This window comes from Rattus norvegicus, chromosome 2 (genome assembly GCF_021556685.1).
Source record: "Rattus norvegicus strain SHRSP/BbbUtx chromosome 2, alternate assembly SHRSP_T2T, whole genome shotgun sequence".
NCBI classification, from domain to species: domain Eukaryota; kingdom Metazoa; phylum Chordata; class Mammalia; order Rodentia; family Muridae; genus Rattus; species Rattus norvegicus.
Window position 1 is genome coordinate 136,189,809 of NC_141535.1, and position 72,089 is coordinate 136,261,897.

Genomic DNA, 72,089 nt, shown 5'->3' on the forward strand with positions numbered 1-72,089 from the left:
GCCATTCTCCAGCCAGGGCTACACCAGGGCTACAAGCTATAGCCAAGTCTAGGCTCCTTCTATATCCAAAGCTTTGTTGACCATCCCCCAACACTGCAGCCATATACTCCTCTCTGCCCCCAAACACTCTGACATCCTTCTGCTTCACGGCTCCTACTCTCCGGCAGACCTGCACCCAGATGTCTCTTTACCAGAAATGCTTCTTAGACCCCAGGCCGAGCAGAATGAACCAAACCTTTCTGCTAGTGGATCTCATTCATAGCTCTCTGCCTTTCTCCAAGGTTCTCCTGGAGCACAGCACAGAGCCTGAGGAGCAGCAGACACTAGATAGATAGATGATAGATAGATAGATAGATAGATAGATAGATAGATAGATAGATAGATAGATAGATAGATAGATAAATGGTGGACTGATGAAGTTTTGCACCTCAGGGCAACACAAAAACAATGTGAAGACTCTCTGAACAGACCTCAAGTCTTGAGATGGCTCCAAGAACTATTCATCCTCAACAGACAGACTGCCTCAAACTGGTTCAGATACCCCAGCAAGATGTTCCTCTAACGTGTACCCCTACCACAGCACTGAGCTAAAAATCTTATAAATACCTGTTAGTTTTGGATGTTTTTTGCTTGTTTGTTTGTATTTTCAAACCACACTGTAACGGTCTGTGGCAACAGAAGCCATTTCTATCTGGTTCATTGTTTTATCTCCCAGTACCTAGTCCCAGGCTAGCACATAGTGCTCAAGAAAATAAGAATGTGCCGAATAAATAAAATAGAAAATCCTGTGAACTGTGTTCAAGTCCGCACCGGCGTAAAGTTGAAATGTGCAAGGGGTTTCGGAGGCATCCTACGGAGCTTCAAAGGAAAGGGTGGGAATGGGGTATCTCGGAGGAGTATAGGAGCCCTCCTTATCATATTCATATATATATTATCATATAAATACAGATATAGATAGATCGATACACACACACACACACACACACATATATATATACACATATATATATATATATATATATATATATATATATATAGAGAGAGAGAGAGAGAGAGAGAGAGAGAGAGAGAGAACTGCTTCAGCGGCAGAAGGGTCCTCTCTTCCCTTCAAAGAGTTAGGTGACTGACACATGCAGAGTGGCCATTACTGATTATAGTCAAAGCGACTACACTATACCAAGGACTCACAGAGTCCAACAGGGGCTTGGTATGTGAAATAAAAAAAAAATCATTTCATTAAATCTCCACGGAATGACTAAAATGTAAGAATTATGCCCACTTTTCATATAATAGCATTAAGACTCAAAGAAACTCAAACACCTATCCCAGCTTAAGTTATGACTGTGCTCAAACTGAACTCCCTGGTGAGCATTCTCTTACCAACAGACTGAGGTCCCAGAAACACATAGATTTAATGCAACACTTGGGCACAGCAATCCGAAGTCAATGTTACTATAGGCAGGCTTTTAAATAGCTTACTGCCAACCCAGCTCACACACAGCACACAAAAAGAAAAAGCAATGTAGTTATAATATCTCACTGGCTGAATGAGGCGTACATTCACAAATCTCAACGGCCATGTTTTCAGTGTTTGCACCCCTGTGTCCTACCTTGTGTCTCTGTTGCTGTGATCAGAAAGAAAAAATAAATACCCTGACCCAAACCAACATGGGGAGGAAAGAACTAATGTGACTTCCACTTCCACATCATGGTGCATCATCAAAAGAAGCCAAGCCAGGAGCTCAAAGCAGGAATTGGAAGCAAGAATGAAACAGAGACCATGAAGGGAAATTGTTTATTGACTTGTTCTCCGTGCCTTGTTCAGCCTGCCTTCCTACAACCCAGGACTACTTGCCCACAGGTAGTACCACCTATGATGGGCTGTGCCCCCTCCCCTGTATCAATCAACAACAAAGAATGTTCCCATAGTCTTACCATAAGCCAATCGGATAGAAATAATTCTTAAGTCACAGTTTCTCTTCCCAGATGAGGAGGAGGAGGAGGAAGAGGAGGAGGAAGAGGAAGAGAACAAGGAGAAGGAGAAGGAGAAGGAGAAGAAGTCGTCTCTAGTTTGTCTCCAGTTCATGAAACTTAACCTTTACACCCTACAAGATTCAGATATTGAAATTTACCATTGAGGCAGTAGGAATATGAGGTGGGGCCTTTGGAAAGTTCATGAATGGGAATAGAGCCCTTGTAAAATGCCCCAAAAGAACTTCTTTGCCTCTCCTGGCACCTTGCCAGAGACCAAATATGCCAAGATCTTGACTGTGGACTTCAGAGCTCCAGAATTACAAAAAAAAAATAATTTTTCCCGATTATAGATTACATGGTCTAAGGCATTTTGTTATAGTTACCAAACTAAGTAAACACAGAGACTATAATATAGTCAGGCCTCTAAGGCCATACCAAATGACCCATCTTCTCACTTCTATCTAGCCCATGGTCCATGCACTATGCTTGTAAAGCACACACAGAGCCTGCAGACTTTCCCACAGGTACCTAAGGCAATCTATTCACACCTAAAGCACAAATTTAAAGTGCACAGCTAGACCTGGGAATGGAGCTGGGCTACAATGTTAGCCTAGCACGCAGAAGACCCTGAGTTCTGTCTCCAGACCCTGAAAAGAAACTAAACATAAAATGTGTATCCCATCCATCTATACAGCCGAGAGAGAAAAAGGAATGTTCTAGCCTGCCTCTGGTGATTTTGCTGGTTCAAAGGACGACCAGGGTCAAGGATATTTCTCATTCTGTCTTGTCACACCTGAAAGGAAAAGGCAGGTAGGGTGAGGAGATCTAAAGAATTAATGTATTAAAACATCCTTTTCATATTTAATTCCAGTGTTTCCATGGCAACTGAGTCATCAACCAACAAATTTGCCCTTCTCTCCTGCAAATTAAAAAAAAAAATGTTTTCTTCCAAGAAGAAAATGTTAACGACACATTTATCCACCTTGATGAGTAATGTGTCTGGGGAGCTTCCAAAAGAATCCTATCTTCCCCATTCTTCAAAGAACTGTTCAGGAATTAAGTACTGAATATGAATTGAAAAACCACATCGTAAGGCAAAAGAAGGGTGCAGACCTAGGAGAAGATGCCAAAGTGGGGTGTATATGTAAGAGAAGAGTTTTGGTTGGCCTTTTCCTGAATCCAAGGATTCTGAAGTTGGGAGTTTTCACTGTAAACTTCCTAGCACATGACTTCCAAACTTCTTTTAATGATATCTACTGGCTGGGTCAACTTTACAACACCATTAGTCCTATGTGGCTTCTTCCAAGTACTGTAACTAGCCATGACCCTGAGTCGCACCCCCTTTCTGCTGCAGGAGTCCTGTCCATCACTTGTGCTGCTCAACTCTGCCTGTCTGTATTTCCCCTAGAAAATGGGGCTTCTCGTGTGCTTCTGGAAGTCACAGGACATCACCAGGTGCACCCTGAGCTCAGCATCCTACCAGTGAGGGCTGAGTATCAGCAGCCTTAAGTTCAGTCCCCACCCCATCCCCTTTTCTTCTTGTAACTCATTTGTTAACTAGAACTCTCCAGAAAGCTGCATGTGCAGCCAGCCTGCGTGATCATTCCTTTCTGTGTGTTGTGCATGCCTTTCCTGGTCTGTGCCTAAGTGCTGACAGCTCTGAGGAGGGCCCTGACTTCCTTCAGAGTACCAGTAATTGGGATTCGCTCTCAAAGTGATATTCTTAAACACACACTTTATCTTTTAGCTCGTTGCTTTGCATTTGAAAGGGAAAAGGTAACTAGACAGAGGGAAGAAATGAACCACACACAGCAGAAACAGAATGCCATAGCAGAGAAATAAACTCTAAAGGGGACCTTGAATCTGTCAATGGCAACAGAGACCAGGTCTTGAACCCGATTACTCTTGGGATGTTTTCTGGACTTGCTTCCATGTAAAGGCCCATCACTAGTTAGTCCAAAGTGTCTGTTAATACAAACAGGAAGCCCAAAAGAGATGGGGGGGGGGGGGCAGCAGGCAGGTTCCTGCCACAACTGTCTAACAGTTTGGGGCACCGCAGTTACAGCTTCCTTCCGGGGACCTTGTTTCCTAACTCCACTCTGGAATGTAAGAATAAAATATTCACCCTTAACTCTGGGTGACAGAATGTAGTGAGTATAGGCTGAGTTCCATGTTTGTTTCTGCTAGGCAGGCCCAAGACTCCCACCCCCAAGAATTCCGAGTGTATGTGGGAGGGGCTAGCTCCCCATTCGTCCTGTCCTATGTGTCAGAGAATCAAGCCCATGAGTGACATGAGCAATAGCACTGAGCTAACTCATTCTTGTAGCAATTTTCTCCTTCTGCAGTACACGCTGCCACAAACCCAGTTACTAACAAAGAACTCTGATTCGTGATCTTGTTTCTCTGGAGGTCAGAACCTGAAATCATTTCAGGGAATTAAAACCAAGGTGGTTAGTGAGATGTGTCCCTTTTCAGGGGTCTAAAAGGCTCTTCCCCACCATGCATCTCCTTGTCTTTTTCTAGCTTCCGCTTCTGGAAGCCCCCTTGTAGCCTGGAGTCCCAACCAGCAATGGTATTGTTGGCCCTCTGCTCCTAGGGTCCCAGCTCTCTTATGACCATCTTACATTCATTAGATCCATTGTAATTAAACTGTGTTGGGCTCACCAGGATAACCCGGGATAACCTCTCCCATCTGAAGATCTTGACTGTAATCTCATCTGCAAAATTCTTTTTGCCGCATAGAAAAACACATCCTCCAGCTCTCCGGACTCGGTGCAGACACATCTGGGGAATGTGGTGCACTTATCTGCTCACCTGACTCTTCTAGGAATGTTGAGGGACCCAATCAGAGGGCATGTGTCAGCCAGAGGACTCTCTCTCTCTAACTGGAGCCTCAGAAACATCTTTGGCTTCAGCCTTCTTGCTCTTCCTTCCTGCTTCTTTTTTCTACTCCACGTTTCCTGACTAATGGTCCTCTCCTATTTCATCTTTCCTTCGTCTTCACAGACACACAGTTCCGGAGAAGATTCAATGTTCGCTTCTGAAGGAGAAGAGTCGCTCTGCCCTCGGCAAGCAAAGAAGAAAAATAATTTCAGAGCATGAGTTTACAAACTTTTTTTGCAAAACAAGTTTGGAAAGCTCTGCCGCCAAGTATTGTCAATCAGCATTCCTGGCACGCCTGCGTCGTTAGATGCTATGCAAGTCAAGCGGGTCTTTACCGTTGTTGAGACAGCAAATCTACAGTTTCTGTGCAGTTCCAGATATTTGTAATAAAGCTGCTACTAAATATGTAAGTGTGACATCAGACCCCACGTCGCAATCCTCTCTCTACAGTGGTGGGGTAGCCAGCCCAGCAATATAACTCCGTGGAGTTTTGCTCACGATAATAAGAGTATCAGAGAGGCAGAGGGAGGAACAAATGCACAACAGGGTGAGACCGGATGGGCAGCTCGCTCTCCCTGCTGAAGGAGAAACAGCTGGAAATTCACTGTGGATGTTATAGAAAATAAGAAAGTTTCTTGGAAATTAAATTCAGGGAAGATGAAATTGAAAGCACAAGGAAATAAATAGCGCTCGCTGATTTATATATATATTTTTAAAGCATGCTTTTAAAAAGCGATGCTTGGGGATTGGCCCAGTGGCTTTTGTTTTCCTGAATAGTTTCTGTCTTTTCTGTTGGTTTGTAAGCACTGTCTGTGTCTTAGGGCGATTAACTCTCTCCCCCTCAAGCTCCATATTTGCTTTACTGGTGCTAGACATTTATTTTTTCTGAGTAGAAGTTTTAAATTTGAGTCTAATCAGACCTATCCATTTTTTTTTCTTTATGCTTTGAGAATTCATTCTTAAGATCCTGCCCTCCCCGGTCATTAGAATTCCACCCGCTAGCAATTAAAAATGCAAATAAAGGGGATATTTAATTTTGCGCCTATCCGATCCACTCGGTCATTTCTTCAACAAACTCGTCAAATGCCCTCTGTGTGATGAGCATGGGAAGAAAAGGCAGGAAAATACAAATGAAAGTGCTGCATGGGGAACGTCTCTATTGTGTTGAGTCAAGAGAGGCACAAATATGATGAGTAAGTAAAGTGCTTACTATGCAAAATAGTAGGCACCGTGGGATAAGGGGGAGCTGGAAAGGGGGACAGGACGTGTGATAGAGGAGCAGCTGACCATTCGAAGGCATGACCAAGGAATGCACTGCAGGGAGCTGTGCTGGCACCCAGGAAAAGGTGGTCCAGGCGGGGCTTTTGGCTATAAGAGTGGAAGTAGTGAGACGAGCAGACGGGAGGTTTAGGACCTATCACCATGGGCCTTGTGGTCTATTGTAAGAACACAGGCTTTTATTCTTAAGTAAAATAACACCCATGGATGTGTCAAAGGATTAGTTCCCAAGGTAGTAGAACCTTTAAGACCTGGGGCCTAACATGAGTTTATTCCCCCCCCCCCACGCTTCTCCCTTCTCCTTCCCCTCCATGTTCCCACGCATCCTTCCTTCCATCTCTCTCCCTCTATCCTTCCTTCTTCACCTCTCTCTCTCTCTCTCTCTCTCTCTCTCTCTCTCTCTCTCTCTCTCTCTCTCTCTCCTCTCTTCTCTCTCGCTCTTCCTAGACATGAGGGCAGTAGCTTTATTCTTTCCACATGGTCTACCCCGTGCTGCCTCTCTACAAGCTCCCCAGCAACAGAGCCAACTAATCATGCGCTAGGCCCTCCAACACTAAAGGAACCTTTTCTCTTTAAGGTTGGCTGTCTCGGATAGCTCCTGAGAGATGTCAGGAGACAGACCGGCACAGGCAGCTTGAGAGAATGTTTCAGCATAGAATGGTGCTATTTTTAATGATACTAGTTTCTGTTTTCCCTGCTGAAATGGACTTCTAGAAATAGGACAGCAAGAAACAATAGTGACTTGAGCCACGAAGTAGCCAGGCATTGGGAGTAACAGCTGAGAGAGTTAAGACCGAAGTCTTGAACCTAGCCACACAAAAGGATGGAGTAGCCATTGACTGGGAAGATCAACCATCAAGTAAAGCAGAGTTGGAGTGAGGGAGTCAGCAGTGAGAGAAAGATTGAAGGCTTTAGTGTCAGGCATGTTGGTCCATCCTAGAAATCCAAGCCAGGCTGTCAAATAAGGTCCTCAGCTCTCTTTCGACTCTGAGCTGGAGGCATACTTCTGGGAAAGAGCACAGGGCTGGGATCTGAGGTTCTGAGATTGCTTAGAGCCTGACAAGGATTAAGAACATTGACAATACCAAGTATTAATTGGTGCACATGTTTATATGCCTCCCTCTAAGGATAAGAAGCCCTATGGAAAACGGTTAACTCTGGACATCAAATGTAAAGATGTGTGCCTGGGAGCCAGCAATTCCATGCCTAGGAATTTGTCTTAATAACAGAATCCAATAGTTCAATAAGAGTAGCCGATTATTATACTGAAAAGCTACATGTGAACTAAATGTGAAAGGGAATTACAATGACATGTGTAGAGTTACTATTATACAGCCGTAAAATTTGCAGTATAAAGATTTGTATGCACATGAGCTGTGGAATCTATAATCTACCCAATGGCCCAGTAAAAACAGCCTAATGTGTACCCTGCATTTGTGTTGTTGTCCTTAAGTTTAGGCTGTGCCCCAGGAGGGGACAATTGCAGTAATGATGAGGCTGCTCCCTGGGGTGGTCAGCTAGCATTTTATTATGAAGGCTGTACTCCAGAGGCAATTACTAAAAGCCCTTCTGTAATTCACATCTCTAATCAACAAGAAAGGTTCTGCTAATTAGCATACTGAATTTCAGAAATGGGTTTTCATAGGGGAAACTAATGGGGTGCTAATGAGCATAGTGGATATTCAAAATGGGCAGTTGTTGGTGAAATTTGTGACATTCAAGAGCAGAGAATCCACTAAAATGTTCTAGGGACACTTTGTTCTCTCACATGATCACAGCAGAAACCATTTGGAGGGGCCTGAGGCCTGTAATGTGAGGGTTTTTCCAGAAACCTCCATTCTTACCATCTGGCCACAGTTTGAATCCATTTACCTATTTCTGGCTGTGCAAGGTAAAGGGGTAAATTTTTGACCTGGAAGATTTGCCTACAGTGCAAGGACTGAACCTTGTCTTGGAGAAAGTATTACCTGACTCTGGTGAACATGTAGACAGGCAAAGCAGATTGTTCCTTAGGTGACCGACCGTTCATCTGCTGAACATGTGCACAGGTTGTAGAACGGTTCCATGGATCTGTCTTCCTTGTACCGGAGATCAAGAAGATCCTAAGATTTAGCTAACATTCAAATCTCTCTAGTGTCCGGGAGATAAATCGCTATTGTCAGCTTTGAAGCCTCTGGGCATGGCTCCAGGGTATTAAGTTGCTAAGATTCATTGAGGTGGGAAGGTTCACCCACTAGCTGGTGGAAGCACCTTGATCCTAGACTGTAGGAAAGGGGGAGGTGAGCTGAGCAACAGGGTTCATTGTTCTCTGTAAACGAACTCTCATTGTTGACTGTAAACGAATCAACTGCTTCAGAGCCTCTGCTGGGATGGAGGGGACTGCCAGCCAGAACAAGCCCTTTCTCCCTTACGTTGCTTTTGTCAAGAGTATTTTATCACAGCAGGAGGAAAAGTGACCAAGATGCATGGTCTCCAGACAAGCCTAAGGTATGTGCCAGATTCAGGCAAACATCTGCACAGTGGCGGGGCGGGAGGGTCAGAAGTAGAAGTGAGAGAAGCCAGACTTCCCCAAGTATGCTGAGGTTAAGGATACTACAAGTGGGAAAAGAAATGGCTGGTATTGGTGGATTTTTATACCGAGAAGAAGAAAACATAAAGCTTAAGAAAACTGTCTCTTAAAAACCAAAAACAAAACTACAGAAAGTGGAGGGAACAACGAATGTGGAGAGGCAGATGTGTTATGTGAGAAAATATCTAGAGTGTCCCCTCCCAAACAGTCAGAAATTAAAAATGATATTCCATCCCTGTTCCTGTTTCCATCCTTTGTTTAAACGTTTTCTTTTCTAATCCGATTTGAGACCTAAATACCTAGAGCCCTGCTTTTTTTCTCCGTCCTCTGAGGATCCGTCATCATATCCAGGAGGCTGAACATGTGGATACGCACAAACTTTGAAATATCTACATTACGTTGTTTTCTTCTTCCCCTAAGGCAGACAGCGCCATTGAGTTTATTTCCCATCTTTGTTTTGAGTGCTGAGATGTTCTTTTGGATTGTTCAAGTGTTTTATGGTTCCCGGATCTGCCTTTCCCTTCCCTTTCTGTTCTTTCCCTGTTCGCATAAAGTAGGCCCTGACTGATTTCCCTAGATGCCCCACCTCCCCGCCCCATCACTTCCTGTCTGCTGTTCGCCCCTCCCCTTTCCAGCTTCCTTTTTATCCCGGTTCTCCAGCAATCCAGGGTGCTCTGAGAGAACCATAGCGTGCTGAGAAACAGTCTGAAGAGTATATAGACTAGACTTCCCAAGAGAATTTCATGGCATAATTAGTAAGCCCCGACATTAAAAACCCAGCAAGTTTTTATAAGGCCCCATTGGCTTTCAGCCAAGACTGAGAGAAAATAATAATAATCGTACCGGGCTTCCCCAAAGTACCCAGCCGGCACCCAGCCACTGTCTTTAAATAGAGTAAGGAAGGAAGACTAAAAGCCCAACAGAGGGATGCATCAAACCCCATGATGAGAACGTAACCAAACAACTCCACTTCTTCTCACGACTTTTGCAAAAGACTTTTGGTTTTCAGTTCTCCAATCTCTGTTTGGAAGAGCATATGTTGCCACACAGATTATTCCGTTTTCAAATTCTCCACTGCCCTACAAACCAGCGGGAGAAGAGAAACTGCTGGCAGGAGGTGGGCTGTAAGACCCGAGATGCCTGACCCTTTTAACTGCTTTAAGTGGCTGCCTATTTCCTTTCTGCATCTTCTCTCCCCTCCTGCTGCTGTGACTGTTGTCTCTGCTTCGCAAGGACATGTCACTTTAAGTGCCCACTCCCTCCCCCCTTCTTAATTGGCCTGCAGTAAAAATACAAATTGCACCACTGTACTTTTATTATTAGCCATTTGATGGGCCAAAAAATGCCTCCTAACTACTGCCTAGAGGGTATTAATCAGACCTGCTGACTCTCCTAAGCACCCACTTTATACCTTGACTCCTAGATGAAGCCAGTGGGTAGTAATCATGGTCCCTTCCCAAGGGAGCGTTTAGCTGGTCACTGCCTCTCCATCAACAAAGGCACAGCCTAAAGGTGTGGCGGCTGACCTGCATGATCCAAGTACACAGCCCAAACTCCTCCACTGCCCATTAGTTTTAATGCCAGTTGTACTTTATGGGCACAAAAAGTCTGCTCCTCCACCAGGTACTAGAGCACAGGGAGCATGCCTTGCATCTTAAAACAGCAGCGAAGCTTCATAATCTTCTTTGCCAGCTCATGGCTTGGCAAGTACAGCCTCCTTCCTGGAAGAAAACCCCCTGGAGAATCTGGCAGCAGAGAAGAGGGTAAGGGAATGAGGTACCAGCTTGACTGACTCAGGGCAGCGGCCCCGCGGGTACTGCGGGTACTGCTGGTCCTGCTGTTTCCATTCCCTGCACCCCTCTGTACGTTTCAGCCTCCACTCAGGTTGTATGCTGAAACTCTGTCGATGTTGAAAGAAAATGATGCGGGGTTTGATGGGGAAAGGTGCAGCAAAAATTTCAGCCTCACGAAGCTCGATTCTTTTCGCAAAACGCAGGGCAAACTGCAATCAGCTATCTCAAAATCCACGTCGCTGCTGTGTGTCCTGAAATGCCGGAATGGAGGACCAAGCAGGAGGTTTTTTCAACGGAATAGAAGCAATGGAATATGGAGGAGTGAAAGTGTACACAATGAGTAATCAGCCAATTAGAGGACCTTCCAGCATGACCTTTGCTTTCAAATAATGCTCCCGTGGCCCGACCTCTGCCTTCATAACTCTTTCAGTAACTTCTGTATGAGGAGTGACTCGGTGCCTGGATGCCAGACACTGCCTCGTTTTTTTTCCAGACCTTATTAGGGCATGGAACACCCCAGAACTTCCACTTCATCCTCACCAAATTGATGCAACAATTCTGTCTGAGGGTCTTGGTTCTCTGTGACTATGCCTACCAACACCTCTGGTTTCTGTTTATAAATGTTCATGATTTCTGACCCTCTGTGGCCATGACGAGTTTTAAAGGGGCGTTTCAGCTCCAAAGGAAGACTTTAGCGACAAAATGTACACAATGAGTAATCAGCCAATTAGAGGACCTTCCAGCATGACCTTTGCTTTCAAGTGTTCCTAGGGCTTCCGTGGCCATCTAAGAACAGCAGACACCCAGAGGATTGGCTGTTCTCCAACATTCCAGGTCCTTCCTTATCTGTGCAGGTAAGCTCAACACACTGGAGATTATATGCCATGCTCCTCTAAAGAACCCATAGAACAGAAACAACAACATTCAAAATTACAAAGAGAATGAAGAATGGTGAGCAACACAGGGCATAAAGAAGATGGTGTCACCTGTTGCCTAGCATGTGACAAGTCCTGGGTTTTTATCACAAGGGCAAGAAAGTTGGGAAGAGGAGAAATAGAAGGAGGAGAAGGAAGAACCACAAAAGCAAAAGGAAGAGTCACGGAAGTATTCCCATGAGGAAAAATAAAATTAAATTAAAATATGTAAAAGCTCCCATAGGCTTGTAGATTTGAACACTTGGTTACCAGGCAGTGGTATTATTTGAAAAGGTTAGGAAGTGTGGCCATGTTAGCGGAAGTGTGCCACTGGGGATGGGCTTGGAGGTTTCAAAAAGTCCATTACAAGCTGAGAGTCTCTCTTGGCCTGTTGCCCAGGAATCCAGATGTAGAACTCTTAGTTCCTTCTCTAGCACCATAGCAGCCTTCATGCCACAATGCTCCCCACCATGATGACGATGAACTAAACATTTAAAACTGTTTTCCTTTATAAGTGTTGCTGTGGTCATGATGCCTCTTTGCAACAATAGAACCCTGACTAAGACACTAAGCCAAGGGAGACCCCACAGAACCCAGATAAGTTAGAGACCGATGCCACACATTAGACAGTGTACGACTGGCTAAAACCACTCTAGAGCAGACACTAACAGTCATTAGCTACACAAATATTTCACATAGAGCTGGATAGATGGGCAGTTAGCTAGGCAGCGAGGTAGAGTATCCAAGCATTAAGCAGCTTCCAAGTGGACTTTCACATATTTTTCTACCCAGAGCATAGGAAATAACACTCAGAATGAGGCCGATGTATACAATGGTTGCTGTCAAGGGCGGCCATAGGAAAATGTAAGCAATGTTGGCTGAAAAACAGAGAAAAACAGAGAGGACAACAAGGTAAAGGGATTAGATCTGAGCTTTGCCATGTATGCAAGCTAAGCAGTCGCCACTGTGAGCCTTGGCCACTGTGAGCCTTGGTCTTTAGCATGCAGATGTTTGGAGCACAAGCCCTGGTGTTTTGCCTGGCTACACTGTGCAGAACATCACCACTGAGCCCTCCATTGCCACTGAACCTTTCCTTGTCCAAACAAAGATTCTCCCCCTCTGGATTTCAGGTCCTTCTGACTTCTTACTCTGCACTCTCACTGCACCTGATCCTCAAAAACCAGCCTGACCTTCTAGAAATGTCCTTTCCTCATTCCTATAATGCTCATTCCTATAACCCAGTCAGTCTCAGCAGAATATTATAAAAGAAGCAAGAGGTTATTTGGTTAACTCGATTGACTGTGTTCTTGCCAGGTGAGCTGGGCTAGTGTGAGATATGCCGCTGACCTTTGGGTTACCCTCTCTAGGACATCCTCATACCCTTAGGGACAGCATCAATCCAGCTCCTGAGCACTAAGGCCAAAGGGAAGCTGTATGAGGAAACCAGTGAAGACAAAGACAGAATGAGAGCAAGGACATGGATCTCCCAGGCTGCTATCCTGGGAGGTCTCCTCTGTACCTTTATTGGAGGCCACTGCTCCTCTCTCAGGGCCAAGCCCCACAAAGCACTTCCTTTATACAGTCTTGGTAACAAAAGGCAGCTTCTGTACCCTGTGCTCTTTCAGTCGGATGGTGGCAATGACTCAACGTTGCAAGTGCAAGCTCCTGCGTCACCATGCCTCCTGCTTGTCCTTCCCACAAACCTTCACATTCAGGCCTCCCGGACCTCCCTTACTTATTCCAAATGGAGTGTGTCATTTAGTTCTCGTGAAGATTCTGACATACACAAAGAAGCATCTGGGGTTTGAAAAGAGAAGAGGTATTGTGGTATCATGCAATGATTTGCCGGTACAATTTTCAATTCATGTTTGCAAACCTTTAACACAGGAAGAAAACAAAAACAGCCTACTCTATCCTACCCCAATGTCCGAGGCAGAAATAGACCCATATAGAATGAGTTCCAAAGACTTCCATTTAAAAGGATAAAATAGACAGGGGTTAAAAGAAAATCCTTATTACTCAGTCCAGGCTAGCTTGCCTAACAGGGTTCCATACATACTAAGCCAGCATTTTACCTATTGAACTATATCCCCAAATTGTTTTATTATTTTAAGGCTGAGGACCCTTCCTGGTCTTTAGCCTAACTATGAACAAACCCAAGTGTCCTTTACCCTCCTACAACTGTGATCTTTGGCTAGGATAGAGCAAATGTAGGTCAGAGTCTGATTTCTGGATTAACAACACATCCAAATTCCAACGTGAGCTCAGAACTAATGTACCCAAGTAAGATGCTTCTCCCTGATGAACATGCCATGGGTATCAGCTACTTTTGCCTTACAGTGATTCGAATACAGGCCAGAAAAATATAATCAAGGAAAGTTTATTTGGATTCACAGTTCAGAAGGCTTTCAGTGGATCATGTAGGGAAGGCATGTGGTGGAATCAATATGCCCATGGCGGTGAGTGTGTGGGGCAGCATTTGTTCACACAGTAGCAGAGAGAGCTAGACCAGAACCAAGAGTAACTATAACTGTGAAAGGCCAGCCCCTAGTAAACTACTCTTACCCAACTCCTAAGGCTCAAACCCTCGAAATGGCATCAAAGCTGGGGCATGGACCCAAACACTATCAGCCTTTAGGGGACATTTCAGATTCAAACCCTGACATCCTAGCTCAGTGGTTCTCAACCTTTCTACTGCTGCAGCCCTTTAATTCAGTTCCCCATATTGTGGTGACCCCTGAATATAAAATTATTTTTGTTGCTACTTCATAACTGCAATTTTGCTACTGTTATGAAACACAAAGTAAATATTTTTGGAGCTAGAAGTTTGTCAAAGGGGTCAAGACCCACAGATTGAGACGCACACTGTTTGCTCTGTCTGTTTCAAATGATCAATGCTGAACAGAGCTCAAAGGAGAGCTTCCAACTTTGCTCTCATGGGAGGCTTCTCTTATGAGGCAGACATTGACACACCATGTCACTTGGCCTCTGTGAACTCCCAAAGAAAGAATGGTCAGACCAGTCAGGAGCGGGGGCTCAGCCAGCTGGATTCTGCCATCATCCTAGCACACCCCAATTCTAACAGGTGTGGCTTTCGAGGAAGGTAACACCAGCTACTTGACATGTCTTTTTATATTGTCTGCTACAGGAATTTTTTCCCTTGACCTGATTTTGTAATCACTTTGCTTAGCAAGCACCATATTTGGAAGTCTTGGGCTTTCTGTTCCACAGACGCTCCTGAAAATAGAGATATTCTTCTTATTCACATATAGCAAATGCCTCATTCCTACCCCTAAATAGTCTAGGTTAATTGCCTCACTTCATAACCCACAGCAGCAAATCCTACAGCCTAATTTGAGATCGCTCTAACGATAAAAGGAATCTCTTTCTGTAAAACTGGGCTTCCAGGTTAGACTACAGGAGAAAGGTATAATGTGTTAGCATTTGCCTCTTTGCCAGACAAACGGTATCATGGTTAAGGGTCTCCAGAGTAAAAGGAGGGCACATCTCACTCTCCCCTTCACGGTGCCAACTCAACATGCATGTATCATCGGGTGGAAGCCAGCTCTGTAAGGCAAAGTAAGAGAAGCCTGAATCTCTGTATATAAATCACGTCTCCTTCCAGTGACAAGTCATGTCTAGGCAAAGCTTATTACAAATTCAGTTTGAAATCTCAAGAAGGAATAGGAGAAAAATAACAACAGCTTTATGGAGCTATCCTCAGGAAATGGCTTGAACTCATCCCAATTTTAAAGATTCCCTCTATACAGCAAGCAGCTAAAACCCCATTTTGTGGGGGAACTGCCCGTACAGGGAAGGTGTGGCGAAGCCATCTGCTGCTTTAAACTGATGGTTTCCAGCCTTGTTTTCCTGGTCCAGCTATGAAATTGCACTAACCACAGAGACAGACTGGCCAGGAAACAGTGTGTACCAGATACAAGTGAATTTAAGCCCACATGTATTGAAGCTGCAAGCTTACTTTGCAATTTATGTGCAAGTGGTTTTGGATTTATTGATCTGGACTGAGCACAGGTCCTATAGGGGAAGTATGACAGATTTCATCTGTCTGACAGCCAAGTCTAATTGTGTTTTCAGTCTGAAATGACCAAAGACAAAAGTGCACATGTCTCAGGTCTTCGCTCCAGTGCCATATGGAGTATTTGATACAGGGCTGTGGTCACTGTAAGTGTTCGTTTTAATAACTAGACATACACTGAATCCTGAGCAGAGCAAGCAGGAGAGGTGAGGCTTTAATGCAAATGTGAATTAATAGGCCATCTGATCCTGCCTGAATGTGGGTGGGCCATTTTAAAGAGTGCCTTTTTATAGACATGATTGGGGGGATTTAAAAGACATGCCATACATTACTGATTCATCTGCACCATGAAGCATCCAAGCCAAAAGTCAAATACTTCCCACAATGGCTGTCACTAAAATTATATTCAATACTTCTGGGAAGGCTAGCATGATAAAAAAAAAATCTAAGAGCATCATCTAGAATATTACTATCTAGTTGCAAAGATTAACTGTGCCCAAGAGGGCAGTGAGCTGTGTTTCTCTCTGCATCCATGTCTCTTTGTCTCTATGCATAATTGTCTCCCTCTGTCTCTGTCTCTGTCTCACACACACACACACACAGCATCTTCCTTATGCACGTACATACTCAGGTGTGAACATACATACACACGAGTGAACTCACTACCACAGAAAGGCATATACATGTACTCGTGCGTGCGTGCGCGCACACACACACGCACACTTTGTCAGAAACCATTATCTGACTATAGACTGTGGACATTAATGCATACATTGGAAGAATATCAAGATGAGACAGGCTTTTCGGAGGGTCAGACAAGACTGAATTTGGATTTCCCATTTTGTACCAACACCTTTAGACTCTGTCTTTCCCTTCTGTTTCCTGACTTTTGTGACAGTGCCACGCCCCACAACAAACCCTCCATGCTCTTTACCCATTCCTCTGGCTTCTTTCCCTTAGTGTGCACAGGATGCAAAGGAGTGTGGATGTATTACATAACTTCTCTGATTCTCTATTTGTCACCACTTAAAAATGACTCTGTCATGGTAAACAGAAAACATGAAAGTTTTCTAAGAACATTAAAATTGTTAATATTAAAAGCAAAGTGCTGGTGCCTGTTAGAGTAGGTGCTGGGTGAATCATCTTTGCCCTCCCTCCTCCCCTGCCATTTTTAGACTGCCTCAAAAGAATCTTGCCTGTTCACTGTCACAGCAACTTCCAGAGTCATGCGTGCAACACTAACTTCTCATGTACTATTCAGTGTATTAACCCAATTATCGCCTACTAATCCATTATCTTCCCATGTTCTTCCAAGCCCCAGAACCTGGCTCTTCTAGTGATGCTCCAATTTCCATATATTGGTTACTTTTCTGCTGTGATGCTAAAACACCACTGCCCAAAGCTACTTACAAAAGGAAGCGTTTATTTGGGCTTATAGTTCCAGAAAATAAGAGTCCATCATTGGTGGTGGGGGGAGGGGGGTGAGATGACTCAGCTGTTAAGAGCACTGGCTTTCTCTTCCAAAGGTCCTGGGTTCAATTCCCAGCAACCACATGATCACTCATAACTATGTGCGAAGGGATCTGATGCCCTCTTCTGGCATGCACATGTATATGCAGACAGAAGTCTCATACATTAAAAATAAATAAATCCATCGTGGTGATGAAGTGTGGCCACAGCAAATGGCAGACAGGACAGTAGGGCTGGGAGCTCTCACATCTCAACCACAACCACTAAAAGAATGAACTGAAAAAGTAGGTCAAGCTGTTAAGCCCAGAGCCCCACAGTGATGCGCCCTCCAGAGAGACTGCACCATATAAACCTCCCTAAACATGGCTCCCAACCATCAGCCAAGTGTTCAAATGCTTAAGGCTGTGGGACATCTCTTATTCAGACCACAATATTCTTTACCAAAAACAATTCACCCGTCACTGTATTGGCCAGACTGTTTTGCCCTGTAGCCAATGACCCACCATCTTTCCATCTTTCTCTTTTAAGGAACTGGGTCACCACTCTCACTTTTTCTATTGTAAAACCCTCAGCTCCCTATGATCAAGGCTGCCTCAGAACAGGTTGGTTGGCATGGCCACATACTTGCACCATTTTTCTTTACCTCTCAGCCCCAAGGACACTTTCAGTTGATCTTGTCCATTCTAGCTGTGTCTCGTTGCTATAGAATAAATCACTACATCTTTAGTATTTTCATGTAATCTGAGCTCCCTATCTTATTGTGTTACAGGTCGGAAGTTGGAAATGAGTTTCATAGAGCTCAAACCAAGGGGTTGGCAAGGTTGTGTCTTCTAGAAACTCTACAGGAGGTTTGTGTCCTTGGTTTTCGGTTAGAGCTTCTGGGATCCTCCTACATTCTCCACCTATAGCCTCCTGCCTGTCTCCTCAGGGCTGGCAGAGTCCTCCAGCTACCTCTTGCTTCCTTCCCACTTACAAACACTCACAAGTATTTCTTGCAATCACTTGGGCCCAGCAGATGGTTTAGGAAAATCTCTCCATCCAAAGACTCTTAGCCTTAATCACTTCTGCAAAGTCCCAGTTCTCAAAGGCCTCTGTGGAATAAAACATTAAAATTTGGGAAGAAGTGGGATGAAAAGATGACTTTCTAAACTTCCTTTGTCAGTCGTTTTTCATACAATTACCCCCTTGCTTTTCCATAGATACCAGCCCCACTAATGCCTGTATAAATCCTCAAATAAACCATCCTGCTCCTCTTCAGTTAATGTGCTCTTAACTACCATCAAGGCAGGTTGAGTGCTCTAGTCAAACATGGATGCACATAGCACCATACGTTTTCTCTCAGAGCATGTCATGGTTTCCTGTTATATCTGTATGATTGTTTGGTTAATGTCAGTCTATTCAGTCAGACTGACAGAAGAGAGAACATTCCTAATTTTTTTTCTCAATTTCATTCTAGAATATGCAGCACATAGTTAGGATTTGCTGAATATTTGCTCAGTGCTGAAATGGTCTTGTTGGCCCTGAACTGTCATGGGTAGCCATGGTAACATGCTCAATTACGCACACACCCCTATATGTCTCAGAATTTACAATGAGCCATAAATCGTCTTACTTCATCCGATTCTCCTAATATATTCAACCCCTATTCTATAGAGTAGGAATTCAATGCTCGACTAGTAATAGCAAGCACAAAGCTATCCAGAACCTTCGTAGATGTACTAAAGCTTAAACTAGGAAAGGCTAAAGGGAAAGCTCAGAAGAAAAACCTTAATGCAGAGTGGGGACATTGCTAGATTCCATTGACTAAATGAAAACATTGCATCTGAGAATTATTTACCCCTCACCAGTCCTGCAACCAGGGTACAGGAAAGTTGTTGAGTCTCCTTGCCAGGCTGTGATGACATCAAAACAAAACCAAATAGCAACACCAGCAGCCAAGAAAGTGCCAGGCCCCCAAGAAGAGTCAAGAAACTTGGCTGAGTTCAGCATATGCAGCAGTAGCAGAAGTCAAAGCAAAGAGAACAAGGCCAAGGGGCGTCAGGAAGTCCCAGGCCTCATCAGAGATGACCCAGCTCCATCTCAAAGAATCTTCCAAGAAAATAGTGGATGGAGAGAGGTCCCCAAGATGTTGGAGTGCAGTGGATGAGACGCAGGAGGAAGTCAGAAGTTCTTCCAGGCTCAGGGGGGCTTGGCATGAGACTACTGAGCACGGCTACTCCCCAAACAAGCCTATTTATCAGCCAAGAAATAAACGGCCTCCACTTCATCCTCCAGTGACCCATTCTGAAATTCCTGGAGGTTGTGGGTTTTATCCAAGAGAGAATTCAGTGATAGACACAGAGGGCATTTAGTGAGAACGAGTTATCGAACCAATATTTTTTTTCCATCTTTAACTTGAGTATTTCTTATTTACATTTCAATTGTTATTCCCCTTCCCGGTTTCCAGGCCAACATCCCCCTAACCCCTCCCCCTCTCCTTCTATATGGGTGTTCCCCTCCCCATCCTCCCCCCATTACCGCCCTCCCCCAACAATTACGTTCACTGGGGGTTCAGTCTTAGCAGGACCCAGGGCTTCCCCTTCCACTGGTGCTCTTACTAGGATATTCATTGCTACCTATGAGGTCAGAGTCCAGGGTCAGTCCATGTATAGTCTTTGGGTAGGGGCTTAGTCCCTGGAAGCTCTGGTTGCTTGGCATTGTTGTACATATGGGGTCTCGAGCCCCTTCAAGCTCTTCCAGTTTTTTCTCTGATTCCTTCAATGGGGGTCCCATTCTCAGTTCAGTGGTTTGCTGCTGGCATACGCCTCTGTATTTGCTGTATTCTGGCTATGTCTCTCAGGAGACATCTACATCCAGTTCCTGTCGGCCTGCACTTCTTTGCTTCATCCATCTTGTCTAATTGGGTGGCTGAATATGTATGGGCCACATGTGGGGCAGGCTCTGGATGGGTGTTCCTTCTGCGTCTGTCGAACCAACATTTTAAAAGTGCACTCTGAAGACACAACGGGAATGTGCACTGGAGAGCAAACTGCCGTGAGGAGTCTTTGCGGCAGAGTGAGAGCCATCAGGATTGGACCTTTGCATCATACGTCTTTCCCATACTTGGGTCAGGAGAGGCTTTTTTGACCCTAGATCGTCAAACCAGCCCGGCCACAGTGTGTAGGCAGTAGAGACTTTGCTCAGTCTTGATGCTAACTGCCTGGTAATCAGTCCAAGCTGTCTAGACATCAACATGAGCACAGTAGTACTCCTGGGACTTTCCATTCTGTGAGGGTTGTGTGCCAACAGGATGCAGCTGTAAGCCGTGGCAGGTGTCTCTGTGGCCATGCACAAGGATTGGACCAGGATGTGGTTAAACAACCGAACCCTAGCTATTGTTCTCAGTCAGGTGTTCCCCCAACACCCACCTTAACATAAAACACCACTACAATCCAGGTCACCTCAGCTACCCTATCCAAAGTCTTAATAAAGAGAAGGACTGTAGCAAGCACTAGAGTGTCTGTTTAGCATGTAAATTCCCAGGTTGCATCCTCTGCATAGCATAAATCTCTGTAGAGAGGTGTGCTACTTTTGATTTTAAAGTGATATAAACATTTACTATAGGAATTTTTCTAGTTTAGAGAGACAACAGAAGATATCAAAGATTGAAATTTAAGGGATGTGTATAATGTGTGTTTGGTCTTTCCTCCTAGTTCTTAACAGAGAGCCCTTAAAACCTTTGCAATTCCCTGTGAATGCCTTTGCTTCCTGACCCTCTTTACTCTAAAGAGCAGACAAGGTCAGGAAGGAACCTAGATGGATTCAGGGTGAGAGGTTGAACACCAGAAGCACCTAATATTCCTTTCCCCATTAATCTTACCCCAGACCTCCAGAAGGGAACCAAAAGTTGGATGTTTAATTATGAAAACTCTTCCAACAATGCAGGTGAAAGATGTTTCAGGCTTGGGGACCACACTGAGGTCTTAAGTTGTATCAACGATAATGGCATTAATAGTAAGCAATGTCATCTCTTTTAGTTCTGTGTCTCATTCTCTCAAGCTCTCAAACCTGAGGAAGGTGTTAGACTACATGGATTCATAGCTAGCTGCCCAATCAGAAATACAGATGGCTTTGTACTTTCCTCCTACCCCTGAAATGGAGGCTATTTGAAGGACTCAACCCTAATCCTGGGGATGGGAGTCAACTTCAGGGTTCAAATGAATTCAATTATTTGATGCCCATTGGAGACGTGGAGAATTAGTGTCAGAACAGACACCATGTATTTGGTATCAGAGAGAATCAGATAGATGAGTATAAATCAGAGATGGAAGGCAGTTGCCTTTTCGATGGGCAAACTAGAATCCATACAAGAACCGAGAAATGCTGCCTTTGCTGAAAGACGCCTACATGAGGACTTGCCAGCCAGGTCCTGATTGTCAGACTAGGACTTGGGTACTTTCTAACACTGAGTTTATGGAAAGACACTGCCAGCTTTTTGACTTTTTAGCTTCTCTTATCACAGAGGAAAGTTCTAGCAATGGCAGCAATAGCAAATTTATAAAATATATGCACATATCAAATAAGAAAGCATTTGACTTTTGTTTTTTCTGCTTTGGGTTTGGTTTGGTTTGGTTTGGTTTTGTGGAGTTATTTTAGTCTTGAGACAGTGACTCTCCAAGTAGTCCAGAACTTTTGATCCTCCTGCCTCAGCCTCCCAAGTATCAGCATACTACCCAGCCAACAACGGTTTTTTGTTTGTTTGTTTTTATGTTGATTATAACCACACATATCAGTACTGGTAACTAGCATGGATATATAAAATACCTTATTGAATTCAATTCATTGAATTTTCATCACATAGCCAAAATTAGTCTTCAGAGATTTTAAGAACTTAATCATGATTTCAACAAACAATTTTTTAAGTACTTCTTTTTTAATGAAACAAATCGGAAAGATGTACAGTCAGGCTCACGTGGTGCAGTTCACAAGCATGGAAAAACAAACAGAAGGACAGAGTTCCAACAGAAGAAGCTAACCCAGGACCAGGCTGGACTTGCCACCAGGGGGGTTTCTTCTAGATAGCACCGGGAGCCACAATTTTAAAATAGCACTAACTCTGGGACATTTCATGAGCTTCTCATGTTAGCCTTGCTTAGCAAAACAGTTGGCTTTGTTAAGCCACAACTTTACCAACTTTTCTTTCTTCCTTCCTTTCTTTTTTTTTTTGGGTGGGGTGGGGTGGAGGGTCTGGAGCCTGGAGTTTGCTAGGAACTTATAGCAATCCTCCTGTCTCTGCCTCTGGCATTATCAATTTTTAAAGAAGTGAATAGAGCTTAGGATCTTTCTTATATGAAGAATTATTGTCAACTCAACTGAAACAAATTCCAAATCCAGCCCCTAATGCTTCTTTTCACAGGCTTAAAAGATGCATGTTTGCACAGTAGGGCATCCAGTCATTGTGGTTGTGAGGAACGGATAAGCATTTTATCTTCTACAGCTTTTAAGATCAAGACTGAATTCCACTGAAATTTTCTTTGTAACTGATAGCATTGAGCTCCCTCCCACACCAAGGTTGACCTGGTAGAAGCAAGCCAAATTATTACAGCTTTATTAAACAGGACTGTATACAAACAACCACACCCTTATAAACTCAGTCAGGTTTGGGGGAGGGGAGTCAGTAAAGGGATGGTTGATAAGACACAAGACCTGAAGCCGCCCTGCTGAGAAGGAACACCAGCCAAAAGGGTCAGGATTCTATCGTGGACAGCAACGTGGAGAAGGAGTTCTTGGCACTGGGTAAATTCAAAGCTAATTTGTTTTATCCTCTCTTCTTGCTACAGTGCCACAAAGAACTGGGTTTTCTCTTGCAGTTTCTAAAAGAAGCCGGGGAGACTGTGGTTGTCTCCATGAACACCCAATGAATGATTCATCCTCGCTCAAGTGTAACCCATGGGAGATGTTGCCAATAACGTGCTTTACTTCTTATCTTCAGTTCTCAGCAGACAACATATTCGTCTATATTTTTTTTACAAAGAGTCATAAATTTTTCAGTGAGTGTACAAATAATAACACTAGGTAATTTCCATTTGGTCTCTGTCCTTGGGGTTTTGGGAGAGGAGAAGGAAAATGGGGTCGTCTTGATTGACATCAGCAGTGAGGGCTGTGATTCCCGCAGCTGCTGGGAAGTGCAGTAAGAGGGTGGAGGAAGGACCGTGGGCTGTGGTAATAAATCCTCAGACGCACTGACAAAGGGGGCATCATGTAGCCAGAGGACCTCAGCTCCTGTGACAAGGCGAGAGTGGAGGACTAAGGTGGTCAGCCGCCTGCATCCACGCCAGTGTTCCCACGGCCAATGTGGAGAATGCCAGGGAACTGGAATCCGTCCCTCCTCCCCTGATCTGGCTTCTGCCAAATTATTTCACCACTGTATAAAAAACGAGGGGAAAAAATTCAAGATTACCTCACAGTTTAATTAATTCTTTGGGAAAATTGTCTAATACATTATCTCTGACCCAAAGTGTTACCTCTCAACATCCTAATGACTTTCCTGGGCTAGCAGGCTGATTGTCCCATACCTTAAAGGTACAGGAGCGACAATCACAACCCTCTAACCAAACATGATTAAACACAAACTCAATTCCAATGACAGCCAACCCGAGTCCATAGAAAGATGCATTCGAGCTATGACTGGTATTTTGGGAACCCCATTTAATCTCTCCATGCATCCATCCAGAATGAAATTAGACCCCATTATTTAGGGGCTGCCACTGTAAATTAGTGAGACTCTAGCCAGAGCTTTGTGCTGTCCTTCTTCCATTCAGAGGAAGCAGTTAGAAAATGTAAACAACACTTGTTCTGCAGCCCCACCAGCGCCACCTATAGGAACTCCAGTTCCTGACAAGAACCCCTTTCTGTCCTACAGCCTGCCCCCATGGTGACCTTTTACCTAAAAGTCTCACCCGCCACATGAGGACAATATTGCCTGTATTTCTCTCCATTCCAAGGCTTGGAGGAGCATCATTTTTTGCTTTGCTCACCTCCCTACCCACCAGTCAACAAGCCTTTCCCAGCACATCATCTATTTCAGTATTCTCCGATGAAGAAAAGCATTCACTCTGAGGCATGCTCTGAAGCAATAAACAGCTCACTTCTTTGTGGAAAAATAGGCAATTTTCGAGTAACCTTTGGAAGCATCTAAATAACCCACACATATTTATGGCTGAGTGACTCTTTGGATTGAAGGAACTTTCAGCCTGCGTTTGCAAAGATTTCCATTAATGTCTTTGAGCAGCCTCTCATCTCATTTTAAAACAAATGGCTAGCTCGAAGAAAAGATTTTGGTTTGTTTGTTTGTTTCGGCTTTTTTCCTCTCTCTCTCTCTCTCTCTCTCTCTCTCTCTCTCTCTCTCTCTCTCTCTCTCTCTCTCCTTCAGCTTGCCAGAGATTTGATGCATGCATGAATCAGGGGAAGAAGTTCAATCAGTGACTCTTCACCCAGAGATCTCGAGGTCCTGGGAGACAGAGGATCTGTGAGGTCATAGGTCACCCTTATTCACTCAGTTTGAAAGAAGCTCCATTTTGTTTTGCCCACTCCTTCTTCCTTGGAGGAATAATTCCTCAAGGAACAGAGGAGGCTCCAGGCTTCCTCTCACCCAACAATGCCTCCGAAATGCACTGTTTTTAAAAGGTTCATTCTGGGGGGCAGGGGATGCTAGAAGCTATATTTATCTCCAGCTAATCCATTTCTCCCTCTACTCCTAGATTAAGGAATTAATGGATGCTACAGCTGCTGTCCTTAGCAATTACTGTAAATTGGTTACAGCCTTAAAAAAAAAAAAATCCACTCACCGTCAGTGGTGAGAGTCCAAGTTTCTATGCCAAGCATCAGGCACATAACCTAAGTGATAAATCAGTGTGTCATGGGACCCAAGATCTACACAGTCTGGGCACAGGGGTTTCAACCATGGAGGCAGGAGGGAGTAGATGGGGTGGGGAAGATATATTATTTGCATGCACAGCTTCTCTCAAGGCCCATGACGGATCAAATATTAAGGAAATTTCTTCTTTATCGATAAAACCTTGCATTGCTACAAGCCCTTTTAGGCCGTTTCCCAGTGCACTGGCTATTCTAACATCCACTCAAACCTTTGTGGCAGGACACGGTAAACACTGGGTGTCAGTAGGACTTGTCTTTCCAGGTTTCCTCACCTCCTACATCTGGAAGATGACCCATCCTATCCCATAGGTCACACACATTTAGTGTCAAAATCTACCACATGCCTTTATCTCTACTATAGTCAGTTAGGTCTTCCTAGAGGACCAGAACCAGCAGAGCATGTTATATGTGGTATGTACAATATATCATGCTTTCTGGTTCATGATAGCAGGCTGAGTAGAGCAGGGATGGCCATGTGCACACTCCAGAGGCTGAGAAAACAGCTGCTACTCCTTCCAAGAAACTAGAACATGGGGTACCAACCATACAGCCCCCAACTGGTGCCAAAGGCTTAGATGTTTCCAGGAGACTCAGTGGCAGAGAAAGCATGGATGGAAAGCTTGAGGATTCTGGAGTCTGATACCCAGAGGCAGTGGCTATAGCAGCAGAAGCTAAGGAAGGATGTAGCCTGCTCACACTGGATCGTTTTCTCTCCATCCATCTTATTCTATCACTGCCTTCAACCTTTGGAGTGGTACTGTCTCCATTCAGGGTGGGTGTTCCTGCTTCAGTCACCATCTCATACTTCAGTTTCTATCTCTGGAAAGACGCTCACAGACACATGGAGAGCTAAGCATTACTAACTGGTGCTGGACACTTATCTCCTCAGTGCTGTCTACAATCAAAACCATCCATCGCACTGCCCAACTCTTTATTTGCTACACTGTAGACCTGCAATGTATGAAAGGCTCACACAGTAAAGACTTGGTCCTTAACTCAGCACCACCAGGATACAGTAGACACTAAGAGATGCAGCCTATTGGGAGAATTTAGGTTATGGGGGACATGACCCTAGAAAGGATTTATGGGATGCTAGTTGCTTCCTCTTGCTGTAAATGAACTATCCTTAATATAAATATAAACTATGAATTAATCAGGTGACTGTATTTCTTTACCTTATGCTATTCCCCAATAACTACACAGATGAAATAAGATTTACTCAAAACTTCACATCGAGAGCTGAGCAGTTAGACGATCTACCTTTACCTCCTATACTACTATGGCTACCTCCCAGCCCCATCCCATAATATTTGCATACTATTATTGATCTGGGTCTTTGGACCCCTTCTTCACAGCTCCAGTTCCTCCACTCTGATACTGATCTGAATCTCCCTCTTTCCCTCTCTCCCTCCTCTGGCTGGCAGACATCCTACCCTCTTCTCTATCCTGATCAGCCAATTGGATGGTCAGCATTTATTGACAAGGCAGAGAATAAATGATAATAATTATTTACACAAACTTGAGGCAAGAGATTCTTGATATAAGTAGTACAAAGCCATGTCCAGATTGAAACAAGATATAAGGGCAAAGAAAGCAGTGTTTGAGTAACACAAGGGTAAACTTTATACTGTATACAAAAACATAATGTCTACATCTCCCTTCAATGTTCCAGTTATCAGGTGAACAATTCACTCTGCCACATCCTCCTGCCATGAGGGGCTGCCTTGGAAAAGTACCATAACAAAGTAGTCCACCTGACTATAAAGTAAGCCTCCCAAAACTATGAGCCAACATAAACCTTTTCTCTTCATAAGTTCATCTATTGTAGGTGTTTTGTTATAGTAACGTAAAACTATCGAACATATTATCTAACAAAACCTCAGTAATTCTCGAGCCTCCAAGTCCATATTGCCTCCTCTTGGAAACTGTCTCTTTCCCCTTTGTTCTTCCCTGTTCCCCACAACTTAAAGCAACTTAAATCTTGGTTCTCGGTTTCCCAGCCCCAATCACCTTATGAAGCTGAAGCAATCGAATCTTGTTCTTTGGCCTGTGAATGAATGGCCTTGATGCAAATCTAATGTGTCTCACAGGAGAAGGGTGGGGTGCCGTGGAACAAAATATGGGTGCACTTCTTGCCAGAGATTTGGGGTACAGTCAGAAAAACATGCACCTCTGAGATGCTTGATGCACTGTGTGTCCTAGCAAGTAGCAAAGTTTCTCAGTGAGACAATCATTTTCCCTATTTGGTCAGATACAGGGACATATAATGAGTAAAGGCTGAACATAGAGGAGAGACATCTCCAGGTAGAAACCCATTTAGAGATTTCCTTTCACTCAGACCAAGCAGATAAACAACATGCAAATCACTGTTGTTCCCTGATGGAGGTCGCCCAGTAACCCATGTTTCCTTTCTCTGTAGTTCGCTTGAGAGTCAAACCTACCACTTAGCTGATAACAGCTCCTTGTAGCTTTAACCAAAACAGCAATAATCGTTCTGGTTTCCAGCAGCTCGTTTGACCTCTCCTTAAAATAATTGCCGAGTTGGGCATTAAAAGTCTAGAAGAGAATCAGATCAAAGGCATCAACGGGATTAATGCAACATTTCAGCATCTCTGTAACAGTGACCACCACCCTAACTTGGAAGTTCACCTCTTGTCTCCACAGATCCCAGGCCGCAGAGGCCCAGGTGCACTGTGCATGGCTTCTGACATTGTGTAAACATGCAAAGCTCTATCTACAGTAGCCCGGGTTTTCACTTTCTGTTACACCCTGAAATGTTTCTCCTCTTCCTCTCCCGCCCTCCGTTACTTGCTTTTCAATGCTCAATACTAATCAAGGATTTTATTTATAAAACTGCTTTGCAACATCCTGGGGCTGCAAAGAGGAAGAGGGGACAGGATGCTGAACACTGAGAACGCTGTTAGGGATGTATCCACTCATTCTTTTTTTAAAAAATATATTTAGAGCTCTGGGGACACACAAGGAACTCAGGTGTGTATGGGGGAGGAGGGAAGGAGGGAGAAAGAGAGAGAAGAAGGGAGGGAGGGAGGGAGAGGGAGAGAGGGGTGTGCTCACAGACCTGTTGCACCTTGCTTTATTGTTGATGATGGGTTTGATTTTGGTTTGGTTTGGTTTGGTTGTTTGGTTTGGTTTGGTTTGGTTTGGTTTGGTTTGGTTTGGTTTGGTTTGGTTTGAGACAGGGTCTTACACCGGCCAAGAGCTCACAAAGTAATCTAATCTAGGATAGCTCACTAGTAAGATTCAGCATGCTCCTCTCTTCACCACTCAGCTCTGGGCACAAGCTTCCAGGCTTTTCACATGGGTTCTAAGGATCAAATTTAGGTCCTTGGAATTAGAAGGAAATTCACTGACTAAACTATTACCCTAACCAGAATGCAGATTTTAAGTGCTCTGATGTTGGCCAGTGCACACTCTCACCAGTGACAGTCTCTATGGTGCCAATGTTGAATGTGGCAGAGAAACAGTCACTTTACAAACCTTCCTGGCAAAGCAGCACCCAGAGGCTTGCTGAACATGTGTGATCCAGAAGCCTATCCCACCCAGTAGTCAGGATTGCCAGCACAGAGCCCAGAGAGGAATTTTAACATGAGCCACATCAACTAACTAGCTGGAAACAGAACTTGACAGAATCTTCACTGGCTCTTCTAAGAGCCTTTCATTGTTGTAAAGGTCCCTACCTCAGCTGCACAGGGAAGTTGCCCAGGGAACTTCATACACACCACCGTGTTCCAACCCAGCAGAGGCCATGGGGTGGGGGAGGAACAAATGCATAAGTGTGAGAGTGTGTGTGTGTGTGTGTGTGTGTGTGTGTGTGTGTGAATTTATCTCAGAAGCTGTCTAGGAGAGGCAATGCTTGATCTTCAGTGGGAGAACTCAATGGCAAGACCCAAAGTGACTCATCTCAGGATTCAAATAGATGAAGTGTCAAAGATGCTGATTTACTGGTCTTTGCTCTGGTTTGAGTCAGAAATGTTCTCCTGTGCTTTTGAATATTTGATTCCTACCTCGTGGTTCTTTGGGGAGGTTGTGAAACTCTCAGAACATAGGGTCTAGTTAGCCTAAGTAGCACCCTGAAGGCCAACCTTGAAGGTAGGAAATTCTATGTCACCACGGTTGGACCCTCCCCACCATCCCTTCCCCACAGTGGTAGAACGCAGCCTCTGGAGTAGGAATCAGAGTAAGCCATTCCTCCCTTAAGTTGCTTCTGTCTAGTATTTCACCACAAGGAAATTCACTAATGCAACCATCATTTGGGCTCCCAATCAAAACTGTCATCCCAAAGATTCTGGGAGTCCGACAACAACATCCCGCAAACTAATTTTGCTGTTTATTAATTTTGAAATTGTATTAACCTATTTAAGTTCATTCTCTAAGTTTCATTGCCTGTGGAGAGAACTTGTTCCACTGGCATGTTTGCGTGGCTGGATGGAGGGTTGCTTTATATGCCCTATGTCCACCTAACCTGTGTAGCAGAAACGTACATGGGGATGGCCTGCTGCATCCTGGGAATGAAGATCAGCTTCAATGTTGCACTCCAGTGTGCAGCAACTCCTGGATTATAATGCTGCTTCCATTCGGCTCTGGACTTCTCTTCCTACTTGCTATATATTTTGCGTCAACCCTTTCTCCTGTCATGTATCCGCGCTGACGCTTCAGGCTTGCGGGTTCTCCCTTGAGGAAGCTGACTGAGACAACACACCTACCCCTTCTTCTACATTCGCCCTCAGTTACTGTCTGGTGGACGAACCAGCCCTGCACATATGCAGAGAGACTCCTCAGAGTCTCATCCAGGCCATGTCCCGGTTGCTGTTTTGTTTTACCTTTTAGAGACAGGCTGTCCCTGTGCAGTCTGGGCTGCATAGAACTCACAATCCTTTTCCTACTCACAGTTTTCAAATATTATTTCCAAGCTACCGAGTCCAAGCAAGAAAGGAAATGGAACAAAAAGAAAGCAGAAGCCATGCCCGCCCTGGAGTTGTCCACTGCAAGGAAATGAATACAGGAAGGAGGGGTGACCACACTCCCTCCCAGGTGCAAGCTTCCAAGACTGTACGATTTCCTGAAGAGGCAAGCCATTAAAACACTTGAGAACAAAATGGAAAATAATGGATTCTATGAGGGGGGCCAGGGAGGAGGAGGTGGAGATAGAGAGGGAGAGGGAGAGGGAGAGGGAGAGGGGGAGGGGGAGGGGGAGGGAGAGGGAGAGGGAGAGGGAGAGAGAGAGAGAGAGAGAGAGAGAGAGAGAGAGAGAGAGAGAGAGAGAGAAAGATTCCAGCTTAACTGCATTGACTGAACGAAAGTCCTTTCTGGAATATGAAGTAGAGTCATGGCTCCGAGTGCTCCCTGTTGCAGCATCTCTCCAAGCAGCTCCCTGCCCCTTACGTCCCCGCCCCCCTACGTCCCCACCCCCTTACGTCCCCGCCCCCTTATGTCCCAGCCCCCTTATGGTTCCCTCTGGGTCAAGTACTTCTTGTGAGGCTCCCAAATTTGTCTGCATCCGGAGAAAGAGGAACACTCCTCCATTGTTGGTGGGATTGCAAACTGGTACAACCATTCTGGAAATCAGTCTGGAGGTTCCTCAGAAAATTGGACATTGAACTGCCTGAGGATCCAGCTATACCTCTCTTGGGCATATACCCAAAAGATGCCCCAACATATAAAAAAGACACGTACTCCACTATGTTCATCGCAGCCTTATTTATAATAGCCAGAAGCTGGAAAGAACCCAGATGCCCTTCAACAGAGGAATGGATACAGAAAATGTGGTACATCTACACAATGGAATATTACTCAGCTATCAAAAACAACGGCTTTATGAAATTCGTAGGCAAATGGTTGGAACTGGAAAATATCATTCTGAGTGAGCTAACCCAATCACAGAAAGACATACATGGTATGCACTCATTGATAAGTGGCTATTAGCCCAAATGCTTGAATTACCCTAGATGCCTAGAACAAATGAAACTCAAGACGGATGATCAAAATGTGAATGTTTCACGCCTTCTTTAAAAGGGGAACAAGAATACCCTTGGCAGGGAAGAGAGAGGCAAAGATTAAAACAGAGACTGAAGTAACACCCATTCAGAGCCTGCCCCACATGTGGCCCATACATATACAGCCACCCAATTAGACAAGATGGATGAAGCAAAGAAGTGCAGACCGACAGGAGCCAGATGTAGATCGCTCCTGAGAGACACAGCCAGAATACAGCAAACACAGAGGCGAATGCCAGCAGCAAACCACTGAACTGAGAATAGAACCCCCGTTGAAGGAATCAGAGAAAGAACTGGAAGAGCTTGAAGGGGCTCGAGACCCCATATGTACAAAAATGCCAAGCAACCAGAGCTTCCAGGGACTAAGCCACTACCTAAAGACTATACATGGACTGACTCTGGACTCTGACCTCATAGGTAGCAATGAATATCTTAGTAAGAGCACCAGTGGAAGGGGAAGCCCTGGGTCCTGCTAAGACTGAACCCCCAGTGAACTAGACTGTTGGGGGGAGGGCGGCAATGAGGGGAGGGTTGGGAGGGAAATACCCATAAGGAAGGGGAGGGGGGAGGGGGGAGGGGGATTTTTGCCCCGAAACCGGGAAAGGGAATAACACTCGAAATGTATATAAGAAATACTCAAGTTAATAAAAAAAAATTGTCTGCATCCCTTGCCTGTGTCTATTAGACATCAAGAGCAAGCTAGCCCACTGCTGCATAGTTATGTCTCCTCACCTTCTTACCTGTCCCTTGGGGTAAACTCGCACCAGAAGAAGAGCCATTCCGGAGCAAAGTCCTGCCTAGAAAACATTATAAATCTGTAGAAAAAGGTGAAAATTTAAACCACAGCCTTTCCTCACGTTAATTTAGTCATGTAACAAAATAAGAATAATTAAGCACAAATATTTTTTAAATGAAGAACCTAAGCTTTTTATTTCTTATAAATTAGATGGTCCTTGGTAGGCAGGGTGCATGCCCGCCTGTGACCAGGGCTTGGAAGGCACAAGCTGTAATACCTCAACTTTACAGCTAGCCTGGGCTACACAAAGAGACCCTGTCTTAGCAAATAAAACAGAAATGTTACTATCATTTACAAATGCTAACAATTAAAAAATTAATGTTTTTTAAAAAGTCAAAAACCTTCTATTTACAATTTGTCCTGCCTGGAAGATGTGCTGTGATAAAGGTGGTATGGAAATTAAAGGAGAGGCCAACCAATGAGTGGTCCAGCTTGAGACCCATGCCATGAGTGGGAGCCCTCCTCTGACACTGCCTGGAGGGCCAGGACCCAGATACTGGATAGCTGAGACGAGGATAAAACAAAATATGAATGGCAGAGAAAAGGTCAATGAAATGACTTTTGATTCCTAATGATATCCTGCTACTCATAGATTGGTGCCTAGCCCAACTGTCATGAGAGGCTTCATCCATTCATCCAGTGGCTGATGGAAAGGATGCAGAGACCCACAGCAAAAAATTAGGCAGAGCTTTGGGATCCTATGGAAGAGGGGGAGGAAAGATTGTATGAGCCAGAGAGGTCAAGGACATCACAAGAAAACCTACAGAATCAGCTAACCTGGGCTCATAGAGGCTCACAGAGACTGAACCAACAATCAGAGAACTTACATATGTCTGACCTAGGCCCTCCTATGTATGTTATGGTATGTATGGTTTCTTGTTGGATGTGTAACAGTGGTATGGAGACTGTCTCTTACTCTTTTGCCTGCTCTTGATACCCTTTTCCTCATAGTGTGTTGCCTTGTCCAGCCATAGTATGAGGGAGGTGTCTAGTCTTACTGCTACTTGAAAACTATATTTGATTGATATCCACGGGAGGCCTGCCCTTGTCTGAGTAAAAATGGAGGAGTGGATCAAAAGGGGGCAGTGGTGGGCAGAAGGGAGGTGTGGGGAGAGTGACTTTAGAGAAAAGGAGGGAGAAAAACTGTGGTCAAGATGTAAAAACAATGATGATCATAAAACATAGAAGAAAACATTCTCCAAAAGAACTAATAAAAATGAGAAAAATAAGGGAAAAAAAGGAGTCTTCAGCTCCCCAGAAAAGGAGTGGGCAAGATGTAAGCAAGAAGAGAAGTGTGCAGGCTCAATTAAGACTTTTGTTTTATTTCCATCGAAGCTAAATTATGATTTTTGCCATATCAAAGCTTAAACTTCAAAATGTAAATGAAAAACCAAAAGTGAAAATTAAAATATGTCACAAGAATTAACATTCAACATATGAAGAGTTTATGAAATCAATTATATAAAAATGTCAAACACTAAAACTTCAGTACGTAAGTAGCCAGAAATACACAGAAAATTCACAAAAGAGGACATTCAGTAAAAGAGCAGGAATGAGCAACTTCAATCTCCAGCCTCACTGGAAAATAATTTTTTTAATTAAGTGCAGTTTTGCCTATAAGATTATTATGTTTGGAATAAAAAAAGATTTCTGATGTGGATGAGAAGAAAACGGCACTCAAGTACTGCAGACGCTTTTACAAGTAACACAATTACAAGGCTTAAATAGATTCACTTTGCATAATCTGTCCTAAAAATTGATACTAATTGTTGCATGAGCTCAAAGATGTTCATTATAGGTAATGAACATTATCATTAGGTAAAATAATGAAGAATCAAGTATCATGTAAGTGCCCAATAAGTAAGTTGCGTTACAGAAGTTCCATGGGAGTGATGCAATGTAGTGTCATGAAGCCATTTAAAAACTGCTTAAAATAGCAGGTAGGAGAATCATATTAAAAGCATTACTGCAACTATACAAATAGATTAAATATATTGATAACAGATGACTAATAAATATATAGATGATGATGATCGATGGGATGATGGAGGATAGCCATAGAAACATAGATGATAGACAGATGAATGAAATCAGTGATAGATCTGTAAATAGATGATAAATATGGAGGCATGACAGATAATAAATATAAATAAATGCATGATATATGAATAAATAAGATGATAGATAATAGATAGATGAGAGATAATAGACAATGATGGTAAAGATAGGTAGATAGGTAGAAAGATACATAGATAGTTAGATAGATGATAGACAGACAGACAGACAGAAAGGGACAGACATACAGATAGGGACAGACAGGTACATACATACATACATACATACATACATACATACATACATACATACATGCACACATAGATACATAGACTGGCACATAGGTACTTCACTAAGTTCCAACCCCTGAAAACCTGGCCTTCATTACCTCCAGGTGGCTTAGCATGGGCAAAATTTTTCATTCCTTTTATTTCATTTTTTCTAAATTATTTGTAGTGCACATGCATTACTTTCACCATGGAAAACATAAACTCGTCAGAAAATGATCGTGTTTTCTAAAAGCCCAGCTCTGTGTGCTGAGGCATTAAAATCAGCGGCCCTTCAGTCCTGTTGTCTTCAAATTGAGCTATTTTAAAAACACATTCAGATCATATAAAGGCTGATTGCAGCCAAGGAAACCTGCTCTAATAACTGGGTCATCGCCCTCTCGGCCACACGAACACCTGGGAAAGATGGTTCTGGAACACTCAAAAGAAGCTTACGTTGAAGGGAGGATTCTGCTTGTTTTTTTGTTCTTTAGCCACAATCTTTTCACTGCACACATCATACATCTTCCCCAGATGGCAACAGGAAATCCCAAACAGAGGAAATAACATCAAGTCAGTTCGTGCCCCAGGTTCACCTATTCTTAAAAGAGAAGAGAAAAGTAAAAGATGTATGGATACGCAGGGCACCTCGGTATTGATGATGCTGATCAGTAATGCTCTGTTTCCTTTATCTTACTGGTTCATAAGACATGGGAGTAAGGCACAATCCATGAAACAGCTGCGATTCTGAAACTGGGAAGGGGAAAAGGTAGATTAGTTAAAGAATCACTAATTATTAACAGTGCAACTTGGGAGTTCCATGGAGCTAGCCTAGCTTTATTTCATACAGGCTTTTTGTGTTAAAATACAGAAATCCGTAGAAGGTCAACACAGACAGGTGTCAAAGCAGCACAAAAGTGAGAAGACCCGCCCGCCCCCTCATAGAACCCCAGTCCCAAATTAAAGTGAATCGCACAGTGGGAACAGCAGTAGAGGTCTTCAGCCTTCAAAGGCAGCACTATTCTCTACTCAGAAGCAATCATCCAGGTTCTCAGGAGGATAATTCTTGGACCATTGCTTGTTCGTTTATCGTCTCTGTATCATATTCCAAGTCACGGATCTTCCCTAGAACTCCAGCATCTGCCTCCCTTTCCTGCTCCCATCATTCTGACTACAGGGTGGAAAGGGAATCATTCCGGGCAGAAAGTAGTCTTAAGGAGACAAGACACAGAACTAAATGTTAAGACACACATGCAGGTTACCAAAAAAGAGAGGTAAGACTTGAAGGCAGGTTCGATATAACATGGTGCCCATGTTTTCTGAATCAAAAAGAGAGAGAAATGCATGGGCCAACAACCCTAGAGGTAGTTTTGAGTTAAATGGCGCAGAATATTTTCCATTGGGGCTAATGCAGAAAAATCTATAGAGGTTTGTGGTTTTTATTTTTTTGCATGGAGCATGGCTGGGAGTTATGGCGTGTGGGTCAGGATGAAAGACTGGGGAGATCCAGGTAGAAAGGGAAGAAAGGAAGCCCCCTCTAAGCTTTGAGTACTAGGTTATTTTCTTTTTCTATTCAAGCATGTTCTCTTCTACTGGAAAAATGCTTTGTTAAACTGATCGGAGGTCGTTTCCATCCTCCTGAGAAATCTGATGCAGTATTTCATCCTAAACATTATAAAGCCTGGCATTAAAAGCTTCCCAAAGTCTATTTTCCCCTGGAGTCGGGTACAGTTTGTCATTTGCTCACACATTCCTCCTGGCAGACGGCTTTATGATGATTCCCATGGGCAGCTGTGGGCTGGAGAGCATCCTTCACACATGACTTCCCACAGAGTCCAGAGGCCAGTGGGCACTAGGAGAGAGCCGGGTCTCCGTTATTGATGATGGCTCCCATCTAGAGCACATGTGTTATAGTGTCTCTTCATATTGTTCACCTGAGTTTGTCACATACTATCAAAACTCAGAAACACACAAACTCAAACCCAAGAATCCGTCCCTATTTAAAACACTTGTTTCTCTCTTTGAGTCCAAGAGCTATTTTTTAAGTGCTTAATGAAGCCCGTCCTTCTTCAGAAACACTCGCTCCTCACTGCCATCTATGTGTGACAGCAGAAAGGCTTCACCCAGGATTTTGAGTAGAATATAACCCCAAATATGGTGGTAGTGTGAATGTGCAGAAATGTTTTCTGTAGACATTTCTGTTGGAACGCTTGGCCCCCCAGCTGATGGCACTGTTTGGAAAAATGGTGGAACCTTTGAGAGACAGAGCTTTCCTGGAAGAAGTGAGCCGATGGGAGCCTTGAAGTTTGATAACCAGACCCAGCTTCCTGCTCACTCTCGGTTTCCTCAATGCAGTTGCCTCGTGCTCTAGCCCCCATGCCTCCCCTGCCGTGGTGGAGAATGCATTTATCTCTCTGAAACTGTAAGCCAAGCTGACCCTGTCTCGCTTACATTGCTTCTGTTGGAATATCATATCACAACAATAAGAAGTGCAATCGACTTTTTTACATCCCAAACCCTGCTCCCCTTCCTGCACCTCTCTCTCTAATGTATGAGTACATTATAATGTATACTATCGCTGTCATCAGACACACCCAAAGAGGGCATCATATTCCATTACAGATGGTCATAAGCCACCATGTGGTTACTGGGAATTGAACTCAGGACCTCTGGAAGAGCAGGCCGTGCTCATAACTGCTGAGCCGCTTCTCCAGCCCATTGATTTTTTTTAAAAGATGTATTCATTTTTATATATGTGAGTACACAGTCACTGTCTTCAGACACATCGGAAGAGAGCATCAGATCCCATTACAGACGGTTGTGAGCCACCATGTGATTACTGAGAATTGAACTCAGGACCTCTGGAAGAGCAGTCAGTGCTCGTAACCACTGAGCCGTCTCTCCAGCTCCCTCACAATGATAAGAAAAGAAACTAAAGCAGGTGGCAATGTCTTCTGAAACAAACAAACAAAAAAAACTGGTATTTATGTTCAGAAGGATATATTACACTTAATACAATGGAGATGCTATTCTTAAAATTGGAACTGAAAGCCCGTGACATTGGTCACTAAAGCAACACAATCCTATGGGGAACAATCAAGTTTTAACTTTGATCTCTATATGGTTTTTAAACCATAAGTTATTCAATTTGGAAGAAATAAAGGCAAAGGAATGAACACTGGAATTATATATCTTAACTAATTGTGTCGGGGTGCCACTGGTGTGTTTTGTAAATATAGTGTGTGGCGTAGAAGAGGGATGTGCTTGCTCTACCACATAATTCCCCAGCACACTTTCAGCCTGAAACATAAAAACAAATATGGAATGCAAACCCCTCTGGGAGTTGTGGGAAGTGAGAAGAGCATTTGTTTCTTTCTCACCTTGTGACAAGGAAGAATGGTGGTGGGTGAATAGAGAGAGACCTGAAGACGAAAATAACAGCTTTAGAGTCCTGTGGTCCAGGCAGTGGTCAGCATGTGTGGTTCAGAGGCAGAAGGAAGTGGAGGCCGAGGAGTCCAGAGAAAACGATCTCCAAACACAACTTTGCAGCCGGTGTCTGAATCGGGGACGAAGGTTCTGTTATTATCTATTAATGCTATTGATTAAACCAAATGCTTTTAGGTATCCAGAATAGTTTGCGTTTAGCATATTTCTTTTAAATAAAGATTTTCTAGACCTTACAGCTTCCCCCTATCGAATGGAGATTTTTTTTTTTCTGTTCAAAGGGCAACCATGATGTGGAAAGGGCTTCTAACCTGGGTAGCCAACCAGGGATTTCTGGGCCAGTGGAAAGGACCTCTGTGAACCTGAAAACCACAAACGCATGACCTACCGTGCTAACTTCTCCTGTGAATGGCCCAGGAGCAGACTGCCACAGTCCATGAGGTCCCAAGAGATTTTAGAACCTCATAGTCCAGGTTTGGGAATTTTCTCTGGACCTTCCAAGTGCTATGCCAAAATACCCGAGACCGAGCCATTGATAGGTACACACATATCCTTCACATGTTCCAGAGACTGAAAGTCCAGGTCAAGACCTCAGCACCTTCAGTATGGGCCGCTCTCTCTGCCCAAGGTAGAGCCTCCTTGCTGTGTTATCACAGAGCAGAAAGGTGCAGGCTTGTGAAGGTGGGGCCAACATTTGACACCACACACAGCAATGTCATCTACGATGTTCATGCTCCAGAAAAGCACAGTAGATAACAAAAATGATCCAATGAAATTTCATGCTTTACATAAGGCAACCATTTTGTGTCAGGCTTCATCTATAGCTTGAGTCATAGGTTAGAAACAAGTAGCTAATGCCCTCAAGCTGCGTTATAAGGGCACAAATTCCACTGATAAGGGTGGAAACTTTGTGGCTTAATCACTTGCTAAAAGCTTCTTGTTACTTAGTTGCAAGCTCCAACATATGAATCTGGGGACACATACATGCAAGCCATGAGCAAGCATGCATCTAGGACACCTTCTAGGTACAGGTATTTTACATGAGAAGAAATTCTGTGCTTTGGGGCAGTGGGGTGGGGTAGAAAACCCTTCAGGACAAAAGCGATCCCTTTCCAGGAAGATGTTCCTCTTGCCAGGCAAAAACCAGCTCTGGAAGAAAGCCGGGCATGAACCATCAAATGCTGGGTAAGATTGTAAGGGAAGAGTCTAGCACCACACTGTACCACACACATCAGGGTCATCTTCACACACAGGTTTGTTTTCTTCTTGTTGAGTTCAAACAGCGGCCCACAGAGCAAATTCTAGACACTATGCCCCAGGACTACCTGTCTTTAAAGTCACAAACACAGCCAGCCAGATGGCGCAGCAATAAAAGGGCTTACCATAAAGTCTCCCAGTCTAAGATTAATTCCTGGTACCCACGTGGTGGGAGGAGAGAACCAACTTTCACAAGTTGTCCTCTGACCTTTGAACACACACACACACACACACACACACACACACACACACACTGCATGCACTTGAGCACATGCACTCACTCACACACATACACAAGTAAATGTAAATTGTAGAGATATCAATGGGTATACGCTTCTTCAAGGGCAAGGTGGTAGCATTTTTCAAAAGCCTTTGAGATCGTATGTACTATCAGACCAAGTGCTAAAAGGAAGTCAGAAACACATGTGAAGATGAACCTAGAAGGAAGGGTGCTCAGCCTACAATTCTTTACAATACCAAAAAAGTAGAAACAACCAATCTAGTGCATTTGCTTACTACTAGGGGACTAAATAAATAAATCCTAGTATGTTGGTAGGAAAGCTTGCATATGGTTTAAAACTAGCATAGGAGAGTATTTAATGGCAAGGTAGGTTAACTAAAAGAAAGATTATAAAATCATATGAAAAACTTGGATTCCATCTGGGGGACTCTATCAAAATATACAAGTAAGGAAAATTAAGAAAATCAAGTCCTTTACTTCCTCATTAATATTCTGCTGTCACTTCTAAAATCTGTGCAATGAAGATGTGAGGTCCGAAATAAAGTAAAGTAAAATGTTATAGCTACTACTTCTGAGTTTCTAAAAATGAAAATTTTCTCAGTATTTACTTGTCAGCTGTTGGGAATAAAAAAGGATATGAACATGAGTTGTTCCTACATATTTTTAATTTCTTATTGTGTTGAAATTTAGGCTTAACCCAACCTAAAAACTGTCTTTTCTGGTTCATAAAAAAAAGATAATTAAAATTGCATCTTGTAGTGAGAAAGCTGGAGGGAGATGCTTGACTTTTTCTCCTGAATCCTTCCACGTTAAAGCTCTGATTAAATGATTTCCTCTGTTTGCTAACTGAGTGGATTCTGTCGTGATATCTCTTTTTCCTGAGGTAAAGGTGTCAATTTGCATTACCTCTGATTACTCATTCAAAAGAATGTGCATGTCGCATCTGCTATAAACTATGCAGTGGACTGTTGATTATCTGTGGAGACAAAGGCAGCACAAATAATAAAATGCCATAGAGAATACCCAAAGTTTGTGTTAGCCATCGTGTCAGCCGTAAGCCATCGTGTCAGCAAGGAACAAAGTTGGTTTGAGTGTAGTCTCACAAAGCATGTCCATGTGCTTGAAGATTACACTAAGAAGAGAAATGACCAGCCGCAGAGGCTGGTAATTCCTAGTCAGGAAAAATTGGTTTCTGATTAATCAAGATTTGGCAGAATTGGAGCACAGACATGCAACTGTCTCCAGCAGAAATCCTAAATATTCACTCAAAAGCTAAGCCAAACAAACAAAGTGCATTCTTCACTGGTCTACTAGGTAAAGTGCCAATCATGAAAGCATGAGAATTTAACCCCCAGCACCCACATAAAAAGTCATGTATCATAGGTCACACCCCCAAGCTCCATGCTCCAGAGGCAGAGACAGGAGGCTCTCTACGGCTTGCTACCCAGCCAGTCTACCTAAGTGGGTTAGCTTCATGTCGAGTGAGAGAAGCCTCAAAGAATAAAGGCAAGATCCATTAAGGAGTGCTCCTGATGTTGACCTCTGACCTTCCTACAATCTTGTGTGCACACATATACATACATATACTTCATAGACACGCACAAAAGTTTCCTTCTCCTGTGTAACATGCCCAGGAGCACTAAGTTCTGTCATGAGCCACAGAAATATGAACTCCACCCACCCCCCGCCATACAGAGTAGGCAGTGAATGTAGCAGGAAATACAAGTGAACTCATTTTTCTCTTTTATTATCCCCCCATAATAATAAATTAAAATATCTAACTATGTGTGATTTGTAGTCATTGCAATTCTGTATTCCAGATTGATCTGGTTTGAAAATACACAATGAGCCCAGAATTCAATGTCCTGGGATTATGAAGTCTTGAAAACTCAGGAGACACACACATCCTTCCTTGACCTTTCTCAAGGCTGTACAAGCCAGAAAGGTTCTGACACAGTCTCAGACACAAATAGACCCTAGCAGTGTCCATGACATGATTTAACAGAAGTCTCTGATATCCCTACATCCAATATATCACTTTAAAACTGAACTTAAAAAAGCTAAGTCAAGCCTTTTCAGACCTTATAATAAATACCATTTCTCTAAGAATGCTTTTCTTTACCGAGTGTCATACATTAACCTACAAGCACGCCACTATGTTAACTTTCAAGTTTCTTTTTCAAGTCAAGTCACGCCTCTAAGAGATAAGTTGGTAGGTTTGTGTGGCTTTTTTCTCCCACAACAAATATGAAAAAGATACATTGTACTAAAAGTCCGCTGGTGTTTTATGGACTAAGAGCCAATGATTAGGTAAGAAAGCTCCCGAAGCAGTCTACCATCAGCATCGTGGCGTGGCTGTAAACGGCCTCTACTACACTAGAGTGCAGCTTAGTGGCCTCTTCCAGGCTTTTCAACAAGAACTTTCTGGTCTTTTTGCAAAGTGATAAGAATTTCTTTGCCTAGTTTACACGGAATGACTGTTTCTCTCCAAGGAAAACATCCCACTTCCCTCCAAAATGAAAAAGTTACAAGACATTCTGAACAGCAGGTGACTCGCTCGCTGCTGGTCCTCAGCAGTACAATGGCCATTATGTTATCGCCATGAACTTAAAAGCCAAACCTGAGCGGCCATCATCAGTCACTTTACTGCTTCAAATTCTAGAAGTTTCCAGGCTGGGGAATTTTTTTTTTTGGTAAATTAAAAAAGTGCTAGACACACAAGCATGATCCCCATCTCCCACCTCAAAAGCCAGACATGGTGGTGTACACTCTCCAGAGGCATTAAGAGGTTGATTTGACACTCACTGGTTAGCCAGTCTAGCTGAGTCGGTGAGCTCCAGGTTAAGTAAGAAGAGACCGTGTCTCAAAGGGATATTAAGGAAGATACCCACCTCTGGCCTCCACACACGCATGTATGCACACACATAGAACTCACATACAAAGTCAGAGGAGGGGGAGGAAAGAGAGGAGGGAGAGGAAGGGGAGGAGCTTTGTAGAAGGAAAAGAGGTTGCCAACATAGGCTTCTTGGGCTATGAATTTGCTTCCCTTGTTGGCTTCCTTGCTTTAATAATAGGGTGTTTTCTCCTTGCATGCAAAGGGAATGGCTTTGCTCTCTCTGCAGCTACTTCTGCTAAGCCTGACACTTATGTCCTTGGTGTCACACGAGGCACAAGGAGGAAAAGCCAATCCACCACAATATTACCCAGAGATTTCCGGCATTTATTTACAAGTTGCCACATACTCTTTCTCCAAGGTTTTTTTTTTTTTAAGACAAATGTATACTTCTAACCCAGATACAACCCAACGGACTTATTACAGCATTTCCACATCCCATAAAATTAAGATTTAACACTGACTGCTCTTTCGGTGCTCCAAAATGCCCCGACTATTTTCCAAAAATAAAGCTTCCAAGAAGTAGAATTGGGAAATAAATAAATAAGAAACTCATCGAGCTAAATATGAAGGAAGGAGCCATATGTAGGCCCCATATACTTCAGACATTCAATAATTGCTAATTTTAAAGAAACCACATCCTAGTGGTGATGACAGAGAATATTGTGCCTTCTGTGATTAAAAAATATGATGCTAATTCATGACTCAAAGCTTTCCTGAATTGGCAACATTCTTTTTTCTCCATTTTTATTTTTAACGCTTTCCATGCAGTGTTACCTCATCCCAACCTGTTGGAATTGTCTCAGGCACAGCAAGCTTTGTCTCCAAAGGGCCATGTGTGCACACCTCAGAGCCAGCCTGAACTTAGGGGCCAGCTAAAGGCTGGTTGTCACATTCATCCAAGTCCCTGTAGGCAGCTGCCCCTTCTACCTCATTCCAAAAACTGATGCCTGATTATTCTCCCTTCTGTCACGAAGAAGGGCACCAGGATGGACAGCACCAGGATGTATGCTCCAGACAGCAAATAGCATCGGTGAGGCCCCTTCACTGAGGGCTCTGAAGTGATACACAGTTTTGCGCGCGCGTGCGCACACACACACACACACACACACACACACACACACACACAATCAACTGAAAAATGCCACTTCCTGAATTTCACACTAACTTTTACAAGAAATTGAAATGTATCACTTTTCTTAATTAGTGATTGCAACATGTTTTGTGAGGGAAAAAGGAATGGCAGACTCCGTAGTTAACTTGAGTGTTCATTGGTCCCGTCCCTGTTACAAGTCACACCTATTTTAAACCAACATATTAGACTAAATCGGGTCCTTAATCCTGGCATTTTTTAAAATCCAGAAAATGGCCAGGAGAAAGGGGAAATACTTTTATAAATTCTCTATAGTGGGATGCCAGAAACAACCCTTTAATTTCCTTTATGTAGTGCATTAGCTACAGTAAACATGCAGAACAATGGGAGACTGGCTTGCGTATTATATGGGTTTGGTTTGGTTTTTGAGAATGGGTTTCTCTGAGGCACAAGTTGGCTGGGAGCTTGCTATATAGCTCAGGCTAGCCCCTAACTCCCAAGTGAGTATCCTGGCTTAGCCTTCTAAGCATTCAGGTTATAGTGAAGGCCCACCATCTCAGGCTTGACTTTTCTTTAGTAGTAGTAGTAGTAGTAGTAGTAGTAGTAGTAGTAGTAGTAGTAGTAGTGGTAGTAGTAGTAAGAATAAGAATAAGAATAAGAATAATAGAGGACCTGATATATCTAGGTAGCGACTTCTCACTTTACCTCAAGCCTAGGCTGACCCTCTAATTAAGATCTCTTCCCATTCCACCAGTAAACTTCTCTAGAGAAAACTCCTAAGTTTATCTTTTGCCTCCCTCTCTCTCCAGAAGCTGGAAAACCTGGCTGCTACCCCCACCTTTAGCTGACCTCATCCACGTCACCAGTGAATAACTCACTGACGAACCTTGAAGACAACTTAGTCCTTGTCCCAGTTAAACAAGCTAGCCCTTCATTCCTCACCCACTCTCAAAACTATACCAAGATGACCTGCCTCGTGAGACCTTCTCAAGTCCCAGCTGGTGACCTTGGGCCCCCAACCCCAGCTCTATACAAAGGCACCTTTGTGTGTTCCGAGAGCCTTGAGCACACTGCCAGGTACTATTAATTTTTCTCCACCACCTATGAAGGAATGCGGAGTTGTTTTAGCCTTATTTGTCTTTATACCCACACCACCTGCCCGGCCTCTAGACTCAGCTAGCAAATGAGGCGTTTCAATGTGGGAAGTGAGGCGGACAGCCCAGGCAGCCCTGAGTGGTCGTTATTCCTCATGGCATCAAGACACACAGATTTAGCCTAATTTTTTTTCCTAGCCACAAATCTGTACTCGCTTGCCCATACATTCTTCATCCCCAGACTAAAAGGACACCACCTCAGACTGCTGTGTAATGAGGAAGACCCAACTGCCTTCTGTACCTGATGAGAAGCCTGGGCAAATATGGGTGTGTGTTGTAAGAATCCAGGAACGTTTGGGGATCTGTTATCCCTGCCTCCTTCCTCTTCTCCACGTGTTTGCATCTCTCTCCCAAGCACTGGCACCTCCTAGCCACCTAATCAAGACAGATCTTTCACGCGGTAATTAAAATACAGCTCATCTTCAAGGGGAAGAGAAAAACAAAGGCTGAGACAATTAGCTAACCGTGACAAACAGCATGGTTCACCCCCTCCAGCCTCACCCCCACCCCCTCCACAACCCTGCCCATCTTCCTCCAATTGCTTGCTTTTAAGCATTTTCACAGGAAGGAGAAACTTCATTCCTGCTGAAAGGTAAGAGAACAGACAGCCTGGAAAATGGTTTAATTCAATTTCATATGCAAAAACGCTCAGGACTATTTAAGACAGACGTTGGGTTCCCTGCTCACTGGAATCACATTAGGTAAGAAAGGGGACAAGAGACACCGACTAATCTGTAACTGTCAGGTTAGGGCAGAATATTGCATTAGCAGGACACAGGCCTGCAATACAAGGAATGGCAAGGTTTCCCAGAGTGGGCTCTGCAGAGCAGAGAGGCAAATTGCCCTCGTAATGGCTGAAAAGGTGAAGAAGGACCGCACACCCCATGAGGCTGTGTGGTGTACCTCGATTACATTAGCACAACATGTAGCAATCTGCAGAGCCTGCGCCTCAATTCTGTTACAGTTCTGGGTCGCCTGTAAAGGCCACTGTTTATTTGGCTCCCTTACACCACCTGCCTTTCCTACAACATCCCCTACCAGCATATTCAAGCATTAGCGTTTGGGATTTCTAAATTCTTTTAGCCATTGATGGCCGACAGCAGTCAAATTAAATTCAAAGGGTTTAGTATAGCTCCGGGTTTTAGCTATATAATTTACTAATAATGCCCAAAGCACTTGCAATCTAGTTTTCAGTTAAGCAATGAATACCATTTCCTAACAAAATCTTCCTGAAATCTCCTTTGGACACTCTGGGAAGGGGTTGAGGGGAGTGACACCCATGTGTCTTCCTTCTGGCACTAGCTCGGAAAAACTTGGGGGGAGGGGGAGAATTCCTACCTAGAGAAAAAGATATACCTCATGCTGTGAACAAGGTACTGCATATAGAATGGAAAGAATGGGGTGGTGTTGACTGATGGCCAGGGTATCTATCTGGGCTGGTTGTAGACACCTGCATTTCCCTTTCTATATTTTCATTTTTTCCCACGTTCTAAATCCAACGTTGTATGAGTTACACCTCTACTATTAACCAGCACAGGCCTAACCCAAGTCATGTCTAAGAATAAAGAAACCGTAGTAGAAATGCCAGATTTGACCATTCTTGTATTTTTTTTTAATGATAATGTTCATCTACTTTCAATGGAAGAGAAGACTCTTGTGGTGCTAATCTCATTTCTAACATTTAGTACTAACAAAGAACCATAACTGAGGGTTTCTTCATGCCTCCACCTCGCCCCACAGTGAAAGGCAGTGAGCGCCTATGTGACAAGAGAACATGAGGCTATTTCACAGGGTGGCTCTCCTAGCTCTCACGGGGTGAGGTAGGAAGAGCGAGTTTGAGGCCAAGGTAGGCTACGTCATGAGACATTTAGTCTTTAAAAGGCAACTTGAAGTCTATAGTTAGCTTAGAACATTGCTCGCTTTCTTCAGTGAGAAGATGGCCTTCTAAACGGGGCGTCCACAGAATGGCCTCAAGGGCTGTCGGAGGAGGAGGAAGGAAGAAGAATGTGAGAGACAAATGGTGGGGCAGAGAGCTATGGAACGCTGGCTTCTGGACATGGCATGGCTGTCACATTGTTACTCTCAGAGCGTTTGTGGTTATCTGCAGAAAACAGAGCCCCATCCACATTCCACCACGAATGGCAGAAGGGAAAGGGGGCTCCGCCTCCCTGGGAGCTACTAGTCATTCATCCTTGCTGGCAAACGGGGATTATTTTCCTCAGTGGCCTAACCAGCTATTCCAGCAAAGAACCCCCAGTCCATATTCACCCAAACGACCCTAACTAAACTCCATGTGTCAGAAAGAAAAACAAAGTCATAAGAACAGGGGGTGGGGCTTATGGGATTCAATAATAATAATAATAATAATAACAACAACAACAACAACAAAATTTTTAAGCTAGTCTCTTAGTATGAGATTTGAAAGGCATGAGGGCATATTTAAAAAATGTTTCGCGTCACCTGTTATATCTGAAAATAGCCAGTGCCATTAAATCGCGGTTTTAGACTCCGTCCTCTCTCACACTGGCACATGGGAGTTCTTCACCCTAGCCATGTGGACAAAGTAGCTGAGGCAGTGCAGCTGACAGGCGCCAGATGAAAGAGATACGTGTGCACTCTCCCTGTCACACACACAGGACACTCCAGTAAAGGAGGCAGTAGCAATCAAATCATCAGGCTGAATTAATTTAATTAATAAACAGCATAATCTAGAAAGCCATTAGAGAAGTCAGAGATGTTGGCTACCTACCCGGAGCAGTGGTAATCACTCACCATCAAGCCAGCCTAATGCAACTCCCAGAAATCAGACCGTTAAAGGATAAATTGAAAAGAGCCAAGCTCCTAATGGCTCTAATGATCTAATTCTGTTTGTTGATCTCACGCCTATGATTTTCCACTCAATAAGCCCCTTTATATCTTACGATAAACTGTACAGTTTATAAAATTTAAAAACACTAGCTGGCAAGCTCTTTTGTGTGGTTTTTAAAGCCCACCAAGATATCAGCCCTGGCACAGAAAATCAGGACCAGGCACAGAATCCTCAAACTCCAGGTCACTCTACCACCACCAGCTCACTCCCTCTCTGCCTCACCCACTCCCTAAGCAGTCTGTGACCAGTGCTCTGAAGTTGTGGCAGAAAACAAAACAAAGGCCAATGCTTTGATGCCCTCTTTCTAAGGCGGTGGAATAAAAGTCAAACTAACCAGTTTTGTAAATGAGTCCTCTCTCCAAGCGTCCCCACTCCTAGCTGAACCCGTCTCCACCCACTTCAGTTCCTAACAAGAAACCACATTTATTGGGAGAGCAGCAGACAGAAAATTAATGTAGTCAGCCTTTCACTTTCCAATTAATTTAGTGAGGCAGTAACTAAATAATCCAATTCGATCGAGTCTGCATATGAAAATACCAACTGCGCAGAGCTCTAGTAGATGGGGGGAGGTGAGGTAGACGGCATTTTTAATCTTATTTTTAATTCTATTAATTGACGTGGGTCACTCATACCACAGTGCTCATGTGGAGGTCAAACAGCAACTCGAAAGTTGGTTAACTCCTTCCAACATATCCCTTCCAGGGATCAGACTCAGACCATCAGGTTTAACAGAAAGCACATTTCCTCAGTGAGCCATCTCGCCCATCCTAAGCAGTAGTTTTAAAGGACTTTTGTGCCAGGTTAGTAGGCCCTTACACATAGTATTTCAATTTCATCTCTGTAACAACTCCACAAGGAAGAAATTATTTTGTCTATTTTACATAAGCTCTTCTTACACAGGAACTTTAAATAACTTCTCAAGAATCACAGAAGAATATGGCAGAGCTGGGACAGCATCCAATGTCTGAGTCCTAAAATTAAAATTAAAATGAATGAATAATAAGGATTATGGTATTTGATGCATGGTTATTCATGGGATGCAGATATTTACCTGATGGTTTTAATTATCTTTCCATTGTATATGTTGTGTGCATCGGTGGGCGTGTGGATGGGGGACATGCATGCCCTGGTGCACATTTGGAGGTGATGCCTTTCAGGGGTTGGTTCTCTCCCTCTACCTCGATTCAGAGGCAAAGTCTCTCTTGTTGTCTCTGGGCTGCATACTCTTGGCTAGCGAGTCCTAGGGCTTCTGATCAATTCCCCTGACTCCATTTCCCAGCTCGCTTCAGGAACGACGGCATTGCGTCTGCATGCCACCCCATCCAGCTTTTGAAAAATGTGTGTCAGATCAAACTCGGGTCACTAGGTTTGCATGAAAAGCATCTGATGACCATTCCCCAGACATGTCTGATGGTTTTCATGATTCGATCTAAGTGTTGGCTTTGTCCTTATTTCATGGCTGCCTTCAAGGTCTTCTCTTACTGCATGACAAAGAACTCAACGTGCATCCATTTTTTTTCTTTGTTATCTTCACATTTTCTTTTCTTCACTCTAAGATTTGGGCAGGGGAGATGATAAAGACTATGAGTTCCTGAAAAAAAATAACAAATTGAGTTTCATTTAACATTAACTCTGAGTATGGTTTGTTACATCTTACAGACACATTCTCACATGATTTTTTTTACTAGAATAGCATTATGAAGGATTAGTGTCCAATAAAATCCTCACGATAGACGGATGCGCATCAGAGACCTGAAAATTCTCTAGAAAGCAATTGCACTGAGTGCTATCTAATAATAAATCCACACGGACAGCCATGATCCAGGCTGCGTGCGTTCCCTTACAGATATGCCCCCACCTGACTCCACAATGCAGTCTTTGCTAGACATTCTGTGAGAGAGCAGATGTTCTGCTTTGGGTTGAGAAATCAACAGTTACCATTCATATGTTCCAAAAATTCAAGGGCCCAGTACTGCTGTTTTAAGGATGCTAATTAATTCCAGCCCTTATGCTCCAATGTGCTCACAGTTTCAATCAATTGCAATCTCAAAGGACCTCAGTCCCCACTGTCTCCCCTGAAAGCCCGTGGAGAAAAACAAGCAGGAAACACACACTTCACTGACATTGCAGGGATAAGGGAATTATCCAATATGCTCTGAGTTTGTATAATTTCCCATGTTGGCATCATTGCCATCCTTCCTGGTGTATCAGTTGGAGCAGGTAGGCACAGACCAGGTGACAAGAACAATTGAAACAATGCCTACAGAAGCCTTTGGGTCATTTCCTTGTATTTATTTACTTTTCAAACAGGCTGGTTTTGGAATCATGATATTTTTAAAGCTGTTTCTGAATCAGTAAGTTCTTCTTCTATTTTTTTTGTTTGGTTTTAAATCTGGAGGTAATTGTGCCTAATAGCCAGCATGTTAAGAAATCTGGTTTATGGTTTCAAGGCCCAGAGAACAACAGTGGGGAAGAGATGGCTCGGTGGATGGAAGCCCAAGTAGGAGGGTCTGTGTCCATTTGCCAGAATCCATGTCAAGAATGGCAAGCAATGGGAAGCCATCAGTATTCCTACCACCAGTGAAGTGGACATAGAAGAATCTCCATGGCTTACTGGTCTACCTCTCCACCCATCCAACAAGTTCCAGGCTCAGCTAAAGACCCTGCTCAAAAACTAAGTTGAAGGTGTTAGAAAGATGGCTCAGTGAGTTAGAGAACTTGGCTGCTCTTACAGAGTTTGGTCCCCAGCATCCATGCTGTGTAGTTCACACAGCTACTTGTGTTGTGTAACCTTGAACAAACATTCGCTCACCGCTAAAGATAATACCAACAACAGATCAAAGGAAAGATACCACCCAAATCCAGCTTGGTGAACCAATGAGTTTTATTGGAGTTACTTATAGAAGTTAGGGTAAAGAGTTACTTATAGGAGCAGAAATGACTCATGTGTCACCAAAGCCCACCCCAACATAAGTAACAGCTCTGGAAAACTGGGGCCTGGCAGCTCACTGCAGAACTGGCTCTGCATGAGTGTCTCTCACCAGTCCTTTCTGCATAACAGAAGCCTGGGGAGACAAGAGCTTGAAAAGTTCCTTAACCTTGAGCACATTTCTTAATCTGAAGCAATAATACTTTTTTAAGTGTCAAGAATCAAGTAGAATGTGGTCAAAATATATGGCACAAAGTAAAGGTGTGAAGACCAAACCATAGGCATGTTGTCCTCTTGACTGAGGAAGGAACCTGTGAACCTTTCATATGAGTAAATTCAAAAGAATGTTTTGTGTTTTCTTGGAGAAGCATGAAGGGGTTAGATTTTTTTTATCTTCAAAAAATGGAAATAAGTAGATGGTTTGGTCAGAAAATGCTTTCCCTTGCAAGCATGAGAATCTGAGGTCCAGGTCTCCAGACTCACATTAAAACCTGAGCATAGCACATTTGCAATCCCAGCCCTGGGAAAGCAGAGGTCGGTAGAACCCTGAGGCTCCTTACACAGCTTAGCCTTCTTAGAGACTTTCAGGCCAATGAGAGAAACCCCAACTTCTATCTCACAAAGAAAAGGAAAGTTGAACAGTGTTCCTGAGAAATGGCCATTTAGATTAGCTTCTGGCCTCCACAGGCATGTGCACACACATGCATTCATATCAATGCACACACATGTACTTGCACACACATGCACCTGTACATATAAGCAAGCAGGTATACACGTACAAACAGACAAAAAAATATAAAGGGCTTAAGTGAGAGGCAGGTGAAATGAATTACAGATATTACAAACTTAACATTCCCTAAAGTCCCTCAGCTGTCATTCTAACCCTAATGGGATGGAGTAAGGAGCTGTAAGGAGATGGGGCTGCTGAGAAAAATCATTTTATGAGGATGCAGCCCTTGTGAGTGGGGTTAATATACTGAAAAACAAAGACCAGAAAAACTGTGGACTCTATTTTTTGCCATGTAAAAATATAAAATTCAAGTTATCTGCATTCTAGAGAAAGCCCCCACCAGAACCTTACATTGAACTTGGACCTTCCAGAACTGTGATAAATAAATGTTTTTGTTTAAACCAGCCAGTCTCTGGTACAGTGTCATGGCAACCCACACTAAGATGTGAGGGGATAACAGTGTTCATCCGTTCCCTACTTCCGCTGTCATGCTGTATCCAAGGAAGGGAACACTTAGGGCCAGTATAGGAAGGATCAGTTTGTTAAAGAGACTTATTTGAAAACTCATGCCTAGGTGATAATGTTTTAGGGCCCAAGAAATACAGTAAATCACAGGTAAAGAGAGGGGAAGAGGGAGACAGGGAGGGAGGGAGAGAGAGATTCCCCATTTCTCTGTGGTTACTTGAGGAGAAGCTTGGTTATAAGCATCACTGGCCTCACAGGAACCATTATTACAAATGTCAGTGCATCTGAGGGCTACGTGTTTAGTCATTACCATACAGAGTAAGGGACGCAGTGTGTAATTTCCATCGATAACATTCAGTAGTAAAATGAGACACACACACACACACACACTAGCCTGGAAAGTCTATACAGAGAAAGTTCAAGATGCTGCTGGAGTAGTAAGGACCAAGAGCTCTAAGTTCTTAATAGCAACATACCTTTCTGTGTGTCCACAGATTGGCAAGTATTCGCAATAATGATCTTTATTATAAATGTGTATATTGATCCCAGAGGGAAAACATTCAAACAAGAGCAGAGAACAGAAAAGCTTATTCTTCAGCAAAACTCAGTGTCAAAATGTAAGTTCAGATGGTGGTAACTACCATTTCTATGTGGGCTTCGTTGTCACTAATCTCAAACAAACTATGTTCACATACATATCACACAGTCTCCTTATCTATGGAAGAGCCTAGTTGACAGAGGCCCTTGAGACTCGATATGGGAAGATCAAAATAGTTCAAGATGATATATGGAGGGCAAACAAAAAAAGCTGAGAAATGTAGAGGTTGGTCTATAACTTATGGTCAAATAGTACAGCCATCTGTAAATTATATTGTATTCTGATGGATGGATGGAAGAATGCAGGAACCTGTGTGGCTCTGCCAAGAACAAAAAGACCTTGAGCGAGTCCTTCTCACTCTCTAATCCTCACTCTCCTGCTCTGTAAAGGGAAGAGGACCATGAGGTCTGTTTCATTCCTAGGGTTTCAGGTAGTATCCAGTCTCCAAAAATACATTCCCCTCAAGATGCCGAGGAACTTTCTCTTAAGCACACCCAGATGTCTGTCTTGGATGTGTGGTTAAAAGTTAGTGTTTGACTTAAGGAGATGCACAAAGGACCCTTTCTAGTGTTAGAGCCACAGGATAGCACAGCCAATAGGGTGGCTCCACAGAGAGGATGATGCACTGCGGCTAGGATCTTAACCAATGGCACTTGCTGTTGAGCTTGATACACCATATTTGTGCACACTTTCTCCTCAATAAATATTTGTTACATAACTTTCCTAGGCAAGAGGAGTCTACTTGGAAAAACACAGGTGCACAAGCAATTCCAAAATAACTTTCTGCAGTATCATAGGGCTCAAGATAGAAATGTATTCATAGTCTTCCTTTGGCAAAGTGAACAGCCAGTTCTCCAGTGGCAGGAGAACATGTGGATGAACAGAAAGGAAGTGTGACGTGGGGGGATGCTCACATCAGGAAAGGAAATCCATACAAACACAGGCATTGAGTTGGGAAACCTCAAAACAAACCAGGAGAAAAGCAACTGAATCTTGCAACTTTGTTCAGTCATCTACAGGACCCTTATCATTGTGTCTCTTCCTCCTTCATTGAATGCTGTCTAAGACCATCACACCAACCAGTTAGAAACACCTGCTTGACCCAAAGTGCTTTGTTTCTTTCACCAGAATTACTCATTTTATGATGTGAACATCACGCTACTGGACATCGGTTTAGAGGTCTTAGGGTCAGCCTGTCCATTAACACGGGGAAAGAAACAACCTTCCCGTTTTGTTCACACGCAGAAAGAATCCAGAGGTGTGTGCTCAGTCCTCCTCTCTATCCCCTTACCTTAAGGTGAACTGTCTGCCTATGGCTGATCCATTCATGTCCATCCACAAAAGAAGCATGGAAATATGTCAGGAGCGTAAGAAGCAAAATCTGAAGCATGGGAATGGCCGTGGAAGTCAGTGCTCAGAAATACAGACAGGTTTGTGCACTGTAGCAGTACATCACCTCCAGCCGAGCAAGTTATTAGTATTGTTAGCCATAGCCATAGATGCCACCAAGTCTCCATAGGGAACTTCCTTAGAAAATCAGCAGGACCTCACGCACAAGACAGCATCAGCATCACATAAACACCAAAAATAAACTGAGAACCAAGGCTGACCAAGGACAAATGTTAAAAGTGAATGAGTTGTATAAAGACATTCCAATCCAAGATGCACAGTGGCCCCAAAAGACTATGGATTTTTAAGTCCTATTGCCCAGAGATGTTAAAGTACCGTAGAGTAGCACGTGACTCGCATTTGCAATGATGTTGAGGTAGGCAAACTTGCAACACCTTACTCACACAGGGACATGCACAGTACAATAGTAATAATGATAACAGCTATGTTACTGGCTTGTGCATTTACCATGCCAAGCCTTTATCATTCTCTTAGAGTATAATGATCAATAACCCTTTTATTTTACATGTTTGCTAGAAACCTCTATGCTGAGGTAACCCTACGTCTCTTCAGTGGATCAAGGGGCCACGTTGCATACTTGGCCTTGACTGTCTAAGCTGTGTGCTGGTGCTCCATGATGTTCAAGTAATAACAAACTCACGGGGTGGCATGTTCGCCAGCAGTGTCTCTGCCATTAAGCTGCACATAGGACAAAAGAGAAACTGTTTTCAGAGACACTCAGCAGTGACCCTGCTCACAGCCAAGTTAGCTTAAATCATACCATTTCCGAGGGTTAGAGTTCTTTAAAATCTTGTTTTAAAAGACTTCTTTTTAATAAATAAATTACTTTCCTTGCAAGGTTTCTGCCTCAATTAGCTTCTGAAACACTGTGGGTCTATTGTTTTAAAGTTCGATGCTGGGTCCTTTCCCCTCCACACTCCACTCTTTGATGAGCCCCTCTCAACTGGCTGTTTCTATTTATATTTCAACATATTAGTATAACAAATTTAAATAAAATTCTCCACTTGTATCATTAATTAGCATTTGGCAATGGGTCTGATTAAATGCCCTTGGCAACAAAATGATTTAAATATCGAAAAGGTTATTTTTATCATGTATTAGAAATGCCTGTTTGGCAACTTTTCCCACCAACTTCCCCTCCTCTGCTCAGAGGCCAAGTGTGGTTCTTAATATACCTCTCCAGGTTGGATTGCGTAACTGTCAGTCAGTTCAGTCTGCTTTGCTCCAAATGAGGAAAGCTTCTTACAATGAGAGCAGTTCAAATGAGCCTCGTTTTTTTAGTTTAGATGAACGAAAAATCCTCTTTTAGTCCAAGCCAAACTTCTAAGAAATTAGATTTTCCTTCTGGTTATTGATACACTACAGAACTACAAACAAACTATCTAACTAGAAGATCTAATGGGGCTCCTCTGTGAAATGGAAGGGACTTAGTCAAGTAGCGGGACTGACTCTGAGCTGTGCATGATGTAGAAAAACCACCAACCAAAGAGTACACAGGGAGTGACTCATGGCCCCAGCTGCATATATAGCAGAGGATGCCTTATCTGACATCAATGGAAGGGGAAGCCCTTGTCCCTGTGGAGGCTTGATGATCCAGTGTAGAGGAATGTTAGAGCAGTGGGGTGGGAGAGGATCCAGGAGCATCCTCATAGAAGCAGGGGGAAGTTGGGGAAGGGGGTAGAAGAGGAGAAACCTGGAAGGGGGATAACATTTGAAATGTAAATAAATAAAATAACCAATAAAAAGGAAGGGAGGGAAGGAGGGACAGAGAGAGGGAGAGAGACAGAGAGAGAGACTGAGAGAGAGAGGAAGAGAGAGAGAGAGACAGAGAGAGGAAGGCCAGTCTTTGTTACTCTGAACTTTCATTCATGTTCACATCTGACTTTCCAGCAATGGCCCAGTACTCATTCATTCTACACCCAAGACTGAGCAGGAGAGATGGTTCCAATTGGAGAGCTTGCTGTTCTTCTAGATAACCTGAAAACAGTTCAGGGTAGCCATACTGGACTACTTAAACCCACTTATAGCTACAATTCTGGGGGGTCTAGTATCCTTTTCTAGCCTCCGTGGGTACCTGTACACGCATGGCTTACATTCACACAGACGCATGCACAAACAAACAAGAAGTAAATCTTAAAAAGTAAATAAGAGATATGGTTGAATGTTTCTCCTTGCTTGTGATTCTAACTAAACGGAGACATAGTTATCTACAGTAAATAATATGGAGGAAAAATATTGGGAGAAAGCAATACAAGAAACGTTAGAAAATCATGTTTTTCCCATTTATGAGGTGATCTAGGTAAATGGACTAGAGAAACAGAGAAAAGGTTGAAGAATAATGAGAATAAAAAGAATTTTCTTCATAATTGACATAAGGAAATATCATTAAATAACTCTTCTCACTGCGTCATCTGAGGTGCTTAAGATCATCATTATACAAAATGACTAAAAATACCCATTTACTGTTGTATTCCCAGACAGAGTGCTTTGTGGTTTTCTGATACATCAGGAGGGTTAGAAAAATTGTCCCATGATAACTAAGGGTTTGACCATTAGAATAAAGATTTAAATGCTAAAAATGAAGACTTTTGTTTAATAAAGCTTTTTTCAATGGTTCCCTGACGTAAAAGTAAATAAATGGAAGACAACGAAAAAAGAGAGTTGAATGTTCATGTGTCTGGGAAGCCCTCAAGAAAGAGAAGTTGGACATGGTAACAGGGACCTTTGCTCTCAGAACCTTGGAGATAGAAACAGGTAGATCTCTGAGTTCGAGGCTAGCCTGGTCTACAGAGCCAGTTTCAGGACAGCCAGGTCTACACAGATAAGCCCTGTCTCTAAAAGAAAAAGGAAAGAAGGAAAGGAGGGAGGGAGGGAGGGAGGGAATGGGGTGGAGAAAGGAAGGAAATAAACAAAGGACGAAAGAAAGAAAGAGAGAGAGAGAGAGAGAGAGAGAGAGAGAGAGAGAAAGGGAGGGAGGGAGGAAGGAAGGAAGGAAGGAAGGAAGAAAGAAAGAAAGAAAGAAAGAAAGAAAGAAAGAAAGAGAGAAAGAGAGAAAGAAGGAAAGACAAAGAGAAACCAGAAATGTCTAGTGCAAGATACGAAACTACACATGATAAACTGAACCTTGAAGTCTGAAGAGGGGTTAGTTAGAAAGCACCCACCATCTTTTTGTCATAAGGATGTGACTCAGTTTTTAGCAAAAAGGAGAACCTAAATATGGAAAGAAATCAGAGCAGACCTGAGACACCCTGCTGGTCAGTCAGCCTGTTCCAAGCAGAACTCAGTCATAACTCACCAGTGAAGAAGGCCAGTTTTAGGACGTTATATAGGATTGAAATTGCCCTCTGAATATTAATGCTAGTTTTTGTATCCTCCCCCAGAACACTCAACTCCCACCATACACACTGCTTTGATTGGTTGTAGATTGATTTTCTTGGTGCTAAGGACACAAGTTTAGTTCCCAGCACTCAGGTAAATGACGTACATTAGCCTGTAACTCTAGTTCCAACACGCTCATCTACCCTCTGCAGGCACTGCCACACATGTATGCTTGTTCAAACATAAACACATACATGCACAGAGGTAAAAAATAAAATAAATATAAAGTAATAAAGCAACAGGCAAATGGATGGAGTTGCCTACTTTGTAAGAAAAGGGAAAATGTGCATTAAAAAAATGATCTTGCCAGATGCTGTCCTAAGGATATTACATGTATTATCTCTCTTAATCCATACATCCCTGAAATTAGTATATCAGTAAGAATATTATTTCTATTTCAGAGATAAAAGAATTTAAAATCAGGAGGATTTACCAGTTTTCACAAAGCTGACAATTAGTGCCAATTGGAGATGAGCATGGGTCAGTTGGGGCAAACGCAGCTATAATCCCCTCCAGGACCATGCAGTGTCCACAATGAGAGGAAGGGTTCAGGATAACAGCCATGCACTTATTCTGGGCCACAAATACACACCCATCTTTATATAACCTTTATTTGGGTTCACAGTAAGTACTACCAATGACTGCCCTCAGTTGCTTCTGCAGTTTTGTCCTGTACCCTAGAAATAATTGTCACACATGGGGATCATGACCCTTGTGGGTACTTTTTAAGTAAAGCTCTGGTGAGGTGAATATTGCCTCTATTATGAGTGCTTAGAGTGTCTACTGGTCTTATCTTGGTCTTGTGATCTTTATTACCATAACCGCCACCAGGACCAAATTTGCATCTTCTTATTCTCTGCAGGTTCTACTGCAGTGCCTTGCAAATAACTGTAGCAAATGACTGCTGAACCAAAAGGAAATCTAATGGCATGAACTGAAGTGTCATGAACTGCAGAACCAGGTAGTTGAGTGTTCTTTTACCCAGATACTTCCTATGCCCCGTGCCTCAGCTGCGTGCTTGGTGATACCATGATTATATCCTAGTGACATTGTGCTATTTCCTTTTATTTTAGGGTTTGGGTCAGGTGGGGGTGGTGGAGGTTATTGTTGCTGTTGTTGTTGCTGTTGTTGCTGTTGTTGTTGCTGTTGTTGTTGCTGCTACTGTTGTTGTTGTTGCTGTTGTTGTTGTTGCTGTTGTTGTTGCTGTTGTTGTTGCTGTTGTTGTTGCTGTTGTTGTTGCTGTTGTTGTTGTTGCTGTTGTTGTTATTGCTGTTGTTGTTGCTGTTGTTGTTGTTGCTGTTGTTGTTGCTGTTGTTGTTGCTGTTGTTGTTGTTGCTGTTGTTGTTGCTGATGCTGTTGTTGTTGCTGTTGTTGTTGCTGATGCTGTTGTTGTTGCTGTTGTTGTTGCTGCTGCTGTTGTTGTTGTTGCTGTTGTTGTTATTGCTGTTGTTGTTGTTGCTGTTGTTGTTATTGCTGTTGTTGTTGCCGTTGTTGCTGTTGTTGTTGTTGCTGTTGTTGTTGTTGCTGTTGTTGTTGCTGATGCTGTTGTTGTTGCTGTTGTTGTTGCTGATGCTGTTGTTGTTGCTGTTGTTGTTGCTGCTGCTATTGTTGTTGTTGCTGTTGTTGTTGCTGTTGCTGTTGCTGTTGTTGTTGCTGTTGCTGTTGTTGTTGCTAATGCTGTTGTTGTTATTGTTGCTGCTGCTGCTGCTATTGTTGTTGCTGCTGCTGCTGTTGTTGTTGTTGTTGTTGCTGCTGCTGCTGCTGCTGCTGCTGTTGTTGTTGTTGTTGTTGCTGGCTGGCTTTCAATTCACTATGTAGCTTAGGTTGTCCTTGAACTCACTCTTCCTCCTGCCTTGCCTTCCCAAATGTTGAGATATAAGTAGCCATGACACCTGGATCAATATCTTTCAAACAGAAAATAAAACCATTACAGACACCTATACACATAGACATAATAGATTTTTATGCCTTTAAATTTTGCTACTCAGAGATACAAGTCAGTACCACAAACAAATACAAGTAGTCTTTCTAGTGATGATTTCTCCATTAGGGAAGTGGAAAGTGAACATTTTATCCCAGAATCCTTTCAGCTACGATGATTCAATTCTGGGAGTAGCACTCAATTCTTACAAGGTGGGAGAAGAGAGCAGGAATCAGGAAACATCGGGGTACCTTGTGATTTACTCCCTTTCTTGTTCAGGATTCCTCCCCACATTTGGTTAGTTTTGAGACCCACCGACCCCACCCCACCTGTGAGTCATTTAATCTGCCCAATTTCTGATCCTTTTCTTCTTCTCCACAGAGTGAGAATTGCCACACGGCCATTCTGGTGGTTAAGATATGTGAATCCTTGGGGATATAATTAAGGAGCCACTGAGATGCTTCCTTCAAAGGACAGTTCCTCCTCGGCTGCTGGGCTGCTGTTTGTGCAGGTTAACTGCTTAACAGTCCTTTCATGTCCACAGTCAATCGGTGTTTAAAGGCTGGAGGTGAGTGGGAGGACTGGGCAGTTTATCGTCTCTGCCTTCTCATTTATTATCACAGGGCACTACCTCAACTGATCAAAATCAAGGGCCACATATCACCCGACTTATTGGGATGAAAGGTAAAATGCATTCTTTGTTCGCTCTCTATAAGAGTATTTCAGATAATCACAGCAATAAATCTGATTTTAAAAATATCCTAAAATAGACTTGGCTTCCTCAAGAGCAGAATGACTATGGGATTGGCTTTCCCAAAGCCGTTGTAGGCATTTTTCCAATGTATGATTTCTCCAGTGTACAAGTATTCCTTTTAAACATTTTCATCAGCCTATGAATATTCTTACTTATCAGGTCAGCTTGTAGAACTGTGTCAGTCTGTACTCTGCCTGCAGTCTGCACATCTGCTCTTGATTTACACAGGGAATGGTGAGTTATCAGCGGGGTGAGTTCAGCTCTAATCCGCTGCCTGACATAAGGCCATAACCCTCTGAAATACCTCAGCATACATATGGCCCAGTAAAATAGCAGTCATTCAAATTGTGCCTTCTCTGTGTCCGACCTGAAATTTAACGTGATCAAAATTTTATGATGTGCCTATTGTGTTCCTACAGGGTCACTATGAGAGCTGTGGAAAGCCTTGCTTAAGAAGCAGACTGGATAGGGCAGCTCAGAGAGAGAGTGTGTGCTTAGCATGTACAGACCCTGGATTCAGTCCTCATCATCGAGGAGGAGGAGGAGGAAGAGAAGGAGGAGGAAGAGGAGGAGAAAGAGGAAGAGGAAGAGGAAGAAGAAAACACACATGGAAGGGAAGAGACAGATACCATTCGGGCAGATAGAAGACCTCAACTGCAACTTTCAAAGAAATCCTGAAGACTTTTTAAATGCCAGAAATCAGGCCACAAGCATCAAACGAGGACAAAAACTGAAAGTAGTGGGCTTTTTTTCTTAATCTACCAAGAAGACATGACAAGTTTTGACATTGAGAAGAAATGACATAAATGTGACAACCTCAGACCCTTAACACAGAAAACCCGAAGCAAAGCCTGTGCCAGAGGGACAGATGGAACACATCATTCAGTCCCAGCATCCTAAAATACGCGGGGCTTTTGCACACCATCCCTCGGAACCGTGAGAGTAGCATCATTTAACACAATCATTAAATGCAGGAGCCATAACACGCATTACAACCATGAGAAGGTGCTAGCAGCCTGCTGGAAAACCACCCAGGACATCTCAGACTCCGCTGGCAGAGCGAACAAAGAGAGCCTCGCACGACTCCCACACAGTGCTGGAAAACGGAGTGATCCACGGAAAGCAATTGAGAAAAGATGACAGGAGACAGCTTAGCATCATCCACCATGCTCGCAATCAGGGAGAGCTCAGCTGAGAATGGCGATCTCTGTGCCCATGGAACGAGCACAGGCTAACCATACAGATGGCACGTACAAAGGGGGAGGCCTAAGTGGTCATTTTGAGGACAAGATATGCCTCTTCTAGGGGGGTCTCCAAAATAGAGCATTTTTGAAATGAGTGTTATCTATGAACAAGCCATCACAGCCCACGACAGCATGAACTATCAAAGCCTGAAGGCCAGTGAGGCCACCTTCTCAGCCTTTTTTATCATCCATTGCCGCTGTTGCTATGACAACTTTTCAGAGGCCTTATTGAGGACCAAGAAAAACCTCTACAGGCACCGATCTTGTCTATAGGACATGAAAGAGCTGGTCAGTTTGATGGAGGTTAAATGGTCAGGACAGCTCCCAGGCATTGATTAGGAACCCTCCAACCCCAATTTTAGAAATTGTCTGAAATATTCACTTATATTGTCATAAAAGTACATAAAGAATTCTTTATAAGCCTTAACGTATAATTCCACAGAGTCCCCCAAAGACTGCCTTTTCTGATTCCTAGACTCAAAATGAAGTTTTCCTCTGTCTCAGCATGGGCATCCCAAGTGGAAAGAGGATTTTGTTTGTTCCTTCGTTTGTTTGCTTGTTTGGTAGGTTGGTGGTCGTTGTTTCTTGGACCACTTGACATTCAATCTCACAAGAAGGAGACTTTTGATGCAGAAAACCAAATAGAAAATGGAGCTCAGAAAGTCCCCATGGTGTTACGGCTCCATGGTCAAGGACGTGCAACCAAAGTAAAAGGGAGAGGGAAGAGTGTATCCTTGCTGCCCCGTTCTGTGAAGAATCACGCTGATTTCCCTCTGGGATTATTTACTTCCCACTTCCCCCAATGTGGTCCTCGTGATAATTACTAACTTTGTGAGATGTCAGAACACGGCCACTTATGTAAAGAAAAGTGCCTTTCGACATTTATGAAGTGCAGATTCTCTATAAATATAGGAGAGTGCTAATCACCCAAGCACCCCTTGGCACAGTAGATCAATACTGAAGATGAATACGCCTCTTTCATTGAAATTCAGAAGGAAAAAAATCCATTTGTTACCTCTCTTATAAACTAGCAAACTCTGTAACTTGCCAAATAAAATTTAAGATCAGAGCTATTGCTCAGGCACAGAAGTTTTAGGGAGAAAACAATCGTGGGTCAACCTGGACTATACTCTCTCCCTGTCTAGATCTATAGACAGATAGATGAGCACAAGCACCTTTGGAGAGAGACAGCGGCAGCAAGCTTGTCCCTCACCCTGTGATCTCTTATAAAATAAAATCATCCATCGTGAGAAACCTGTAACATAAAACAAGCAGCGATACGCATCACAAAATGGCTGGGAAGGCAGATAAGCTCAAAGGTGATTTGGGGAATATTCAGTGCCAATTTCACTTCTACTTTAGAGGGGCACTTCCTTTCCTCCAAGACAGAGGCAGATGCGGGAGACTTTGAGATGCTGGCTGGTGTGGAGGGTTCAGGTATCTAAAGCTTCTGGAGTCTGAAGATGGACACTGAAGTTTATTTGTCCTCTCAAATCTTGTCAGGTTTGCTTGCCTACAGCCCCAATGAAGGCCAAATATCTTTAAGCCATAAAGTAAGGTCACAACAGCAGAGGCTGTGCCTATCCCTCAAATGGCATGAACGACAGTTCCACTTTAGTGTCTCACGGCTCCAAAGTGGCTCACTGGCCCCTCGTCTCATCAGATTTGACTATCTTAAAGGATCAAGACTCTAAGTACTATACAGAAGGCTCTGATTATACACAAGTGATGTAAGTCTCTGAAAAAATATACCAAGTGTGTTGGCTAGTTCTAATGGTCAACTCAATGCAATCTAAAAGCTCCAAGGAAGAGTCTCTGTGAGGAACTGTCTGGATTAGGGCAGCCTATGTGCATGCCAGTGAGAGATGTTCTTAATTGGATTCATCGAGTGGGAAGATCTACCCTGAATGTTAATGGGACCACTTCAAGGGCTGGGCCCTGGGCTGAATAAAAAGGGAATATATGCTGAACCCTGGCATGCATACATAAATCCATTGCTGTCCGCTCTTACTGTGGGTGTAATGTGCATAACTTCTTCAACTTCCTGCCCCCTTGAGTACCCTACTTTTATGGACTGTGGCCTGGAAATCTAAGCCAAAGAAACACTTTCTCCTCTAAATAGTCTTTGTCAGAAATTTTTATTATAGCAACATGAAACAAAACAAAGACACCAAGCAGCATTTCTCAGTGATTGGAAAGTTATTTGTGGAGCATGTAGTGGATCTGTGTAAACTAGATCAGGTGGCACACTGAGTCAGTCTCCATCTGGGAGACAGACTGTGCAAATCCTGGTTTAGCCATTTGCTAACTTGAGTGACCTTGTCAGACTCAATTTCCTTGGCTGTAAAATAGAGATAAGGGTGTCCTGGCTTTCTGAGGAACATCCAGACTGATTTCCAGAGTGGTTGCACCACCAGTGGAGAAGTGTGCTTCTTTCTCCACATCCTCGCCAGCATCTGCTGTCACCTGAGGTTTTGTTCTTAGCCAGTCTGACTGGTGTGAGGTGGAATCTCAGGGTTGTTTTGATTTGCATTTCCCTGATGACTAAGGACGTTGAACATTTCTTTAGGTACTGCTCAGCTAATCGATATTCCTCAGCTGAGAATCCTTTGCGTAGCACTGTACCCCATTTTTAATAGGGTTATTTGACTTTCTGGATTCTAACTTCTTGAGTTCTTTGTATATATTGGATATTAGCCCTCTATTGGATGTAGGATTGGTAAAGATGTTTTCCCAATCTGTTGGTTACCCTGTTGTCCTAATGACAGCCTTATAGAAGCTTTCCAATTTTATGAGGTCCCATTTGTCGATTTTTGATCTTAGAACATAAACCATTGGTGTTCTGTTCAGGAAATTTTCCCCAGTGCCCATGTGTTTGAGGCTCTTCTTCACTTTCTCCTCTATTAGTTTCAGTGTATCTGGTTTTATGTGGAGGTCCTTGATCCACTTGGACTTAAGCTTTGTACAAAGAGAAAAGAATGGATCAATTCTATAATGCTAACCTCCAGTTGAACCAGCACCATTTGTTGAAAATGCTGTCATTTCTCCACTGGATGGAATAACCCTTTTAAAAATGGGCCACAGAGCTAAACAAAGAATTCTCAACTGAGGAATATCAAATGGCCAAAAAGCACCAAAGAAATGTTCAAAATTCTTAGCTCCTTTGCCAATAAGAAAAACAACAATTTCAACCAACCAGACCCAACCAGAGCTCCCAGGGACTAAACCACCATCCCAAGAGTACACAGGGATGGACCCATGGCTCCAGCCACATATGTAGCAGAGGATGGTTTTGTCCAGCATCGATGGGAGAAGAGGTCCTTGGCACAGTCAAGGCTTGATGCCTCAGTGTAGGGGAATGTCAGGGCAGGAAGGTGAGAGGGGGCACCCTCATAGAAGCAGGGGAAGGGTGGATGGGATAGCGGGTTTCTGGAGGGGAAACCAGGAAAGGGGATAACATTTAAAATGTAATTTTAAAAAATCCAATAAAAGAAAAAAAAATGACCTGGCATTGTGCAGGGCCTGTGAGGGTAAAGTGAACTGGCAGTTCCAGGCACCTTGACAGACTGACATCTAGTCAGGAGTCTAACCTCAGGAGGTTAGAGGTCTCCAGTTTCACAAGGCTTACCTAGACTGTTCAAGGGGATATTCGTTCTTCTATATTTTCCCCCTTAAACAAAGGTGTCCAGTCTATCATACAATAAATAGTCTTTCCAAGGTATTTATCAAAACTGACTTGATCATGCATCAGGACAAATATCTTTTAAAGGCTGTTAACTCCACCTTCCAAAGGTCTGGAGACGCAGATCAACTGGTATTTGCCTAGTATATATGAAGCCCTGGGCCCAACCCTCAACAACACATAAAAGCAGACCTAGTGGCACACGCCAGTAATCCCAGCACTCAGAGAGGGAAGGCTGGAGGAGGCGATGTTCACGGTCATCTCTAGGGACATATTGAGTTTGAAACTAGATTCAGACACATAATACTGAAAGAAAAAAGTGAGGAGCAAAGCCAAAGAGGGACAAGGGAAGGGAGGAAGGGAGAAAGAAAGAAACGATAAGACACTAACCTTCCAATGTATAACCCAATTGGAAATAATAATTATAATAAATATTGGTCTTTTATGGACTAGTCACTTCCTGCTAGGCATGTTCTTAAACACCCGAAGTCTTCATTTTGTTTAATCTCCAGACGCGTCAAAAGGAAGTGGTGTTAGCTCTTCTGACTCATAAACAAGAGGGGAAGCTGATTGGGACTGACTCGCCTAAAATCTCCTATGTACTCGAATAGCACACGGAGATCTGATAGAGTAACCCCAGATCTTAGCTGCTGGACAACAGCGTTGCAGATATGTGTCTGCTTGATGCAGGAGGGTGGGCCTGTGCCTCATAATGCATCTGAGAGCCAAAGCCCTTTCAATCTTCTTAGACCTCTTCCAAGCTCCCCCAACAATCCGCCTTTCATCTGACTCACAGGGAAGAGCGAGGATCTCACGAGCGTTTCTATTCCCGGCCCAGGGAGTGATTAAGACTGTTCCTGGACTCATTCCAAAGGCCATGTCATGTCATATACTGCTGACATCTCAAGGGTGCTATGGAATGGAGCCATCTTTGACACTCTTGGTGTCAAGATTCACGGCCAGGAAACAGCAGAGCCGGGGCCTGAACACCCAGGCTCAGGAGACCTTACTCTGCTACTACACTATTCCTATCCTGCATTAGCCTTGCAGATTCCCCAGCATCGCCCTGCCAGCTGCCTTCTCAACAGCTTGTTAAGACTCTCTCACTCCAGCTAAAGTTGTACTTGTGAATTTTTCCTAAAGTATATATATATATATATATATATATATATATATATATATATATATATATACTTTACACACACACACACACACACACACACACACACACACACACCCCTACCTAGTTGTACTGAACTATCTTGACTTGGTTTGTTGATCCAAGAGCTGCGTGTGACTCACACTGACCTACCTCCATTTTTATCAACCTTCCACCCCATCAGCATGAACCACTCTACCCAAAAGGATGTCTCCTCAAAGTCCACATCAGAAAGGGTACTATTCTACTAAATGTAAATTTGTGACAACCAAGATTGGCTTCTGCTTCATCATTTTTGTGTATCTATTACTTGCATTCTTCTTTTTTAACTAAGGAAATAAGATCTGTTGATGGCTCATGTCATGTGTATGTGATAAACATGAGAAAATGTTAAAAATGATGTCCTAAGTGACTGGCTACCACAGTGACAAACAATAGGTAAAATAGCTATGCAAGTTTATTCTAAATCTATGAAGGTCTATAGAATGTTAAACATTAGAGAATTCATGGTTATTTATAAAGAGGCACCATAGAAGCCAGAAATACACTCAAGAATGGCGTATGTCTTGAAGGTGATTGGTTAGTTCTTGAACAAAACACTGTTAAAAATCCATTCAGAAAGCCATCAATCCCTAACCACGAAAGACTTTATTACCAATGGTAAAAGTGAAAAGCTTATTCACACCATTATTCCTAATGTCCAAATATTTTCAGCTTTCTACTTTCTTAACAAAGGTGAATTCATTTTCCACCCTCCCTTGAAATTAGAATGGTCACATATGACTTGCAGGAGCTTATGGGATGTGAGAAAATGTAACAATTGCTATGCTCAGACAGATTTAAGAGCAGGTGTGTGATATGCCCCAGTCTCATTTTCCTACTATGGTAGACTTTAAAAAATAGCTATAAATCCTCTGAGTCTTCTCACATCCAAATTGGAATGTGTTTCTTCCTTACTAGCTGAGCTAACCCCCAAAAAGCCTTGACATATGACCTCTCATTCTTACTTGGGACAAAGCTGAGGTGTACTCGAGGCCAACTTAGATTCCACTAAAGATGAAACAACAGATGTCGGGAGAGACACCACTTTCCCAGGGATCCCCAGACAGTGAGGCCAACTAGCACCAAACGCTCCCCAGATAACCCGTCAAGAGATCGAATGCACTCGAGTGCCCAGAATAACAGTTGCCCAAATAAACACAAGCCAAGTTGTAAATTAGCAAAAAAAAATGACTAGTGACTTTTATCACTATTAAGATAAAAACCTGTTTGTATTCAACAACAGTTAACAGAGACATTAGCCTCGACAACTAACTATTAAAGTGTATATATGGCATCCATCAGCCCAAGGTAACTACTGTAGTAGCACTAAGAAATAACCCTTTGTCAATTTTAGACATCTAGAGTTGCTTTTAATGTGTCCTTTCTCTGTGTATCTGTCTTTGTCTGTCTGTCTGTCTTTGTCTGTCTGTCTGTCTCTCACTCTCTCCGTGTGTGTGTGTGTGTGTGTGTGTGTGTGTGTGTGTGTGTGTGTGTGTGTGTGTGTAGATAGGTAAGGCCGGAGATCAACCTTGGTTTTTGAGACAGTCTTTCTCTGGCCTGAAACTTACCCCAGTACGGCACTAAAAGTAAACCCTATTACAGCAGTCTTTTTGACACGGGTCCCAGGAACCGAACTCACATTCTCAGGCTTGCCTGGGAGGCGGTTTACGGACTGAGCTCTCTCCTGTTTGCTGCATAGCTTAGTCATTCCTGACAAAATCAGAACTCGGTATCTGGCGGAATTTGACCGTAACAATAGAAAGGCAAAAGGAAGGTTACATCATGGGACAGACAGGAAATTACTCTCAGAAACTGCAATGTTGGCAGTGTTCGTGGCTCTGAGACATGGTATTTGGCAAAGTATTCACCTGTGATGCAATTTGATGAGCCTGGGTCCCAAATGCTCATGTGTTGAAGACCTGGCCCCTGTTGGGTACACTGTTATGAGAAGCCTCGAATGCCCTTCTGCTCTTTCTGGGGTGGCTGTTTTTTTCTGCTCCACATTCTCCACCATGATGTGGTCCAAACAACAGGGCTAGTGATTCTCAGGCCCCAAACCCCCAAAACTAGGAGCCATCTCTGCACTGATTATCTCAGATAGTTTATGACACAAAGTGTTGATTCACACAATCTGTTGAAACTCAAATGGCAGAAAACATATGAAATGGTGTGTCGTTCTAAGGAAAATTGAGAAGGTGCTGGGAAAAGTCCCTCAGCCACCCTACAATACGGACACGGACTGAACATAGCAATCCCTGTGTTTGAGACACTGAAACCTTCCTGGCTGACTGTTACAAAAGCATATTCTAAGCAGCCCAGGAGCCACTCCTCACACCAAAGTCTCGGTCTGTCTGTCTGTCCACATTCAAGGGCAGAGGGTGCTCCCTCACTGCCACAACCTGTGGGGGATGTTCACCACCAAGGGGAGCAATGGAAACACCGGGGTGAGAGAAAGGACAGGGCTCTGAGATGCTAGGAAATGGGACCAGATGCCAGACATTCAGACCTCTCCAGCAGAGGAAGCACCGGGTTGCCTTAGATTACAGGCTACAGAAGGGAGCCCTAGAGAGAGCATAGAAGACCTAGTTCAACAAGCAAACAAAGCCACACTTGGTTTACCATGATCTCCCTTCCTAACCTGTCATCTCCCTGTCCTGTTCGGCACATGCCCTGTTCTGCGCATGTGCCATGCCAGTGTTCCCTTTTCCCTATCATAACACACGTGTTCTCTTACCCTCCTGTGGTCTTCTTCAAGACCACATTTTCAAGTCACACAGTGTCCTTTCTACTGTCATGAACTATGCACATGCTCACTCCTGAACCATAAATATCCGTGTATAAAAGTTAGAAGCTGGGATTCTCACAGGAGGGGGAACGTTGTACTTGTCCTTCTGGGCCTGGGTTAGTTACCCCGCCCCCCTTACTATTTTGTTTTTCAGTTCCATACATTTTCTTGAGATCTTCATAATATTTTTCTTTATAGCTGAATCAAGTCCCACAGTGTCTATGTACCACATTTTTATCATCTAATCATCTGTTTATGGACATCTGGGATGATCGAATCTCTTTCTTTGTAATAGAGCAGTAATAACCACGGATGTGTCTGTATCTCTGGAGTGGGGCGGAGTCCTTCTGGTACATGCCCAGAAGTCATATAGCTGGGTCATACAGTCATCCTGGCTTTTATGTTTTGAGAAAATCCCACTGATTTCAATATCGGCTGCACCAGTTTGTATGTTCACCGCGGGTGAAGTATTCCTCTCTCCCTCCATCAGCTGTCTCCTGCCCCGTGTTTGACAGCACAATCCCCAACCTGTGCAGGCTCTCCAGTTCTTCTCCCTCTCTTTGTGTTGTTTTCACTGTTTCCTTGGGGTTCTTTTTAATGCGAGCCTCTCTGTGTTATAATTCAATATTCTTTGCACAATCTAAGGGATCCAGTTGTCTCCTTACCACCAAAATGGGCTCTAAATGCAACTTCAAAAATAACTAAAGTGAGATTGTGTACGCCGGCCGGCTTTTCCTGAAATTCTGTCTCAAGTTCTGTTTCTTGCCCAAGCTAAAGGACTCGGATGACCATTTAATCTCTTAAGTGGTGTTGGTCATGAACTCTCTGGTCCGAGGTTAGCTTCTGAGCTGTTCCTGATGACAGGCAATCCTTACGCAGCCAGAGGGTAAAGCTCCGCTCTGAATATTCCTATTCCATAGCTGGTGGAACAGCTTTGTGTTAGTGGCAAGTCTTCAGAAAACACAGCTCCAAAAGAAAAGAGTCAGGCTATAATTCTTTTTATGTAATATGTAAGATGGGCGCAATCAAACACACACTTAGGGTGTTATGTGACTTTGACTTAGTATAAGAGACAACATTGCTTTTTTTTATTTGGATTTAAGTTCATTTTGGGGAAAAAATATGATTTTTGCCAGACAGCAGGGCAGAGAAAAACTGGTTTTAAAATGTTTTTATACTAATTCTTCAACTTACCCAAGCTTTCCCCTGATGTTTTTATAGACCTGACCTCCACTCAACCTTTCTTCCTCCCGTAACTGCAGCCACCATACTTGAAGTGTGCAAAAGAGGCCTTAGATATCAGCAGGAAGTGCAGGTGGGGAACTGAGATTTAAGTGCAATTGATAACAGGCATCAGATAAATCTCAACCAAGGGAATGAGTCTGTCCCTTCTCAAGCAGCAGGCTTAACCATGCCCACATCTGGGATTGATAGATGTGAACCGCTGCTTCATACACACCAAGGTGACCCCTTTCACTCAGCCTGCCATGGCACTGATTCCTGAATAAATGTCCCCAGCGGAGAAAGAAGTGCAAGAAGTGATTCTACCAAGCCAGACTCATCATCGAGCCAGCATCTCTGAGCTCCAGTGACTGGGCCAAACCCAGCATAACCCTGCAGAGCCCAGGACTTCATCAGTCGCCATTCGCACAAGCACACATTTCCCCCGGACTCTGCTGATTCTCATGGAAACCAGCATCCCAATATGAAAGTCAGCCAGGCAGCTAATAAAGTAACTACCCTTAACCCAAAAAAGGGCATTAATCTTGCCTCAAGAAAGGGAATGGGTCAAGAGGAAAACAAAGAGGGAAGGAAATTAAATAAATACTCATTAAATGAATACCAGCTACATGCATGAAGACCTGAGTTCTACACCCCAGTACTCATATAAAATGCTCAGCGCAGTGTTACAGGTTTATAATCCCAGGCCCTGGGAGGCATAAAGAGGTGCCTTCCCAGAGCTTACTGACACCTTATTTACTCTACTCTGCAAGTCCTGGGTCTCAGGCAAAACCATTACATCAACAACAACAACAAAAAACAAAAAACAGTGAAGAATGATGTTGGCTGTTTTCTGCTGATCTCCAGTGCGTGTGCACACAAACACACACACACACACACACACACACACACACACACACACACTACAGCAGAGAAACCCTTAGAGGACAAGAGTAACACTCCAGAAGAAATAAACCCAGACTGGGCAATGCTAAACTATCTGGCCATTTAAATGGAACAGAGTTGAATTAGTGGAAATTTACAGTGTTTAGAATTAAAAAGCCTCAGGTTTTTTTCCCAACAAAAACAGGCACCGGTACAGAAACCTAATAATATGCTTTCTTAGCGCATGTGTCCTTTGGGTCGGATCACTCTTTTTAGTAATATCTGTCAGCCAAGGGATGTGGGGGTTACTGATGATACATAATTATCAACCTGTGAATTATGTGATTCTGTTATTTATCATAGCCGTTAGAAATGCAAAGCTGAAATGATTTCTTGGCACTTGGATTCTTTCCACAGGGGTGTTTGAAATATAAATATGTAGCCCAATCTATGCCACCACCCCCAAACTCAGTAACATGGAAATTGTAGGTCAACCATCTTTAGAGACTCATGAACAAGAGATCTTTCTGTCACGACTCCTAAGACAAGAATGTCAAAAGGCCTAGAAGGGCATTAACAGGAAGAGGGGGTGGGTTGGAGCAGATGCTGTGGTTCAAATCTTAAGTGGACTCCCAAAGACTTAGTTCCTAACTGACGGAGCCGTTTGGGAACTGATAGAAGAGGTTAAACCACTGAGGACATGTCACTGAGGAAGTACTGGGAGGCCACCAGCAGTTCCCGTCTCCATTTTCTTGCCCAAGTACACAGCAGTTCCGGTCTCCATTTTCTTAAGGATTAAGCAGGAAGCTTGAGTCTTGTTCCTTTGAGTTCTCAGAGCACTGCTACTCGCAGGGAGTTACAACTAGGCTAAAGAGTATCACTGATTAGAGAGCCAGGCAGGGGTGTTACCACGGTAGGCAGCCCAAGTCAGTTCTGCTCAGCATCTCTTCACGGATGCCTGATAAGCTGCAGTTCTATTAAGACCCCAGCCCAGGAGCAAATCTTCTCTGTGTACATTGCCTAGGAATGTTTATCAAAGCCAAAATAGATTTCAATCTCTCTTTATGAGAAAGGTAATCACTATTTGCATTCTGGATCCAGAGAAGGAGGTGGAGTAAGGCAGTGGGCCACCTGGCCAGGGAATTTAGGAGCTATAGAAAACTGGAAAGATGGAGAGAGAGGAGGCAGTAGAATAATTAGAAAATCGATCAAAGAAAGACACTGGTTTGTTAGCCGAGGGGTTGTCTTTAGCATCTAGACGCTTTAAAGGGATTCCAAATTGACAGCTTGTCATATGAGAAAGTTGGGGGAACATGTAAAAATACCCAATAACATACTATTCCTTTTTGATATGCTCGCAGTAGAAATGTTTGAAGAGAGGCTATGGAAAAACTCACTTGATAAAATGCTTGCTGCACAAGTACATGGACCTGAGTTCAAATCCCCAGCAGTCACATAAGTAGCAGGGTTAGGCATAGGCACATCTGCAGTCTCAGGCTGGGGACACTGAGAGAGGAGGCTCCATACATTTGCTGACCCACCAGCCTGACCTAATCAACCAAGCTTAGGTCCCCGTTCAATGCCCTGTCTCAAAACGTGGGGCGGATACACATTCACTATTGGCTTCCGTAGGCATGCACATTCACAGAGCTGTGGAAGGTAGGGAAGGAGAGAGAGAGATTGATTCAAGGTGGGGGGGAAGGGATTCAGTGTCTGCAATGTGTGTGTATCTGTGTATGTAAAAAGTTATACTTGATAAGATTGAATAGATTAGAGGGAAAAAAATGAAGGACCCATCTGGGCATGATAGTGAATACCTTTAAGTATTCAGGGGGCAGAGGCTGAACTCTCTCTGAGTTCAAAGCCTGTCTGGGTCTGTATAGTCAGTTCCAGGGAGCCAGAACTACAAAGTGAGACCTTGTATAAAAACAAACAAAAGGATTTCACATAAACAGCACATTTCATAAGCATTT

The 72,089-nt window shown here is 43.4% G+C and overlaps 2 long non-coding RNA genes across 4 annotated transcripts; one reads left to right on the plus strand and one right to left on the minus strand.

Annotated features, from left to right (window-relative positions):
• Positions 1-1,781: 1,781 nt before the first annotated feature.
• Positions 1,782-9,231, minus strand: LOC147996240 (uncharacterized). Its single transcript, XR_015674495.1, has 3 exons — positions 8,103-9,231; positions 4,789-5,033; positions 1,782-2,767 (listed from the first exon to the last, which is right to left on the minus strand). It is a non-coding gene; the product is annotated as an uncharacterized LOC147996240 (long non-coding RNA).
• LOC147996241 (uncharacterized) lies at positions 4,117-20,406 on the plus strand. Of its 3 annotated transcripts, XR_015674494.1 has the most exons (4): positions 4,117-4,383; positions 4,981-5,263; positions 10,701-11,351; positions 17,687-20,406. It is a non-coding gene; the product is annotated as an uncharacterized LOC147996241 (long non-coding RNA). The 3 variants fall into 3 exon arrangements; XR_015674493.1 differs by lacking the exon at positions 17,687-20,406 and having other exon boundaries at positions 10,701-11,647; XR_015674491.1 differs by lacking the exons at positions 4,117-4,383; positions 4,981-5,263 and adding an exon at positions 8,396-8,622.
• The last annotated feature ends 51,683 nt before the right edge of the window (positions 20,407-72,089 follow it).